Consider the following 72,089-nt stretch of genomic DNA (forward strand, 5'->3'; position numbering starts at 1 on the left):
AAGGGAGAAACATGACAGTCAAGGCCAAAAAACTGAGCAACGAACACCTCAGAGGACAACCTGTCTGCTTCCATCGCTGTTCAACATCCTACTGGAAGTACTAGCCAGAGCCCTCAGGAAAGAAGAGAAAGAAGGAAAGGAAGAAATAAACTCCTCTATTCACAGGTGGCATGATCCCATATGTAGAAAATGCTGAAGGATTCACTAAGTAACTATCAGAGCTAATAAACAACTTTGGCAAAGTTATAGAGTACAAGCAAAAAAAAGAAAGAAAGTGTTAGTCAGTCTCTCCGTGGTGTCTGACTGTGATCCCTCAATGCTCCTCAACGTGATCTACAGATTCACTGCAATCTCTATGGAAACCTGTACAGCTGCTTTTGCAGAAGTGGAAAAGATTATCCCCAAATTCATGTGGAATTACAAAGGACTTGGAACAGACAAGACCATATTGGACACAAAGAAAGCTGGAAGACCCATACATTTCACAAGCTATAGTTATCAAACAGGGTGGTGAAAGTGAAGTTCAAGTGTTAGTCGCTCAGTCGTGTTTGACTCTTTGTGGCCCCATGGACTGTATGTAGTTCCTCTGTCCCTGGAATTTTCCAGGCAAGAATACTGGAGTGGGTTGCCATGCCCTCCTCCAGGGGATCTTCCTGGCCCAGGAATTGAACTCGAGTCTCCTGCATTGCAGGCAGATTCTTTACCATCTGCGCCATCAGGGAAGCTCAAGCAGGGTGGTACTGGCATGAGAACAGACAGGTAGACTAATGGAAGAGCACTAGGAATTTAGAAAGAAGAGCACGTATATTCGTCAGCTGAGTCCTAACAGGTACCATCACCATTCCATGGAAAAAGAACTGAACAGACTTTTCTGGGGCAACTGTGTATCCTCGTGCAAACAAATGAGGTTGGAACCTTCTCTTACGACACACACCAAAATCTATCCAAAAATGGACTGACAACTCAAAAACAAAAGCTCTTAGAGAAAAACATAGGGCTAAGTCTGCATGACCTTGGATCTGGGAAAGGATTCTTAGATATGACACCAAGAGCAAGAGTAACAAAAGGAAAATTAGAAAGGTTAGATTTCACCAAAACCAAAATTTTTTGTGCATCGAAGGATATCACCAAAAAAAAAAAGAAGAAGAAGAAGAAAAGATAATTTACAGAGTAGGAGAAAACATTTGCAAATCATATACCTGACAAGAGTCTAGTATTAGAAGATATAAAGAACATCTACAACACAACAGCAAAAGAAAAATAACACACATTCAAAGTGAGCAAAGGACTTGAACACACATTTCCCCAAAGACTATATGCATCTCTTTCATAGCATAAGACTAAGTTCAAATTTTTTAGTGTTTAGGGAAATGTAAATTAAAACCACAATGAGATGTGGATCACTTCACACACACTAGAATGGCTATAATATTTTTAAAAAGAAAACAACAAGAGGAGTGAGCTTGTAAAGAAAGCAGAACCCTTTTACAGTGCAGTTGGTGGTGTAAAATGGTTCCATTGTGGAAAATATTTCAGTGATTCTACAACAGTTGAACATGGAGTTAACGTATGGCCTAGTAATTCTACACACAAAAGAACTGGAAACAGGCATGGAAATAAATCCATGTACACGCGTGTTCTTGGCAGCACCGTTCACAGCAGGCAAAAGTTGAAGCAACTCAAATGTTCATCCACCAGATAAACAAACTGTATATATACAAACTCAACTCTAAAGGAAATCAACCCTGAATATTCATTGGAAGAACTGATGCCAAAGCTCCAGTACTTTGGTCACCTGATTCAAAGAGCCGACTCATCGGAAAAGACCGTGATGCTAGTAAAGATTGAAGGCAGGAGGAGAAGGGGACAACAGAGGGTGAGATGGCTGGATGGCATCACCAACTCGATGGACATGAGTTTGAGTAGACTCCGGGAGTTGGTGATGGACAGGGAGGCCTGGAGTGCTGCAGTCCATGGGGCCACAAAGAGTCAGACATGACTGAGCGACTGAGCAACAATAACAACTGATAATGTTACAACATGGTGAACTTCAAAAATCCCCAGTGAAAGCTGTCTGATACAAAAAGTCACATAACTGTAAAACCATTCATATTAACCACCCAGATGAGTTAGATCCACAAGACAGAGACAGGACGGTAGCTGCCAGAGAGTGGGGGAGGGGAGGACAGAGAGCTTCTGCTTCACGGGTCCAGACATTCTCCTTGGGTTAATGACAGTGCTCAACACCTCGATGGAGATGGTGGTTGTTCATTCTGAATGCATCAAACATCCTGAAATTGTTCACTTTAAAATGGACAATTCTTTGTTATGTCATCTTCACCTCAATCATAATTTGAAAAAGCATCTTTTAAACCATTTGAAATAAATTGCATCTTAGTGATTCTTCTTAAATCACTGTATCTTAAAACTAATCTCATAGGTCATGATGAAACAGCCCCCATTACACAAACACACGTGCACGTCTGTAGAACATATTAACACAGGGAAGCTTATACCAGTTATCCTCAGTCAATGTAGTCATGTTTGTAGAAGTTCGGTACATAACCATTCAAAGGGCAGGTTCTTCCAACGTTGTTGCATTTACTCAAGTGAAGGAGAGGAATATTTTTTGCATCCATGCAGAGATTTTACATTGTTACCATCTTTTTTTTGAGGCAAGCCTTAAAGTTATGACCAACCTAGATAGCATATTCAAAAGCAGAGACATTACTTTGCTGACTAAGGTCCGTCTAGTCAAGGCTATGGTTTTTCCTGTGGTCATGTATGGATGTGAGAGTTGGACTGTGAAGTAAGCTGAGCGCCGAAGAATTGATGCTTTTGAACTGTGGTGTTGGAGAAGACTCTTGAGAGTCCCTTGGACTGCAAGGAGATCTAACCAGTCCATTCTGAAGGAGATCAGCCCTGGGATTTCCTTGGAAGGAATGATGCTAAAGTTGAAACTCCAGTACTTTGGCCACCTCATGCGAAGAGTTGACTCATTGGAAAAGACTCTGATGCTGGGAGGGATTGGGGCCAGAGGAGAAGGGGACGACAGAGGATGAGATGGCTGGATGGCATCCTGGACTCGATGGACGTGAGTCTGAGTGAACTCCGGGAGCTGGTGATGGACAGGGAGGCCTGGCGTGCTGCCATTCATGGGGTCGCAAAGAGTCGGACGCGACTGAGCGACTGAACTGAACTGAACTAATCTATTATTGGAGAAGGAAATGGCAACCCAGTCCAGTACTCTTGCCTGGAGAATCCCATGGACAGAGGAGCCTGGTGGGCTACAGTCCATGGGGTCGCAAAAGAGTCAAACACGACTGAGCTCCTAACACTTTCACTTTAGTCTATTATAAAATTTGACTATCCTGGTTCTTTACATCTACTATCTAAACAATAATATGTTTTAATTAAGTATTGTCAAGTATTTAAACAGCGTATTAAGGTTTTCTTCACTTTAATATAAACGACCAAAGTCAGTATTAAAAAAAATCAATATTCAAAATGTGGAGTCTTAGAAATCACAGAAATCAGGTCACCACTCAGTCGTGTCCGACTCATTGCGACCCCATGGACTGCAGCACGCCAGGCCTCCCTGTCCTTCACTAACTCCTGGAGCTTGCTCGAAATGTGAAGTCAGAGTCACTTTTATGTTTGTATTTGTATACTACAAATAGTTTTTTGAAATCCATTTTTCCTGAAAAAATATTCATGACTTTACAAACTGATATTGTATTAGCTACGCATAACAGAGGTAGCATTCCCCCTCTCCATATATACCTATTTTTTTCTTAAACTGCCTTTTAGAATATAAGTATCTGACTTTGTCCTCAGTCTTTAGAATGTACTGCACATCAAACATGCTTGCACTGCTGGGGGGAGGTTGGTGCAGTCTCTACAGAGCACAGTATGAAGGCTTCTCAGAAAACTAAAAATAGAAATACCATATGACCCAGCAATCCTGCTCTGGTGAAAAGTCTACTTCAATAAGCACACAAACCCCTCGGTTCACAACAGCACTGTTCACAAAAGCCAAGACATGGAAGCGACCTAACTGTCCCTGGACAGATAAATGGATACAGAAAATGTGGTACATAAATGCAAGGGCATATTACTCAGTCAAAAAAAGAGTGAAATAATGACACTTGCAGCAAGATGGATGAACTTAGAGATGATCAAACTAAGTGAAGTAAGTGAAACAGAAAGGCAAGTATACAATATCAGCTATGTGCAGAACAGAATTTGACGCAAATGAACCTATCTACAAAACAGAAACAGCCTCACAGGCATAGAGAGCAGCCCTGCGGTTGCCAAGGTGTAAGAGAGTGAGCAAGGGAAGGACTGGGAGGGTGGGTTAGCAGATGCAGACTGTTACCTACAGGAAGCATAAACAACCAGGGCCGACTGTAGAGCACAGTGAACTACAGGCAGACTCCTGGGATTAGCCATAATGGAAGAGAAAAAAGCACGTGTGACCGAGTCGCTGTGCTGTACAGCACAGTTGTACGGGCTTCCAGTACAACACTGTAAACCAGCTAGACTCCAATAAAGTGAGTTTAAGAAGCTCTCTGTGACGAGACCGTCCTTCTGGTTCCTGTGGGTCCTGAGGGGCTCTGCTCTACATCTCTGAGACGATGCCGGGCGTGGGCACAGTATCCAGAGCCGGGCTCACTGCTGCCTTAACCTTCACCATCTGACCTAGGCTTACACGAAGGGGTGACTTACACTGGCCCCGGGGCCTCCCAGAGCCGGGCCTCAGGCAGGGAGTGGGGTGGCTGGGGGTACTCTGACTCCCAAAGGGCTGCCAGGCCCATTGGGGAAAGATCCCAATGACGAGAAGAGGCCAGGCCCCGGATATAGACATAGATATGTGTCTACTATACATCTGTGTATCACTGAATCAAGACTCCACACACCTCAAAGATACACAACATTGAAAATCAACTCAAATCCAACAGACAAAACTAAATTGTGAAAAAACAGAGTGGGGCAGGAAACAATGCTGCCCCCTTGTGGCTCATTTTTGTTACGACCATTTGAAAGCCAGTACGGATGGGCTCCTCATATTCACAAGGCCTGTGGGGCTGTGAAGGACTCCTGCCCTCAAGGAATGTCCTGGGATAAATCATCTGAGAAGAACTCAAAACAGGACAGACTTACAAGAAGCCAATTTCAAGCAGGAAGTTGGAGTCACACTGTATAACGTAAAAAAGCACATGGAACCATATTCCACATCACTAATCGGTAAATCTATGCAAATCAACATTATGATGAGCAATCCCCTCGCATCAGTCAGAAGGACCACCATCGGAAGGATCTATGAAGAATAAATGCTGCTCAGGGCATCGGGAAAAGGCATCCTCCGTCTCTCTAGGTGGAGATGGAAATGGGTGCAGCCAGGATGGAAAATAGCATGGAGGTTCCTTAAAAACTAAAGGAAACTAAAAGGAACTTTAGTTTTTAAGTTTTAAAGTTTAATGAACTTTAGTTCCTAAAAATTAAAGTTCCTTTAAACAGGGTTACCACGTGATCCAGCAATTACACTCCTATGCCAAGACGTGGAAACCGTAATTCCAAATGGCTTGTGCACCCCTATTTTCTCAGCACCACTATTTACCGCAGTCAAGACACAGAATCCACCAAAATGTCCATCCAGACAAAAATGAATACTGCTACATCTATAAATGGAATACTATTCATCCATAAAGCAGAACAAAACAGTGTCACTGGAAGCAGCACAAAGAGATAACATTACTAAGTGAAGTAAATCAGAGATGGGAAGAATAATACCATATAGCAGACTTAAAGGGGGAATCTGTATATTCATACAAAAAATGAACTCTCACAACAGAAACAGACTGACAGAATTTAAAAACCAACTTATGATTAGAAAAAAAAGCTAGAGGAAAGAGATAAATGAAGTGCTTGGAATTGACATACACACACTAACATCTATCAAATAGATAATCAAAAATGACAGGGGAGTCCACAGCTGACTCCACCGCACATACTATAGAACACAATAAATAGACGTATGTCTAAGTGTAACCGCATCAAGTTCTTCTACACCTAAAACAACCGCAACATCGGAAGCCGGCTTTGTTGTTGTTGTTCAGTCGCGCAGTCATGTCCAACTCTTTGCAAAACCCCGTGGACTGCAGCATGCCAGGCTTTCTTGTCCTTCACCGTCTGCTGCAGCTTGCTCAAACTCAGGTCCATTGAGGCGGTGATGCCATCCAACCATCTCATCCTCTGTCCTCCCCTTCTCCTCCTGCCCTCAATCATTCCCAGCATCAGGGTCTTTTCTAATGAGCCAGCTCTTCACATCAGGTGGCCAAAGTATAGGAGTTTCAGCTTCAGCATCAGTCCTTCCAATGAATATTCAGGACTGATCTCCTTAGGATGGACTGTTTGGATCTCCTTGCAGTCCAAGGGGCTCTCAAGAGTCTTCTTCAACACCACAGTTCAAAAGCATCAGTTCTTCTGTGCTCAGCCTTCTTTATGGTCCAACTCGCACTTCCATACATGACCACTGGAAAAACCAGAGCTTTGACTAAACAGACCTTTATCGGCAAAGTAATGTCTCTGATTTTTAATATGCTATCTAGGTTGGTCATAGCTTTTCTTCCAAGTAGCAAACATCTTTTAATTTCTTGGCTGCAATCACCATATGCAGTGATTCTGGAGCCCCAAAATAAAGTCTGACACTGTTTCCATTGTTTCCCCATCTATTTGCCATGAAGTGATGGGACCAGATGCCATGATCTTTATTTTCTGAATGTTGAGCTTTAAGCCAGCTTTTTCACTCTCTTCTTTTACCTTCATCAAGAGGTTCTTTAGTTCTTCTTCACTTTTTGCCATAAGTGTGGTGTCATCTGCATATCTGAGGTTATTGGTGTTTCTCCCAGCAATCTTGATTCCAGCTTGTGCTTCATCCAGCCATTTCTCATGATGTACTCTGCATATAAGTTAAATAAGCACAACGACAATATACAGCCTTGACATGCTCCTTTCTCAATTTTGAATCAGTTTCTTGTTCCATGTTTGTTCTAACTGTTGCTTCTTGACCTGCATATAGGTTTCTCAGGAGGCAAGTAGGGTAAAGTAAATTAACTTTACTCCAATACAAAAGAAAAATGAAATCCTCTACAGCCCACCCCACCACCAAAAAAAGTGCGGCGGCAGGGAGAAATGCTGCTGCTTTGTGGCCATTTTGAGGAGCCACAACTATAAAACCTCTGTTGCTGCTGCTGCTAAGCTGCTTCAGTCGTGTCCGACTCTGTGCGACCCCACAGACGGCAGCCCACCAGGCTCCCCCGTCCCTAGGATTCTCCAGGCAAGAACACTGGAGTGGGGTGCCATTTCCTTCTCCAATTCATGAAAGTGAAACGTGAAAGTGAAGTTGCTCAGTCGTGTCCGACCCTCAGTGACCCCATGGACTGCAGCCTTCCAGGCTCCTCCATCCATGGGATTTTCCAGGCAAGAGTACTGGAGTGGGGTGCCATTGTGTTCTCACACAAGGAAAGGTTTTCAGGGTTGTAAGGAAAAATCTTCTGCCCTCAAGAAATTTCCTAAGGAAGGTCATCAAACAGAACTCCAAATAGGGCAGTAGTTCAAGAAACCCATTTCAACAGGTAAATTTACCTCGCACTGTTTATAAAGAATCACAGGAAAAGATAACAACATCACTAAAAATTAGAAAAATCCAAATCAAAACTACAAAAAGGGTTCACCTTGCCTCGGTGAGAATGACCACTGCCACAAACTCTACAAACAATCCATGCTGGAGATGGTGTGGAGAAAAGGGAACCCTCCTATACTGCTGCTAGGTGTTACTTGGGAACAACCACTATGGAGGACAGGTTCCGAAAGGATGAAAATGAGGATGAAATCAGAATACTCCCTAACATCATACAAACAAATCAACTCCAAAGAGATTAAAGATTTCCATGTAAGGATACTAAGAAACTCTGGAAGAAAATAATAGGCAGAATCCACTTTAACGTAAATAGCTGCAAGTTCTTTTTTCCCACTTCTTAGAATAATGGAAAACAAGACAAAAATAAACAAATGGTATGTAATTAATCTGAAGAGCTTGAGCACAGCAAAGAAAACCAAACCAGAGAACAAGATCACTCTCAGAGTGGAAAAAAGATATTTGCAAACAAAGATACCCACAAACTTTTCGTCTCCAAAACGTACAAACAGCTTGTGCCACTCTATATCAAAACCAGCAACCCAATAAAAACGCGGAATGATATAAATGCACATTTCTCTGAAGAAAGCATACACATGGCCATAAAGCCCATGAAGCCCATGAGTCAGCGTCGTTCATCACTAGAGAAACGCAAGTCGCAAGTCCAGTGACATTACCTCACACCACTCAGCAGGGACCTCTCAGAACATCTACAGCAGTCAATGCTGGAGAGAGTGCAGACAGATGGGAAACCTCCTGCATGGCTGGTGGGGATGGAAATCGAATTATCTACTAGGGAGAACAGCATGGGGGTTCTTTCCAACGTTAGACATACAGGTACCGAGCACAGATCTGGAGAAAACCACAATTTTCTAAGACACCTGCAGGCCAGTGGTCAGGGCAGCACTAGGTACAACAGCCAAGACGTGGAAGCAGCCTAAGGAAGCAAGGACCCATGAATGGATACAGCAGACGGGGACACCGGCAATGCAATGCAAATGGCGCAGCCATTGTAACGCCAGTTCAGGCCACAGGGAAGAAAGCGCAGATGATCACACCCGCTGCAGCAAGTCAGAAGGGAAAGGCAAACACCAGAGGATACTGTGTAGAACCTCAGATATGGCACAAGTGTGTCTATGAACAGACACAGACTCACAGACAGAGAGAACAGACGTGTGGCGGCCAAAGGGGACAGGGTTGAGGGACGTACGGAGTGGGAGGTTGGGGTTAGCACATGTCAATGTCTATGCATAGAATGGATAAATAACAAGGCCCCACTGTACAGCACAGGGACCTATATTCAATATCCTGCGATAAACCATAATAAAAACAATTTGTAAAAAAAAGGAATATATGCATAGATGTGTGAATAACTGAATTGCTTTGCTGTACCGCAGTAACTAACACAACACTGTAAATCAGCCATGTGGTGGTTTAGTCACTCAGTCATATACGACTCTCTGCGACCCCAAGGACTGTAGCCAACCAGGTTCCTCTGTCCATGGGATTCTCCAGGCAAGAGTACTGGAGTGAGTTCCCATTCCCTTCTCCAAGGGATCTTCCCGACCCAGGGATCAAACCTGCGTCTCCTGCATTGCATGTGGATTCTTACCGTCTGAGCCACCAGGGAAGCTCAAATGAACTATAATTCAATCAAAAAAGCATGAGGAAATATTTCCCAGAAGTTTCCATCCAAGAAAACAAAAACGTACTGCTTCTCTCTGTGCCGTGGATAAGGCACTAGGGTTTTACACAGGGCCAGCCAGCAGGCTCATTACTCTCAGTCACCTGGAGCAGGAGACAGTGTGTTCATCTTAAAAATTAAAGTGTGTGCTATATATTTGTTTTTTCCCCTCTGTATCCCACACCATCTTAGGTGCAAGGATCACAAGAATGAGGACACACAGACACAACCCGCCTGTCACAGGGGCCTAATTTGCTGTGCGTCTACTCAGTGCCTATGGGACGGGGTCTCCGGCAGGGGTGCTGGGCTCTGGTCCACACAGGAGCAGCCCGGGCCTCTGGGCTGACCATCCTCACAGTCAGGCATAATCCGTAAGTGATGAGAAGCTGAGAACATTACATTCTTTTCCTTACCTCATTTAACTTTCTATTTAAAAACCACTCAAGTATTTTAAAAAGATTTGTTTTTACACTTCAGTGAAAAGTTTGAATTCTTGTTTTGGAAAAGGAGTAAGATATACTTATTCTGGTTGTTCAGTCGCGCCCCCAGTCATGTCCGACTCCTTGCAACTCCAGGGACTGTAGCCCACCAGGCTCCTCTGTCCATGGGATTCTCCAGGCAAGAACACTGGAGTGGGTGCCCTCCTTCAGGGGACCTTCCTGACCCAGGGGTTGAACCTGCGTCTCATGCCTCCTTCATTGGCAGGCGGATTCCTTACCACTAGCACCGCCTGGGAAGCCCCGAGATTTACTTACTCAAGTATATACTCTTAAGGGCTACTGAACACAGCTACTACTATAATCATGGTGAAATTGTTTCTCTTAAGTGAGTACACATGATGAGAGGAAGCTCGGCCATATGTCCACACACATCTTTGACCACACTGATGCCAAGCAGCTCTTGATCGCTTGTGCTGGGCAGGCAAACAGGGAGACTGCAGTCCTGCTCTGTCCCAGGCATCAGGTGGCAGACCCGCAGAGTCCACACATTCTTCACCCAAAAAGTCCAGAAGAAATGGAGCAGGAAATCAAAGAAGGAAGGGACTGAACACTGTTCTCTGGTTAAGCACAATATTATTTAAAGCCAAACAGACTTGTTTATTCCCTTGGTCCATGCATGCTGAGTCGCTTCAGTCACGTCTAACTCTTTTGTGACCCCATGGACTGTAGCCCACCAGGCTCCTCTCTCCATGGGATTCTCCAGGCAAGAATACAGGAGTGGGTTGCAATTTCCTCCTCCAGGGGATCCTCGCAATCCAGGGATCGAGCCCAACACTCTCACATCTCCTGCATCAGCAGGCAGGTTCTTTACCACTAACACTACTGGGAAGCCTCAGTTTTTCCCATTATTACCAGGCTACTGATTAAGTGTTTTCAAAGGGAAAATGTTTAAGATGAACAGTTAAGGATGGTACTGCTGGACCAGCACTGGGAAGGCCTTCCTCCCGCACTACAGCCGTTCTGGTCTGCATCATGGGCGCTGTTATCTGTCCTCATCAACTGGTCCCACGGGGCTGCTGCGTCCCCACCCAGGAACTGGATGAACACCGTTGACAAAGCAACAGAGTCCAGTGATCCGACAGTCTCAGGCCAAACCCCAAGACCACCAACCAGTCCTTTAAAATGCATTTCATCATTGGTTAATTGCTTTTAAGGTACCAACACACCATTGTAAATCACCGTATTTCAAATAAAAAGTTGTTTTAAAAGATGCTTCAGAGCTACAAAAACTGCAAGATTTCTTGTAACAGTGTTAAAATTGGCCTCACTGCCCAGTTAGGCTAGGTTTCCTCTTCATAATCCAGCAGGGCAGGGAATGGCGGCCTCACCCTCCTCCCTGTGCCCCACCAGCTCTGACTGAGCTCCCCCCACCCAAGCCTGAGACGTTAGTGTGAGTGGAGGAGGAGGCACAGCAGCGTCTCATGCGGTCTCCCCCTGTCTGCACTCTGCCCTCCCCCTACCCCCTTCCCTTGCCCCAGACTTGTTCTCTGAGATTAGCAGGGCAGAGAACGTCCCTTGACCACATCACCAGCTCAGGGGGTCCCAGGACCAGGACCCCACTGCTCTGCCCATAGACATCGCCCCAGAGAAAGTCAGAAGACAGGTAAGTGTACTGAGCCCGTGTTGGAAATGCAGGCGGTTTCCTGGAAACAATGACATTCTTTCCTGAGAAGTGCCTCACTGCTGGCTAATTTCATATTTGATGTCTGAGAGAACCCACCCTTTCCTCTTTGTCACTCCTAAGCCTCCCACATTCCAATAGAATAGTCCATCCAGAAATAAAAATGAACCTAGGTGGAGCTAACCGCTCCTCTTCCCTCCTGGGTTCTTCCAGAAGGGAGGGAAGGACACTGCCCCTTCTGACATCCCTCTTAGTCCCCTCTCAGACCCACCTCCTCCTCGTCCCTCTCAGATCCACCTCCTCCTCGTCCCTCTTCTCTCCTCCTCCTCTTCGTCCTGGGCACAATGTGTATTCTCGATTCCTAAGCCTTTACTTCATTTGGCACAGATGGGTGCACTTTCCTTGTATTCTGTTACTTTTTTCACTTGTTCTCTCCTTTCCTCAAAGGCACGCGCAATGCCTGGACTTCCTTGTGGCCCTCATAGTGTACTCAAGGAAGTTCACACATACTGATGAGCCCCGTAGTGCCAATGGTCCTTTTTAAACTATTTCCAAAGTTATTCAAATTTGAAAGCTTAACTAGTGAGGACATCAGTTTTGACCAAAAGACAAACAGCATCAAGAGAAAAAGGGATATTATGGACTAAATTGTATGGATGTGCAAGGTGGACTATAAAGAAAGCTGAGTGCTGAAAAATTGATGCTTTTGAACTGTGGTGGAGAAGTCTCTTGAGAGTCCCCTGGACTGCAAGGAGATCCAACCAGTCCATCCTAAAGGAGATCAGTCCTGGGCGTTTACTGAAGGACTGATGCTGAAGCTGGAACTCCAATACTTTGGCCACTGATGTGAAGAACTAACTCACTGGAAAAGACCCTGATGCTGGGAAAGATTGAAGGCGGGAGCAAAAGGGGACAACAGAGAATGAGATGGTTGGATAGCATCACCGACTCAATGAACACGAGTTTGAGCAAGCTCTGGGAGTTGTGATGGACAGGGAAGCTTAGCGTGCTACAGTCCAGGGGGTCGCAAAGAGTTGGACACGACTGAGTGACTGAACTGAACTGATGGTCTGTTAGCTTATCATAATGCCAGGAAATGTAGATGTGTTTTAAGTATTTAGTGTCAAATCAAATCTGTGGTGGTTTAGCTGATTCCAAATAACATACTATAGGAGCACCGTTGCACAGCAAAAGTCTGGATGAGGATGTGTGTTTCCTCAGTGTTCTTCCTGCCTGAGTTCCCCCCTTGTATTCTAATGTTTAATTCTATCTCAAGATTTTGACATTTATCTTCTGCTCTTGACTACACAGCATGGACGTTCTCAGCCTTACCAGTCTCTGAGAGAGGCAGCTGGCATTCTTTTCTCATGTCAGCCAGCTTAGAAATTGGCAGGAGGAAGGAAACAACGTTCTGAACTCTGTCATTGTGTTCCTTTGCCACAGTGGGCAAGTCCTCAGGCAGGGCCTTCAGAACTACCTGGGGACACGAAAGAGATGGGTATGGCCAATCAAAGTCCAGGCAGGGGGGACCAGAGTCTGGGGGACACAGGGTCATAAGAATTTTACAAGTCTGGATGGGAATATGTTTCTAAGTGTAAGCTTCATTATTTACAGCAAAGTATTAAAAACACACACACCCACACACTAAAGTTACTTGTGATCTTACCACCCAGGCATACAGGTTATAAAGGTTTTGGCATATGGTATTTCCTTCCTGTGTTTTGCATACAAATTGATGTTGTAGGATTTTTGTTTGATTTTTATACTCAACATTACTTCTGGAGCACTTTTCCACGTCACAGGATGTTATCTGAAAGGATGAATTTTAGTGGCTATATAATGTTGCTATATATGAGGTATGCTAGAACTCACCTAACCATTTCCTTCTTGCTGACATGTGAGTGGCATTCAATTTTCAATGGTGAATAATTATTCTACATTAGGTTTAATCATGTCCCTCAATAAATGCTGTCCTGAAATCCTAAGCACCGGTACCTACAAATGTAACCTTATTAAGAAATGGGGTCAGGGGCAAAGATCTGCCTGCGAGTGTAGGGAACATGGGTTTCATCCCTGTTCAGGAAGGTCCCACATGCCAAGGAGCAGCTAAGCCTGTGTACCCAGCTACTGAGTGTACGCCCTAGACCCTGGGAGCCACAGGTCAGGCCGCTGCCATGAAGAGCCTGGGCGCCACAACTAGAGAGCAGTCCCCCACTCGCCACAACCAGAGGCAAGCCCACACGGCAAGGGAGACTCAGCACAGCCAGAAACTAATTAACTAATCAATTAAAAAAAAAAAAAACAGACATGGGGTCAGAATGTCCCTGGTGGTCTGGTGGTCAGGAGTCCACCTGCTGGTGCAGGGGACATGGGTTCAATCCTGCCGCAGAGCAGCTGAGCCCCAGCACCCCACCTCCTGTGCCCACACGCCCTAGAGCCCATGCTCCGCAACACCCTGCTCTCTGCAACTAGAGAAAGCCTGAGCAGCAGCAAAGACTCAGCTCAGCCAAAAATAAATTAAAATTTTAAAAGGGGAAAGAAAAGAAAGAGGGTCACTGCACACCCAGTTAGCTAAGATGAGGTAGAGTGGGCTTCTAACCTAGTGGCTAGTGCCGCTATAAAGCGGAAAATGTAGACATGTATTCAGGCACATGGGGGCAGAGATGATGGTGATGTGTCCACAAGCCGAGGAAGGCGGAGGGAGGCGGACAGCAGGCCCTGCCTTGCCACTTGCAGAGGGACCAGTCCTGCCTGGACTCACCTCCAGCGGAGAGAAGGCAACCCTCAGTGTCTAATCCACCTCGCCTCTGACAGCAGCCTGAGGAAGCTAATGCAGTTTACATCACTGTGTTTGTATTTCTGATTGTGTCACTACTGTAAATTTCAAGAATACTATATTAACATTTGTAAAGGATCTACCTATGTATAATCCTATCAACACAACTGTTCGTTGTAATCTTTGCCAGATTTACAAGAGAACTGTGGTGTCTTGTTAATTTGCATTTTCTACTCAATTATTTTATACTTTATTTCCTTTATCACTTTAGTGTATGGGAAAGCTGTCCCTTTCATTAGATCTATTTTGCATCTGAAGACATACTAAACTGCTATGAATTGTAATTATTTTTCTGCCAAGTTGTCTGCCTTTTTCAGGAGCCATTTTGTCCCTAAATAACAATAATTGTGAAATGAGATAGAACACTTACTGTTCCCATGTGCCAAGCACTGTTCTCAGCCACTGCACACATCCATCCATTCAATCCTCCCAGCAAAGGTTGGCGGATGAAGAAAGTGCTTATGCCACCCGTGTGCTGAGGCTCGGCAGCACGGGGTCCAGTTTCATATCAGTTGGCCCTGCTCCCTGCTCGCTCTGCTCACCTACCCAAGGCATCCACCCTAGTTTTATTTCGTGCCATTTGGCAGTCACTAAAATTTCCATAATGACATTTTCAAATGACCGCTAAACTGAACGTTCACCTCTTCTCGTTTCAGATATAAATGGCCCTGTGGCTATGATTTCTCCATTTTGAAGGTGATGTTGTTTGAAATTTATTTCAATGTAACAAAAAACTCCTCTATTATAGCTTGCTAAGAATCTCTGTCAGGAATAAAGTTTGCCATATTTAAATAGGAGCTCAAGCTTAGCCTTGTCTGAGAAGTTCTGGCAAATGCCCAGAACAGGCTGAGGCAGGATGAAGAAGCGATTCTAGTGAGCAACAGCAAAGCTTTTGTCATTAGAAGAACACAATTTCACTGCAGGTTACAATGGGAAGAGTTCTGATAAAATCACAAGGTTGTGGTGTATTTTTTTCTTACAAACTGAATGAAAAAAATCTCTTTCCAAAGTTTTTCACACACTGAGGAAAATATCGTCGCCCAAAAAGATTTGCTAACACCACCACCAGAGTCTCCATTATGTCTCCAGAAAATGTCTTTCGGCCTGTTTAAAGCAAAGACTGTAATTTTTCAAAACTTTAAAGAAAAAAAAAATCATCATTTTAGAAATATGTTGGATCAGTTCTTAATACCTAAACTTAAAATTTCAAGGTAAGAAGGATTTGAAGTCACTTTTCAGATGTTTGGTTAATTTTAAATAAATAAAATTAATTACAAATAAATTATATTACTTTGTAATACAACAAAGCTGTTTATTGTCACCCTTGTAGTATAATCTGTACTTCTATGCAGAGTACAGAGTACTTCTATGAAAAGGTCAGGTTGGATGAATCACAAGCTGGAATCAAGACTTCCAGGAGAAATATCAACAACCTCAGACATGGAGATGACACCACCCTAATGGCAGAAAGAGAGGAGGAACTAAAGAGCCTCTTGATGAGGGTGAAAGAGGACAGTGAAAAAGTTGACCTAAAACTCAACATTCAAAAAACTAAGATCATGGCATCCAGTCCTATCACTTCATGGCAAATAGATGGGGAAACAATGGAAACAGTGACATATTTCATTTTCTTGGGCTCCAAAACCACTGGGGATGGTGACTGCAGCCATGAAATTAAGAGATGCTTGCTACTTGGAAGAAAAGGGATGACAAATTTAGACAGTGTATTAAAAACAGAGATGTCACTTTGCCGACAAAGGTCTATATAGTTAAAGCTAAGATTTTTCAGGTATGGATATGAGTGTTGGACCATAAAGAAGGCTGAGCACAGAAGAATTGATGGTTTTGAACTGTGGTGTTGGAGAAGACTCTTGAGAGTCCCTTGGACTGCAAGGAGATCCGACCACTCAGTCCTAAAGGAAATCAACCCTGAATGTTCATTGGAAGAACTGATGTTGAAGCTGAAGCTCCAATACTTCGGCCACCTGATGCCAAGAGCTGACTCACCAGAAAAGACCCTGATACTGGGAAAGATTGAAGGCAGGTAGAGAAGAGGACAACAGAGGATGAGATGGTTGGATGCATCACCGACTCTATGGACATGGGTCTGGGTGGACTCCGGGAGTTGGTGATGGACAGGGAGGCCTGGCGTGCTGCCGTTCGTGGGGTCACAAAGAGTTGGACACGGCTGAGTGAGTGAACTGACTGATGACTGTGCATTTGTGTGGTGTGTGGTGTGCATGAGAGCATGTGGGTTGTATGTGTGTCTGCTATGTGTGTGTTCTGTGATGGTGTGCTTATGGTGTGTGGGGGGTGTGCATGCACAAGCACAGTTTAATGAGCAGGAGTGTGGAAAAGGCATTTCTGGTTACCTTTGATGTCGGTTGGAACACACAGCTTGTAAAATAAACCTTTCACCAGCAAGCTCACTAAAACAAACTTGGAGGGTTTGTGGCAGTGTAAACGGAAGACAAGCCCAGAATATCCAATGGGAACGCACTCTTGATCCAGGAATCCCTGGAAGCCAGTTCCAACAAGCTAACCTCTGTCTCTAGACCTCAGAAATATCCAACAAATAAATCATTAACAAAGCAAATTTCGGTACAATAGAGGCAAAAACTAACACTTAGATTTGGCAAAAATAGTATAAATCTTACCTCTGTGACCAAGAATTGTAAAGAATATATAAAATAAAATTTCAGCATGCACTTGATATTTGGTTGCTTGAAAGACATCAGTGAATGCTGGAGAACTGACAATGCCTACACAGATGTAGATCAAAACACGAAGTTAGACATGGGGCAGAGTCTGTACTGTCTTCAGATGCAACACCCATGGGACCATTAGATGCTATTAGTATAAAACATGGTGGCCCACACATGTATGTACCATGTATAAGGTATGGTGAATTTCTATACTTTAAATTAGGCATTCCATATTGCTCTTAAATTTATTAAAATCTATCATATTTATTATAATAAATTATTATTAAAATTATTTTCATTAAATATATTATTAAACTATATTTATTATAAATATTACATAATTTTTGTATTATATGTATGTAAACATAAGGTATAAAAATGTAGAACCAAGAATTATAAACATTTCAATATCATGTACATTTTTAAACCATTAATTACTTCTTTGAAATTTGACTTTTAAAATATTTCAGACAAGATATATTTACAGGAAAAATAATGTCTCTTGTCTAATATATGTAGATCCCAGGAGTAATTACAGCAGTAAAGTCGAGGGCTAAATTTTCCATATGTTTGGAAGCATGGAGGTTATAAGATTGCTTTTGTGGGGAATAAGGGTTCTGTGGAGTAGAATCAAATGTCACCGTGGGTTTCCTTGAGGCACACTATGATTTTATTCCCTGCAGCCTATGGAGCTCAGGCAATATCACACAATAGAGGGGAACGGTTCTATTTACTGAGTTGAGTTAGATCCTCTGAAACATGTATTAATACCTTGGCATTGGCATCTTCCTTGTCATCTGCCTTGGCAACTAACAGCATGCGTCTGAGGACCAAGGAAAGGTTTAGAGGAAACCAGTCATTCAGTTCAGGCACATTTGATCTCAGAAGCCGTTCTGTCTTGGGTAATGGGATGTTGTAGAAAAACACACTTCCTGTGAGGTCCTTCCCATGTCTGCCTGCATGGCCGGACATCTAGAGAGAGGATACACAGCTCGTCAGCAGCCTCATTCCTGTCTCCATCAATGGTCACCCCCAACTAGATCGAATCCTGTCTCCATCAACGTTACACTTACCTAGACTATATGGAATGTTAAACTTTCAAAAATCCTGAAAGCTTCCTGACTTGGCATTATTAATTTTAGCAAACTTCAAAGTATTGTCTGATTTCACAAAATCACTATTAAAATGTGTTTACTTCTTCAGTAACATCTGTGTTACAGGTCATGACTTTTAAGCAAGAGAAGTTTCTGTCTTATTTCCATATATTTCCTGAAACTAGTCTTAACTGAGAACATTTATGACCCTTCATATCATTTTTGTTCAGTTATAATATTTATCAAAGCAAGACTATTCTTAAGAAAATGAATCTATTTAATCAATGACTGGAAAACATCTTTAAAAATAGTCATATGCATCAGATGTCATATATCTAGAATCTATTTTCAGTATTTTATAGTCCCCAAATGTCTCAGAATAAGCATGGTGTATCTCAGCTCACTGAATGGGTGTTGCAGAATCTCATGTATACAAACGTAACAAAAGGCATCAATACCTGTCGGAAGCTTAAGGCATCCAAAAAAAAAAAAAGAATCTTCCATAAAAACAACAGATTTACATGGCATGGCATATTAACTCCCAAAGCAAGAGTTGACGTAGCTGTTACCATCTGTGAATGAGGATAAAACAAAACAAAGAACAAATAGAAAAATAAATTTAACATAGAAAACACAGCTGTATAGGAAGGCATTGAATATTAACTGAATTAGACTCTCTGAAATCATTTTTGTTATATAAAAGTCCAGAGAGTAGCCAACGTAACCAAAACTGCAAACTTTACATTTTCATTTGAAATAGTTATGTCTTACAGGGATTTTCTTTCTTTTCAATGTTTTTCCTTAATATTACAATTATCTATCACTTTTAGATTACCAAAAAATATGAAACCAAAGCCATTCGGTAAGCATTCAATTTTTGCATAAATAAAAGCAATAGGTTATAAAAGGAGTATTGATTTTACATTAAAAGATTTCTAGGGCTTCCCTGGCGGCTCATTGGTAGTGAATCCACCTGCGAATGCAGGAGACACAGGTTTGATCCCTGATCCAGGAAGATCCCACATGCTGTGGAGCAAGTAAGCCTGGGTGCCATAGCTACTAAGCCCACACAGCCTAGAGCCCGTGCTCACCACAGGAGAAGCCCGCATGCTGCAGCTGGGCAGAAGCCCGAGCAGCAACAGAGACCCCGTACAGCCAAAAGCAAAAACGAAGAAATAAGATTCCCAAGGCAAGCAAAGAGTAGGAGATAAAATCCGTGGCACAGCAGGGGTCAGGTCGCATCGAGCATTAAAAGCACTACTCTGAGGAGCTTAGACTGTAAGAGAAAGCAGAGTAGCCGAGTTTATGCACGTTTCTGCTCTGCTTTGGCTGCTCTGAACAACTCTTAAGAAGTGGGTGAGTGGAAGCTGACTAATCTGAAGGAAGTTTTTAGATGATTCTAGGTAAGATGTGATGGCATCAGAAGAGATAAGATATAGGAAAAAGGATATTTCCTGAGGCTTTTGCTTTCCTACCTCTATTTGAAAATATTACTCTGACTCACATTTTTTAGAAGAAACTGAAGCCACCAGTTGGACTCTGCCATATGCCTACCCTGCTCCGGACTTAACAAAGGTTGTTGATGTCCTCTCTTGTTTCTCTCTCCTCTCGTCACTGTGGCTATACATTTTCCTCTAAGCACTAGCTGACCTGCGCCACCTGTGTCTGCCTGTGTGTTATTGATCAACTCTGTATTTTCCTGTTCCCATTTTGGTTTCTTCGTTATACATCTTGACCTTGTGATATCATGTAAAAACACTAAATTACTATACCTTCCTAATGGTGGTGCCATCCATCCCTGAAGTAATGATTTTACCTTAAAATATATTTTATTTCATATAAGCATCAGCTTATTTTGGTTATTACTGAATCAGCTTTCTTTTGTTTATTATTGCACTTTTCCCTTTCAATTCTTTTCCTCTTATGTTTTAATGTGTACCGTATAATCAATACCTACTTGGATATTTTGGTAGCCATGTTCAAAATATTGTCCTGTTAATTAGTTATACACATCCAATATATTTAACATAATTGTCCTATTTGATGATATACCTACCAGTTAATACTGTGCCTTTTATTTGTCCAGTGTTTTGAACCACTTTGTCTGCTTTCCTGATTACTTTTCATTGATTCAGCTGTTTCTACTGCCAGCTGCTTTTCCTCTTGGGTTTGGAAGTTACACTCTCAAATTCTGTTCTTTCAGTGGGCTCTAACAAATGTACACAATCCATAGTAGTAAAATTCTGAAACTGATCAGTAATTTTACCCTTCCTTTGCGCATTATCTCCAACAACTCCCACTTCTGATACATACACTATTGGGACACATTTTCCCTCTTTTTCATTAGTGGGTTCCAGTGTCCTCTTGCTGATGGCTGTTTGACAGCTGGCTGCAATTCTGGTGCTCTCGCAGGAGGAAATAAGCGCACGTCCTTCTGCTCTGCCATCTTGAACAGGAAGCCTCTTTTTTGTGTGCGTGCTCTTTTAAAACTTTTATTCAGATATTAATAATTTTAATCTATCCACATTAAGCATTTTCTAGAGTCATTCTTTTATGTAATTTTGACCACACTGTAGGAAAATGAAAGCTGTAACAAAGGCACCACAATGATGTAAGATGTGAGTAATGTGGGGAGCTGGGGGGTGTGGTGGGTGGCAAACAGGAAACTCTTCGAACTACACTCACAGCTCTACTTTTTAACCACAATACTCAACATCAGTCACAACAAATAGACCCATCCTGGGGGGAAATAGCAATATAATTCTATAGCCTTAATAATACTTTTGCCCTCTGAAACAGTCATTTCAATAATCAGAGATGCTGATATAAATGTATAAACCAGAAAATGTCAAGAAAATGTCTAAGTAGAGTATATATGTGTGTGTGTGTGTGTTATGATGCACTTAAAAGATGTTGATTATGTAATGTTCGTTAATAATTTACTTGATTACATTTGTGTGCTCAGTTGCTCAGTTGTATCTGACTCTTTGCAGCCCACCAGGCTCCTCTATCCATGGGATTTCCCACACAAGAATACTGGAGTGTGTTGCCATTTCCTTCTCCAGGGGATCTTCCCGACCCAGGGATCGAACCCAAGCCTCTTGCATTGGTAGGCAGATTCTTTACTGCTGAGCCACCTGAGAAGCTCAAAGGTAAAGCAGACAGGATCCCAAATTGCACATACTTTGCATATGAACTATATAAAAATGTATTGAAAGAACAAAATAAAAATGCTGAGTGTTGGCAGAGCATCCTGGTAAGTGGAGGGACCTGGGGGAGAGAGAGGTGATGTCAGGGCACGTTTCCCTATAAGCTATCAGGGGACATGCAGTCCAAAGGGATGAAGACAGTGCTTTTAGGAAAGTTATCCTCAAAGTTCACCAACCTTGATGTGCTTCAGCCTGAAGAGTGTCTCCACCATTTGTCCCTGCCTAATCTCCATCGACCCGTGATGGTACCTGCTGCCCCCCCCGTAACAGACCACACAGCTTCTAGCCTCTACTCGTCTCCCACAGTCTGCGTAAGGTCTTCATTAAAGTCCGAAACACCAAAGAGTCAGAAATATCAAATTAAAGGTTTCACTCTGTAACTTAACAATGATTAAAACAGTGCTCAGAAATACACCTGAAAGCATCAGAGAAGACGAACATTGCATTCTGGTTCTTATTTCTCTCGAGTCGATTAGGAGAGTGTAGCTTTAGACAGTCCTCTTACAAGGAGCAGTTGTGTTTGGGGCAGAACCCGCAGGTTCAGGGAACTAGAAATGCCATCTACAAACCCAGGACACAGGCCCTCACGGACTCGGAAGGAGCAGACCACACCAACACCCCGATCCCTGACTTCCACGCTCCAGACCTCTGAGAAAGCAAATTCCTATTGTTTAAGCACTTAGGCTATGGTTGTGTCACTGGAGCAACCTCAGCCACACAATTAACACACACACCCCAAATGTAGTCCCATCCTTTCCTCCTACCTGAGTGTCCACAGCGAGTGCTCAGTGTAAATGCAGTCCAGTGGAACTTCGAAATGCCTCCTAAGGCTTTTCTTCATTTCACTTATTTCAGCCTCCCACAAAATCACTCTCTCCAATCTTGCCCTGGAATTCAAATTTTAAAAACTGAATATAAAATATCAGGAAAATCAGTAAATATATTGCTTGTATTTTTTTTTAAGTTTCTTTCTTTTTGTTTTTTAAGTTTGATGTTATAACTATACATGCCAGGTGAAAAGAATGCCAAGTAACTCAAACCTAAAATGTACTTGTCTTATTAGAGGACATTTATCAGGCTTTAATTACCCAGATTTATCAGCTTACCATTTAAATATATTTTAAGTGTAAGTATTCATATGGATTTAATAGGAATTAGCAAAACCTTCCGAACTATCCCATCCCTCAGGCTAACTAAGCTTTATTTATTTTCTATCTCCAGTTTTTGACATCAAATTTGACAGAAAAATTCAATTTTCCTAAAAACTGCATACAAATTCAAATGCTTCACAGCTGAAGAAGTATAGAAAATTGTATCTGCTGGACTCTCATTCTAACATACACTCTGCAGATATTCTAGAGGTGCCAAGATCAGCCTTGAGATGAGCTGGGGTCTGTTTCCACCAGTAAGTCACCAGGAGACACAGGGGACAGCCGGTGCAGCCAGCAGAGAGGCCTGAGTCAGCCCCGGCAGCATGCAGGCTGAGACATCATGTGCAGCCTTTTCAGACCCAGACCTATCGTCCACGATCACCTCATCTCAGAAATACACCTGGCAGTATCAGAAAAGACTAACATATTGCATTCTGGTTATTACTTCTCTCAAGAGTAAATAAGGACAAATGCTAGGAAAGAATACTGAGTGCAGATGGGAATCATGCAACTATTATAATGAAGTTTGTTTTCCAGGTTGCTTTATACATTAGAATAAAAAAAAAAAAAACAGGCATGACTCTACACATCTGTATACTTTACATTAAGACAATAAGAAGCTGAAGTTGAACGGTTCTATGAAGACCCACAAGACCTTTTAGAACTAACACCCAAAAAAGATGTCCTTTTCATTATAGGGGACTGGAATGCAAAAGTAGGAAGTCAAGAAACACCTGGAGTAACAGGCAAATTTGGCCTTGGAATACGGAATGAAGCAGGGCAAAGGCTAATAGAGTTTTGCCAAAAGAATGCACTGGTCATAGCAAACACCCTCTTCCAACAACACAAGAGAAGGCTCTACACATGGACAACACCAGATGGTCAACACCAAAACCAGATTGATTATATTCTTTGCAGCCAAAGATGGAGAAGCTCTATACAGTCAGCAAAAACAAGACCAGGAGCTGACTGTGGCTTAGATCATGCACTCCTTATTGCCAAATGAAGACTTAAATTGAAGAGTGTGGGGAAAACCACTAGACCATTCAAGGATGACCTAAATCAAATCCCTTATGATTATACAGTAGAAGTGAGAAATAGATTTAAGGGACTAGATCTGATAGACAGAGTGCCTGATGAACTATGGACGGAGGTTCGTGACATTGTACAGGAGACAGGGATAAAGACCATCCCCATGGAAAAGAAATGGAAAAAAATAAACTGGCTGTCTACGGAAGCCTTACAAATAGCTGTGAAAAGAAGAGAAGTGAAAAGCAAAGGAGAAAAGCAAAGTTATAAGCATCTGAATGCAGAGTTCCAGAGAATAGCAAGGAGAGATAAGAAAGCCTTCCTCAGCGATCAATGCAAAGAAATAGAGGAAAACAATAGAATGGGAAAGACTAGAGATCTCTTCAAGAAAATTAGAGATACCAAGGGAACATTTCATGCAAAGATGGGCTCTATAAAGGACAGAAATGGTATGGACCTTACAGAAGCAGAAGATATTAAGAAGAGGTGGCAAGAATACACAGAAGAACTATACAAAAAAGATCTCCATGACCAAGATAATCACAATGGTGTGATCACTCACCTAGAGCCAGACATCCTGGAATATGAAGTCAAGTAGACCTTAGAAAGCATCACTACGAAAAAAGCTAGTGGAGGTGATGGAATTCCAGTGGAGCTATTTCAAATCCTGAAAGATGATGCTGTGAAAGTGCTGTACTCAATATGCCAGCAAATTTGGAAAACTCAGCAGTGGCCACAGGACTACAAAAGGTCAGTTCTCGTTCCAATCCCAAAGAAAGGCAATGCCAAAGAATGCTCAAACTACTGCACAATTGCACTCATCTCACATGCTAGTAAAGTAATGCTCAAAATTCTCCAAGCCAGGCTTCAGCAATATGTGAACCGTGAACTTCCAGATGTTCAAGCTGGTTTTAGGAAAGGCAGAGGAACCAGAGATTAAATTGCCAACATCTGCTGGATCATGGATAAAGCAAGAAAATTCCAGAAAAACATCTATTTCTGCTTTCTTGACTATGCCAAAGCCTTTGACTGTGTGGATCACAATAAACTGTGGAAAATTCTTCAAGAGACGGAAATACCAGACCACCTGACCTGCCTCTTGAGAAACCTGTTTGCAGGTCAGGAAGCAACAGTTAGAACTGGACATGGAACAACAGACTGGTTCCAAATAGGAAAAGGAGTATGTCAAGGCTGTATATTGTCACCCTGCTTATTTAACTTCTATGCAGAGTACATCATGAGAAACGCTGGGCTGGAAGAAGCACAAGCTGGAATCAAGATTGTCAGGAGAAATATTAATAACCTCAGATATGCAGATGACACCACCCTTATGGCAGAAAGTGAAGAGGAACTAAAAAGCCTCTTGATGAAAGTGAAAGAGGGGAGTGAAAAAGTTGGCTTAAAGCTCAACATTCAGAAAACTAAGATCATGGCTTCTGGTCCCATCACTTCATGGGAAATAGATGGGGAAACAGTGGAAACAGTGTCAGACTTTATTTTGGGGGGCTCTAAAGTCACTGCAAATGGTGATTGCAGCCATGAAATTAAAAGATGCTTACTCCTTGGAAGGAAAGTTATGACCAGCCTAGATAGCATATTAAAAAACAGAGACATTACTTTGCCAACAAAGGTCCGTCTAGTCAAGGCTATGGTTTTTCCAGTGGTCATGCATGGATGTGAGTTGGACTGTGAAGAAAGCTGAGTGCTGAAGAATTGATGCTTTTGGATTGTGGGGTTGGAGAAGACTCTTGAGAGTCCCTTGGACTGCAAGGAGATCCAACCATTCCATCCTAAAGGAGATCAGTCCTGGGTGTTCACTGAAGGACTGATGCTGAAGCTGAAACTCCAATACTTTGGCCACCTGATGTGAAGAGTTGACTCAGTGGAAAAGACTCTGATGCTGGGAGGGATTGGGGACGGGAGGAGAAGGGGACGACAGAGGATGAGATGGCTGGATGGCATCACCGACTCGATGGACATGAGTTTGGGTATACTCCAGGAGTGATGGACAGGTAGGCCTGGCGTGCTGCGAATCATGGGGTCGCAAAGAGTCGGACACGAGTGAGCGACTGAACTGAACTGAACTGAACTGAAGACAATAAAGGCACAAAAAAACTAAAATCACATTTCTTGAAAGTTATTCTAAAATGACTCTAAGATATTTTAGTGGCTGTCCTTTATAAGTGGGTATCAACTTTCACAAATTCCATTTTAAGCAACTTTGTAAACTTGCAATTTCTAAAAAAACAAATGTATAATTTGCACTTCTGAGGAAAAGGAAGAAAAAAGTGAATACAATGAAGAAAATTACTGTAAAATATTGTATACTTGTTAAAATATTCAATGATCCTCTCCTGGATGTCCCCCAGAAGTGCAGTACAATTAACTGGATGTGTCATAAAGAGGGAAAGAAGCCACACTGTCATAAGTGAAAGCTGGAACATTCATTGATCAAGGACTTAATACCACAATTCAACTAGAAATACTCCACTGTTCATAATTTCTCCTCTGAGCCTTTATTGCTTTAGACAGGTTTCTTCTTCAAATTTTCCTTCTTTTTTCAGAATTTGGGTTGTTATGAATAGTTTGCTTCTTTATCAAACCAGTAAAAATGCATAAAGCTGATATTTCCATTAAGTGAATATTGTGTCCAGATTGAAAATACATGAGAATTCTTGATAACAGGATGTCCACAGCACCCCAGAGCAGTCTGCATCAGTCAGCAGAGTCTCTAGCAGCAAGAACACTTGTGGGTGATAATAATCACCTCTCATCTCATTTTAATTTAAACCTCATTTTAAAATGATGAAATGAAAATCTCAGGCACACCATATAATAATTTAGCTAACTTCAGTTGAGTTCAGTCGCTCAGTCATGTCTGACTCTTTGCGACCCCATGAACCGCAGGACGCCAGGCCTCCCTGTCCATCACCAACTCCCGGAGTTCACCCAAACTCATGCCCATCGTGTCGGTGATGCCATCCAGCAACTGAACTGAACTGAATCCAGCTTGAAATCATGACTCCTAGAGGCCTGAAGAAAAGCTATTGGAAGACTAGAGCCTGAAAAGGCCAACAGCTGCTGTCACGACCAAGGAGACAAGCACAGCCGGTGGAAGGAAGATACACAGAAGTGTCAGCAGGAAATCCTACCTTGCTCTAGAACATGAGAAATCTGAGTCAGAGGAGCTCTAAAAGCTGTTTCCACTTTCAAGGAAGTAACTACCGTTCACTGCAAAACAGTTACGAACAGCTGTGGCCCGCCCAGCAGCGCTTTGGGACTGTGTGCGCAGCTCTCTGCAGGAAGCCCTCCTGGGCATGAGGTCCTCTCCTTGTCACTTAGCAGAGTGATACTGTCTCTGACTTTTAACCAGGCGCCCCAGGCTCTACTCATCTCTGCCCAAGCACACCTTTCAAGTCTGGACACACAATATCTTGCCTGGCTGGTTGGTTCTCTATAGAGATCAGAGAAGAAGAAATGAGAATCAGTAATTAATAGGTGACCAGACCTCTTCTTGAGCTTCCCCTTCAGTAATCGTGTAAACTGTATGACCAAACTGCGTGAATAAGAGAACATCCAGAGGAAGATTCTGAGGCATCCTTAAGCCTGGAGGGGATGGCGACTGACCCCCCTCATCTCAGTGATTCCCTGAGATGACTCCCCTCCTTCCCTTTATTTTTATTTATTTATTTTTTAGGTGCTCAATGATTTTTATTTTATTTTTAAATTTAAATTTATTTACTTATTTATTTTACTTTACAATATTGTATTGGTTTTGCCATACATTGACTTGAATCCGCCATGGGTGTACATGTGTTCCCCATCCTGAACCCTCCTCCCTCCCCATCCCATCCCTCAGGGTCATCCCAGTGCACCAGCCCTGAGCACCCTGTAACATGTATCGAACCTGGACTGGCAATTCATTTCACATGTTTCAATGCCATTCAGCCGAGCAGGATCTCAGAGGTGTTTCTAGCAGATACTCAGCCCACCCTCCTCCCAGATGGCTGGCATCCTGATTAAAAGCACCTTTCCTTTCTACTGACATTTGTGAGAATGTAATTGATTTTGTAAGCTGTGAGTAGCAGGACACCACATAAAATAACAGCTGGAGATAAAAAGAGGAAAATGCACGGTCCCTGCTGTGAGGGAGCGACAATTTAGGAGAAAGAGACCAATGCGTGACAACTGACCCACCAAGTACTGCAGTGCGGCATGAGCAAAGAGTCGGACACGACTGAGCGACTGAACTGAACTGAACTGGACTGATGAGCCCGGGAGAAAGGGGCAAGTCCAAACAGGGGTAGGGGGAAGAGGGGCGCGCATGCCTCAGGCGAGCTGCTGCACAGAAGCTCTGGGGGCATGGGATGGAGGGCCAAGATTACGGGACAGTACACGGGGACACAGCCCTAGGGAGAGGCGGGTGTGGGGTACTGTCAGACGAGAGTAGTAGGAAGCGCACCTGAAGAGGTGAGAGCAAAGCCCACACATGCTGGTCCGTGGACAACAGCCCAGAAGGAGGAGCGAGTGAGGGTGAGGTTATCAGCCTCAATGTCAGCTGCAGTATGGGAGGGAGCCTCAAGGTCAGGTTCCAAGAAGAACTTTGTGACCACCCAAGGAAGATGTGGACACTTTGAGACCAGGACGTCACTGAGGACATGAGGATGGGGGTGGGAGGAATGCATTTCAGACCCAGAGGAGTCAGAATTAGACCCCAAGAACTAGGGCCCCAGAATGAGGGCCCCGAGGCAGAGGGGCCCACCGCACACACAGTTCTCCAAGCACAGAACTGGCCAGCAAACAAGTCCCAGTGACAACTAACTGGTCTGTGCAGCCAGCGGCCTCCCTGCTGGGACGTGCGACTATCTCGGCCTTCCCAGCACAACGTACTGAGCTGCAAACTCACACTGCCTTGTATTTCTCCATGGATTTTTTTTTCTCTTTGTGCAGTTTGTTCGCCACGTCGTGGGCCTCTTCATCTGCCCTGGGGGGCCTTCTGCGCTCCTGCTTTTGCTGTAGAAACTTTTTCACACTTTCAGCCCTTCTCTCCACGCCCCTAAATCAAACTTGGAAAGAGAAGAAAAGAAGGCGTGCCTTGAAAGTGATGTAATAAAGACAATCCAACCATCCAGGCAGCCACTGCTGCCACTGACATACGGCTGTCGAGATTGAATACCCCTTGCTACGAGCTTCATTCTGAACACGGGGTGCTCTGGGTCACAGACCCATCACTAACCACGTTTTGGGAGATCGGAAGTCCCCCTCCTGGGGCAGCAGCAAGCAGAGCCCCCTGGAAAATGTTCCTGTAGGAGGGGTCGGGCACCCCACAGGCAAGGGGCCGATCCCAGTGCGTTTTCTCTGTCTACAGAAGAGGGTTGCTCCCCTGCATACTCTTAAGAGAGGGGTAAAAAATTAACAAAAAATTTTTTCTACTATTTTCAAATTTATTTTTATTGTTATTATAGTTGTTCTTATACTTAATTCCAGTGGCCTTTACGTCTCTCTTGTAACAGAATCAAAGACCCTTGTGTGTGTTCTAAGTCGCTTCAGTCATGTCCAACTCTGTGATCCTATGGACTGTAGCCCGCCAGGCTCCTCTGTCCATGGATTCTCCAGGCAAGAATGCTGGAGTGGGCTGCCATGCCCTCCTCCAGGGGACCCTCCCCACCCAGGGATGGAACCCGGGTCTCTTATGTCTCCTGCACTGGCACGTAGGTTATGCACCACTGGTGCCACCTGGGAAGCCCCCCAAGACCCTTAGTATTAGCTAAATATATCTAAGTCCTGACTTTATTTTTTACTGAAGTAGAGTTGATTTAAAATATCATGTTAGTTTCAACTGTACAAGATAGTAATTCAGTGTTTTTGAAGATTCTACTCCATTATGGGTTATTATAAGACCATGACTATGATTCCCTGTGCTGTAGAGCAGGTCCTTGTTGGCTATCTAATATATAGTATTAATAGTCTGTTAATCCCAAGCTCCCAGTTTGTCCCTCCCCAGCTTCCCTCTTTCCTTTGGTAACCATAAGCTTGTTTCCTATGTCTGTGTGACCATTTCTGTTCCCCATGTACACTAGTTTGTATGACTATTTAGATTTCACACATAAGTGAGATCATAGAGTATATGTCTTTCTCTGTTTGACTTATCTCACCAGAGAATATTATGATTAGTGAAGTAAGTTAGATTTCTTGATGGTCAAATCTTCTGTGAATTGTCGTGCTTCCTTTGCTTTTCTCTGTGTTTTTTTATTTTCAGTTTTATCAAGACAAAATTGACATATAACACTGTACACATTTAAGGTAAAGAAAACACGATAATTTGATACAGGTATATATAGCAAAATGATGACCATAATAAGGTTAGTTAACAAAACCATTACCTCCCAAGTTATCTTTTTTTTCCTTTTGTGGTGAGAACATTTAAAGTTGAACTGGAAAGGTGTCATTTTAAATATGTACTCTGATAACAAAAGGGAACCAAAAATCGTACTGAACACTACAACAGTCAAGTTTGTATAACTCTTATCCTTAAAGGAAAGCATCCAATAAAAAACAAACTAAATGACTCACAGAAAAAACGATGCAGGTAACTTCTCTATTCCCCTTAGCTTTGCAACGAGAAGTAGAAACATAATTGCCATGTTTTCTGAACAACCAAAGGACCACAGACTGAAGGAGGATGAACACTCTCCAGGACCATTCTTGCCTGCAGCAGGGAAAATAAAATTGTTTTAAGTTCTGCATAATGAAGACAGGAGTGCCTACTTCTTGATAAAACATATTCATCACTATCTAATCTATATGCCTCTGGTTCTTTAATAGAGTATGTAACAAAAATAATAAAGATGAAAGTATAAGATAAAACATTGCAAAAGAACTAAAGAAGTACACTAGAGAACAAAAAGATAAAAAGTAATAACCAAGCACACAGGTGCAATTTAACATGCAACTTTTTAAAGCAACACAAATCAGTCAGGAAGAGGATTATTTGGTAAATAATGCTACTTTCACTGTGGCAGCAGATGGGGTGAATCAGTTTCTCTCTTTATCATGTAAAAATGTCTTATAAATATATTTTAAAGGTTTTTCTTGGCAAAATAAGTGGAATAAAATAAAACTATGTTTCTGAGCAGGAGGAGATAATCTAAGTTAAAAGATAATGGGAAATGCTCATCTGAGAATTCTAATATGTGTCACACTCCAAAAATCAGAAACTTCAATATATGACAACAAGCAAACATCAAAATAAAAAGATCATCAACTTACTTAAAATAAATATGCATAACTCATATGACCCCGGGTTAAGGTTTTAACACAAAAATAATTTCTGCAAATTAAAACAAAGTCATAAAAGAAAAAAAAAAAGCTTTCTGAAAAAGAGATAAAGAAGTCAAAAGCTCTCCTCAGCTATTATCAATCACTGTAACTCCAGCCCCACACTGTCTGGGCATCACGACCTGGTCCATGGAAGGGCTCCGTCTGCCTGCATCCGTCAGAACTCAGAGCACACATGGCAGGTGGGGCAGGGGAGAAGTCAAGGACCAAGATCCTTTCTCTCTGATCTATCTCAGAACCACTGGACTTCACGCTCAACTGAAAATCCTAGAATGGAGGTTGAAGATTAAAACGTAAAGACAATAGTCATGACTGCACAGTATAACTCAAGGAAACAAGAATACAGAGATGCTTCATCCAAAACATGTGTGAAAATTACCTTGTTGGTGTGGCCATTCTTCACCCAGCTTGTCAGTTCTGCCTTTAAGCTCTCTTCACACTTTCTAGCATCCATCTTCCTAATGACTATTTTATTCTCAAAATAAAATGAATTTATTTTATTCCTCTGGACACAACTCCTTGAAAAGGAATGCCACAAAATTCAGTAAAATCATGCAAGAAAATCCAAGTGCTTCTCGACAATATGTCTCATGAACAGAATTACAAGTGTCTTGCAAACAGGGGGCAAACTATCTCCCCATCGTTCCTGGTGTGTAAACCTAATGGGATGGTGAACCCTTACAGAAGAGTGTGCAGCAAAACCAACCAGGAGGTGAACACAGATGGGCAGAGAGAAGGAAGGGGCATGAGAGGAGAGGAAGGCAAGAATAGAAACCCAGGACCCGGCACACAGTGTGGGAGATGGAAGGGTGGTCCTGTCCCAGAAAGCAGAAGAGGAAGCAAGCTCAGGAGTTGAGGGGCTTTCCACCCCAGTTGCAGGAAAACACAGACTGTGAGCAGGAAGGCTATTAGAGGAGGAGCAATCTTATTTTGTAAAGAATCCACTGGTGATTTTCAAAGATCAGATGCAGACGATTAGGAAGGGTGATAGCGCACCTCTGTGAATGGCAGTTACCATCCACTAAAATCAATTCAAAAACAATTGCTAAATTACTGTTTACCTGAGCTCTGAGACAACTTTTCCAGAATTCAAACATGGTAGGTATCATAAAGCTGGACCATTTCTTGAGGTGAAAGGGTAAGATCGGAAGGGAATCCAAACTTTTCAATCTACATTTAAAATAAAATTGAAAATTTTAATATTCTTTCAGTTTCATCTGAAGTTTTATCCTTTGCTTCAGAGTCACTATCGTGAACCCAGACACTGAAACTATCCCTGATCTAAAATGCTTGATGGAAACACAGTACTAACCAAGAGTGTCCCTGATTTACTAACAGAGGGGAAAAACCCAAAAGCCCACCACAAAGTCCTTATACAAAGTTCTGAGACCTTGCAGCTGGGCCAGTTCTCTATAAGGGTAGAGGTGAGGGGGCGTCTAAAAGATCTGCAAATTCGGTTCAGACAAGAACACACAGCCTCCACCCTGGCACCAGAAGTGAAAGTGATTTCATTATGAATATGGTTCCTGGCTTTTGAGCACCAGCCTGAAAGGGGCAAATCTGATTTTCTCAAGTTCTAAGATCACTTGGAAGGACTGATGCTAAAGCTGAAGCTCCAATACTTTGGCCACCTCATGGGAAGAGTTGACTCATTGGAAAAGACTCTGATGCTGGGAGGGATTGGGGGCAGGAGGAGAAAGGGACGACAGAGGATGAGATGGCTGGACGGCATCACTGACTCGATGGACGTGAGTCTGAATGAACTCCGGGAGTTGGTGATGGACAGGGAGGCCTGGCGTGCTGCGATTCATGGGGTCGCAGAGTCGGACATGACTAAGCAACTGAACTGAACTGAACTGAAGATCACTTGAAGGTCACCTTCACAACACTCAAGGAAACTTCTCCCCAGGTCACTGACTCAGTTCTGCTTTAAGCCCTCTGGACATCCATGTCATTCATTTTCCCTCAGATATTTTAAAATATAAATTTAAAAATCCTGTTCTCCAAAAGCTTGTATTGCAGTAAATTCTGTTGGATTCAACCACTATTGCTGCAAATCCACTGCCTGTGAAACTAGGATCCCTGAAATGCTGGCAGATTTCCTTCAAAAGAAAAGGTTGTGGTGGGGAGGTTGGTTTATGAATAAGCTTCCTCAAGGTTTCTCATTGGAAAGGTTATGTCTTCAAGAAGGGGCTATGTACACAGATTTCTCCAAAGTTATTTGACAGTAAGGAATGAGTTTTAATAAACAGCTACTAAGTTGTGAAACTCAGGTTTGGAAATTCAGGGCTAAAAAAAAGCCACTTCAAATAATACAGTTGAAAAAAATTGTTTGTTAGGCTGGAAAGTACAGTCAAGTTTGAATCAGAAGATCTAATTCTAATTCCACCTCTAAATGCTGGTTCCTCATCTACAACGTAGGATCCAAGTATCTCTCTTGCCACCTTACAGACGGCAGTAAAAGCAAATAAGGCAAACACCTCAGCACAAGGTTTTGGACTTTTTAAACTAGGAGATAAGTAAGACCTGAAGAGCTAATGCCCAGCACAGTGACTACAGACAACAAAGCTGTATTACGAACACCAACGTGCTGAGGATGTGTGCACTCAGCTACTCAGTTATATCTGACTCTTTGCACCCCCATGGACTGTGGCCCACCAGGCTTCTCTGTCCATGAGATTTCCCAGGCAAGGATGTTGGAGTGGGTTGCCACATCCTCCTCCAGGGGATCTTCCTGACTCAGGATCAAACCTGCACTGGCAGGAAGGTTCTTTACCACTGCGCCACCTGTCCATGTGTAGGACAAGAGCCCTACACATGCTGGGACTGGATCTTAACTGTCCCACCACACACAAAAAGAGAAAGGATTAGGACTCAGACTTGACACAGGTGGCCGTCATACTGCAAAACAAATATACCAAGTCAACATGCTGCACCCCTTAAACTTACACAAGGCTTTATGCCAAACGTACTTTGACTGAGGTTGTAAAAATCAACAGAATGTAGGTGAGTGCCTGGACTACAGTTCAGCATCTCAACCTGAGCAGTGAACTAGCTGAACAGAAAAAAATTGCTTTTCGCCAAATAGTATTTGAATATCTTGCTTTGAAATGTTACCATTTGTTCTCTTATTATTACTACGTAAAAGTGGCAACTTGCAGTGCATGGGGTGGATCTCAAAGAGTCAGACATGACTAGGCGACTGAACAAGAACATTGTCTTGCCCAAATAAAATAAATACAAGAACTATCATAATTTTTAAGATATAATTGTTCTGGTTTGGTCACTAGAATGCATTTGGTTTCTTAGGGCTCTTAGCCTCTTACAAAAGCCCGCATGCCCTTATTTCCACCATGGAGAGAAGTACTGCCTTTGCCGTCAGAACTAAGCTATACAACTCATGGCACAAGCCTAGAAAAACACCCAGCATGTGACCAATGCCTCAACTGTCCATGTACCTAATGAATGACCAACTTACAGGTCTTCATTTTTTAATCAATTTAACAACTCCATGGCCAAAAGCTGGGCCACACCATTCCATTCAGCTGGTGTTCACTGTGTGACAACTAATGAGCCAGCCCAGGGAGACAGGAAGAGAGATGAAAGGCCACAGCCTCCCACCCTCCTTCATTCCTGAGCACATAGCATCACACCACGATGGTGCTTCCGCAAATCGCATTGTCCCCAACCCCGCAGGTGACGGGAAGCACAGTTCCACAGGCAGCAGAAAGATGGGCAGCCCCTCCCACACTTGCTGGGGCTGACACCCCGGTCCCAACAGCTGTCCCCGGGTGGCCAGATAGCTGGTGACAAGGTTGGACTCCACCCTGTGCTGGAAATGAGCCTCACGTGGAGGCAGCCTTTCCTTCTAGAGCCCCATGTGACAGGAGACCACAGCAGACACCTATGGGGACAGCTCTTCTGTTCCTGAGGCTGCACCACCCCACCTCCTCACCTCCACCTGAGGTCTGCTACACAAGATCAGGGATCATCCCCTTGCTCGGGGAGGCTGCCATGCCTTTTACCACTGACGCTTAGGAAACACTCCACGTGAACACACGCTACACAGACAACGGTCAACATGCACATTTAATGCCGTCCAAGCTGGGTTCCTATTGCAAAGGAGACTCATGCAGCAGCATGGCCTTTGCAGGAGTTACATGAGGGTAGAGTAGCTGGATCCGCTTCCCAGCCATCCATTAATAGCCACTGAGATAGCAGACAGGCACTTGGAGCAAGATGCCAACCTCACCAAGTTCTCCCAATCCCTGTGCTCGCTGCCACCTAAAGGCAGTCTGCCCTGAACCGTCTACACAGAACGGAGGACTGTGTAAACGCTGCACTGAGATGCCTGGCGACAAGGTGGAAAGAGAAGAGGAGAAGAGATGGACACAGAGAAAGGGGGCTTGTTATCCATGTGCGTGTTATCACTACTACTCCAGTTTGGGGGTGTGAGTTAGGTCACAGGAATTTCACCCACATTTCAGTGTTCTTTAGATGTAGATGGAGCCGTTGCCACACAAAAAAGAAAGTCCCATAATGAAATCCTATTGGAAAACTACCACACTGAACTCATTTCGTTGCTTTTAGAAGCTACTCTGTCACAGCCCAAAGGCCACAACGTGCTTCTCACTCAGTCCCTCATGCATCTGTCCACCAGTCTGTTCAGAACACAGCGATGAAGCTGCAGACTCTGGGGTCATCCATCTGAGACCGTACCCCAGTCCCACCCCTTCCTTGGCAGTACAGGTTCTCTCTGCCCTACCTCCCTTGCTTGTCAACCGAGAGTATCAGTAAGGCATCCATCCTATTATTGTGAAGGTTAAAAGAGGCAAGATACATAAAATCCTTAGAACCCAAAGAATGTGCTCACTGTGGGTGTCTATATTCATGTAACAAACATTTCAATCCAGTTAGTTACAAACCACAAGGGCAGAAAATCTGTCTTCAAGGAATTATTCCAGTAAGAAGACAAGCTCTTAAGGAACTTCAGCAGCAAGCCAGCCACGACTGCTGTCAGACGGGAAATACAGACCAGATGCGTGGAGAGAAGACTCCCTCCAGCTAGGCAGGTCACAGAGGATTCTGAAGAGATTGCCCATGAGAAGAGCCATCAAAGATGAACAGGGTCTGGATGGCTGGTACTGCGCATCTGTGGTGCAACACTCCAGTTTTCAGATACACCATGAGGGCGTCCAGTAAAACCCATCAAGTGGGTGAGCAGCACTTAGCGCTGGGTCCTGGAAGACCTCAGAAGCCTGACCAAGGAGCTGTGCCTTTGGCTGCTTGCAAGAGAAAGCCATCAGAGGCTTGGCAGGATCAGAATTATCATCCTATTTATTCACCTAAGTTAGGTTTCGGATCCAGCTATGTCATTCAGGCAGAACTTGGAACTACTCCCTATGACATCAACTATGGTAACTAAAGAAAACTGCCTGTGGCTTAAAAACCGTCAGACTACAAGGCTTCACCTGACAACAGAGTTTAGAGTACATTTAACTTGTTCAGTCTCGGAAGGAAGGAAAACTATTGCCTAATTATCACTTTGAGAGGCAACCAAAGCTTTAAAGGGCCATCCTCGGAATAGAATGGAAAAGGAAAATTAAGAAATCTTCCCCTACTCAAACCCCAGAGCCCCAAATGAGGTCTCCTTAAGACTTCCACCAAAACATCACACTGTGATTGCTACATCAGTGAAAAGCATCTTTTCCTTGTCTAACCTAATTCACGGTGATCAAATTCTCACATGTATGAGACACTGTCCACACAAAGTTGTAGCTGCACTAAGAGAAGAGACAGTGTCCAAAAAGGTGGACATGGGTGCCGAGAAGAAGGAATATGGGCAAATATAACATCTAAGAATAAAGAAAAATCAACCCAAAAAACTTCAGGTTAAAGTGTTCAGTCATTTTTAAGCTTTGCAGAGACACACACCATTAAGGAACAGATAAAAACTGGGAAGTTATTCTTGTTACTTTTAAAACTCAGATTAAATATCTGTTAAAAGTACTGATTCTGTAATTCTGATGAGTACCACCCAGGCAGCTCTGCAATATCACATAAATAATAGCCTTTTCTCAGAACAAACATGGTGGAAGCATCACTCACGTGGTCCGTTGTCAACGCAGCACACAGGGGAAAATGGTCAAAGGAAATGTCACGATTGCTCACTGACCATATGTATTTCTCTAAATCATTGAATCTCTCTTCATCGAGCACTGGAAGTGAAGAGCAAGAATTTCCCAATGAATGGACACATAATGATGGGATAACTTGAAAGGAAGAGACAAAATTCCTATGATGTGTCAAACCTACCAAGTCTCACTTTACATGACTGCTTCATCAGCAAGTAGTTTTTGTGGGAACTGGCACGGCAGCTGGCATTTCTGTAGAAGCAATACTGTTTTCAATCACACTGTCTGCTTGTTTGCAGTACCGTTTTACAGATTGTAGCCACCTTAAAATTTAAATTACGTATTACTTATGCAGAACATGGAACCACTTCCTGAAATATCAAGTACTTCAAAACACAGAAAATTATATGTGCCTTAAAACTTGTACATAAATGAATAGGCCCTGGAGCCAGATGACCTAAGATTGAATCCCAGCCTCCTTACCATGGTCTGAGGCTCTTTGTTGAATCACAAAATCTCTCTGTGCCTCGTTTTTCACATTTAAAAGGAAATAATAATAGCAGTCAGAAAAACTATCTAACAGCAGCAATTAAAATAATAAATCATAAGAGTTTTGGGCCATTGAAGACAAATCAACATATGCAAAGTACTTAGAAAGGCACTTGGCAAACCAGAGTCTTTGCTAAAACTGTTGTTAGTGGGCAAGGATCTAGCACAACGGGAAAATGATATGGGGCTTTCAACTAATAAGGCTTCCCTATCTTTCTAAACCTCTGCAAACTGGGACAACATAAGAAGTCTCAAGGTCCATGGCAAACTGCATCCTTATGTGTGTGTGTGTTGCTCAATCAAAGCGTCTGACTCTGCGACCCCACAGACTGTAGCCCACCAGGTTCCTCTGTCCATGGGATTCTCCAGGCAAGAATACTGGAGTGGGTAGCCTATCCTTTCTCCAGGGGATCCTCCCGACCCAGGGATTGAAACTGGGTCTCTTGCATTGCAGACAGATTCTTTACTGTCTGAGCCAACGGGGAACCACTATGCTATTTTAATTTTATTTCTTTGCAAAAGGACAAAGAAAAAGAAAAATAAATCAATCACTTCTGGTGAGCCTTTTTTGAGATACAGGGGAAGTTTCCTTCTCAACTGAAGATCTGGCTGGGGGAACCCTTGGTTTTTTCCTTTCCTTTCCTTGCTCAGCACCTGCCAGGAGGGGTGAGTTTATTCCCTGAATATTCAGAGATAAGGTAAGAGATTCATCAGGTGGTTATGGAACTTTCCAGAACATATATAGAAAAGATAACATTCAAACATTCAAAACAGTTAAGTATTCTATCTAGACTGAAGCTCAGGCCTACTCAAGTCAGATGCTCCGGGTTGCTGATGGTGGTGGAAAGGGCCAGGAAGGGGCAGAGGATAATGATGAGATGTTTCCAGATTTCTGCTCCAATTTCCTCACCAAGACAATGGACCTATTAAAGACAAAAATGCTCCATTAAAACTGAGCAGGAGGTCTGAAAGATGTCTTTCCAAAGGAAACAAACAGATGGCCAATAGTTACATGAAAAGATGCTCAACTTTACCCATCATTGAGAAATGAAAATCAAAACCACATGAGATATCACTCACACCTGTCAGCACAGCCACCACCAAAAAGAACACAAATCAAATCTGTTGGCTGGAGGCTTCCCTGGTGGTTCAGTGGTAAAGAATCTACCTGCCAATCCAGGAGACACAGGTTCAATCCCTGATCCAGGAAGATCCCACAAGCCATGGCACAACTAAGCCTGCACACCACAGCAATTAAGCCTGTGCTCCTGAGACCAGGAGCTGCAACTACTGAGCCCACGTGCCACAGTGAAGCCCTCACAGCCCAGAGCCCGGGCTGCACAGGAGAAGCCACTGCAGTGAGAAGCCTGGGCACCACAACTAGAGAGAAGCCCCCACTTGCCGCAGCTAGAGGAGAGCCCATGCAGCAGTGAAGACCCAGCACAGCCCAAAGGCAAAAACACAAAATAAACAAAAGCATGGTAAAGAGCAACCTGAATGTCCATTACTCAGAGACTAAATACATTGAAAAAAATATTGTTGGTGAGGGTATGGTGAAACAGGAGCCCTTGTACACTGTTAGTGGGAACGTGAGATGGTTACAACCACTCAGAACAGTACCAGAGGCTCCTCAAAAAACTAAAAATAGAACTGCCATATGATCCAGCAATTCCACTTCTGGGTATTTATCCAAAGAAAACAAAAGGATATACGCATCCCCCATGTTTATTGCAGGACCATGTATAACAGCCAAGATAGGAAGCAACCTAAGTGTTCACTGAAGGATGAATGTATGGATAAAGAAACTGTAGTATGTATACATAGGATGGAATATTATTTAACTATAAAAAAGAATAAAATCTTCCCATCTGTGATCATGGAAGGATGTCAAGGGCATTATGCTAAGAGAAATAAGTCAATAAGTCAGACATAAAAAGACAAACAACGATTTCACATGTGAAATCTTAAAACACACACACAAACAAGCTCAAATATATAGAGAACACATATGTAGTTACAAGAAGTGCGTGTGGGAGAAGTTGGTGAATGGCTTTTGTTTGTTGTTTTAGTTTAGATTATTTAGATTAAATAAATTAAATAACTTTCCAGTTGATTTAAAAATAGCAGATGAAAATAAGACCTGGAAGCTTGAATCACCATTATACATGGTTCCATATTTGCCAACCATACCAAGTTTACATAAACACTGACAAATTCAGCGAACACAAAATCCTAACACACATCCTAATTAATTCTTTTAATTCCCACAACCAACCCGTCAATAATTCCTCTGTATCTTACTTTCCAAAATATCTTTCAAATCTAAGCATTTTCTCCACTTCCATGGCCCCCAGGTCATCCACAATATCCTCCTGGCTGACCTCCCAGTTCCCCTGGGCCCACCCCTGCACTCTTCACGTCATAGCCAACAGACGTGTCTCGAGGATGAACTCAATCAGGCCATGTCCCCAGTTACATTTTCTCAATATCTTCCCACCACATGTGGAACAAAATACAAACTCCTGAACAGGGCGAACATTGTGTTGGGGGTTACGACCCCCACCAGCCGGCTCTCCAGCCTCATTCCAGCCCCTCTCCCTTCGTGCACTTACTTCTCTCCAGACACACTGGACTTCGCTTTGCTGCCTGAACACAAATTTCCTACCCCAGAACTTCCACATACACTCTTACCTCTGCTTAGAATGCTCTGACCCGCTTTTGGACTTGCAGAATTCGGCTCAGTGTCACCCACTGGAAGACTCTTCCCACCGGAACTGAAGAGCTGGCCTCAGGTGCACCCATGCCCCACCTGGCCATCATCACATAGACAGGCTGGCCCTTCTCGCCACCACGTGCAGGGAAGTGGGCTGCCGCAGTCACACGTACGCTCAGCTGTCTGATCCCTTTGGCCCAGTGGGTCTGTGGCTCACACCTGTGCATTCCCCCACCCACAGTGCCTGGCGTTGTGGAGACACTGCTTCTATACTTGCTGAATTCATGAATGTCCTTTGACCCGATAAAGCAAATGGAACTAGATTTAGGGAAGATTCTCAGAAGTGGTGTCAACTTATAAAATATAAGTTTTCATCTATTTTTTGCCCTGCAAATGTGAATTTCTGAGCCCTGAGGATGCCCAGGAACAGCAATACCTGCTATCTGTCAGCCATGGAGCTGCCAGCACTCCCTATGGTGAGCAAGGAAATAAGGATGTGAGTAATCAAATCACAGGACACAAGTTTCAGTTAAAAACTAAACATGTTGAGAGTTATGTTTCATTTGGTGGGAATTTTTAGGGCTTCAAGCCCAGGAGACAGTGTCTCAAATGACCCTGAGAGAACTGCTCTGAGGAGACAGGGAGGGGAGGGGAGGGTGGGAAGTCAGGTAATACAGAAACTTCCAACAGGGGGCAGGTAGTCTGAAAATCAAAAGATTATTGCTAATTAGGGAACACGTGCTGTAGTCCCTGGGGTCGCAAAGAGTCAAACATGACCGAGTCACTGAACCGAACTGAACTGAGGGAAGACGAGATATCTCATTAAGGAACTGCACTTTTCTGTGTATGGGAAGATGCAAGAGTCTGGGCCCACTGAAATCATCCCTTTCTTACGCATCTCAGCTATCTGGGGCCACTGCTCTGTGATTTGATTATTCACGCCCTTAGTTCCTTGTTCACCATAGGCAGTGGTGGCAGCTCCATGGCTGCCAGATAGCACGCACTGTTCTTCCTGGGCGCCCTCGGGGCTCAGAAAGTCACATTTGGAGGGCCAAAATAGCTGAAGGCTGTGACACCCTTGTCTATGATATGGCAGGAAATACTTCGTCTCACGGTGGTTTCCTTTAAACAGATTGCACTGACACCTGGCAATCAACTGGAAAGGGCTTCCTATCACAGTTATTAGACACTTTTGTAAAATTCCCGTGCCCATTTGGTTTGGTGGCTCAGATGGTAAAGAACCCTCCTGCAATGCAGGAGGCACAAGAGACCCGAGTTCAACCCCAGAGTCAGGAAAATGCCCTGGAAAAGGGAATGGCTACCGACTCCAGTATTCTTCCCTGGAGAATCCTACTTATGATTGACTTTCCAGGTGGCACAATGGTGAAGAATCCACCTGCCAGTACAGGAGGCACAAGAGGCACGGGTTTGATCCCTGGTTGGGAAAATCCCCTGGAGGAGAGCGTGGCAACCCACTCCAGTATTCTTGCCTAAGAAATCCCATGGACAGAGGAGCCTGGCAGGCTATAGTCCATTGAGTGGCAAAGAGTCAGACATGACTGAGAGACTGACCACACACAGTCAGATAACAGACCACTCAGCTGAGTGGTGGCCTTACAGTCTGTACACATGGCACTCTTTCCTGACTCTGCCAGAAGAGCCGTCAGTCTTCAAAGACCTCCAGCTTTACCCTTACATGAACTGGGGAAGCTGAGGTACCCCATGTCACTTCATTTCAGAGCTTGGAAATGAGAGTACAGTTCAAGGCTGCTACTGCTAAGTTGCTGCTAAGTCACTTCAGTCGTGTCCGACTCTCTGCAGCCCCATAGATGGCAGCCCACCAGGCTCCCCGTCCCTGGGATTCTCCAGGCAAGAACACTGGAGTGGGTTGCCATTTCCTTCTCCAATGCATGAAAGTGAAAAGTGAAAGTGAAGTCACTCAGTCGTGTCCAACCCTCAGCGACCCCATGGACTGCAGCCTTCCAGGCTCCTCCGTCCATGGGATTTTCCAGGCAAGAGTACTAGAATGGGTTGCCATTGCCTTCTCTGACAGGTCAAGGCACTGGAGTGCAAAGACAAAGCTGTTGGATGTTTTGCAAATGTGAATATTCAAGGGCTTCAAGATGCAGTGTATACAGATTGAGCAGAAATAAACACAAGAAGTCAGCTTCAAACAAATCAAAAGTACAGCCTTCTTGGTGGCTCCTAGTTCACACAAGAAAAGTTAAGTGAAATGCAAGCTTTTATCATCATTTCCCCTTTAAGCCAAAAGCCCCTTAGAGCAAAATTCTTCTATAATGCTGTAAGCCTCTCTGAATAAATACTCTTACTCTGCTATAAAAACGTTCTCAGCACCCTTCATTTGCCCTATAAATGTCTATTTTCCATCCTGCTCTCTCTGCCCTGGGAAACTGAGCCACAGAGGCTACTTCAAAAGGGTTCCACGGTTCTCTGGGTCCATCGGATTTGGCCAAATGAGTGCCTGGGCAAGAGACCTGAAGGGAATGAGGATGAGGATGAGGTCTCAGTGCCACAGCTGCCTTCCTGGAAGGTTGCCCTGAGCCAGCTGTGCCCCCCAGCCTGGCCGGCCCCGGCCCCCCGCCCCCCTCACTAAGACAGCTGTCTTCCCCAAGCGGCCAGCATGCACAGAACCTCCCTGTGGGCCTCAAGGACCGCGTCGTTGCCTCGTCCCCTTAGAGCAAGGGGTGGGCTCCTTGCCTGGCATTCCTGCACTAAGCCCCCAGTGGCCCCTCCCCACTATACACACACCTTTGGAAAATGCTCTTCTGGCACTGTTCTGTTTGGGGTATGTCGTTGGTTTCCTGCTGGGATCACAAGTGAAAAGATAACTCATGTAACTGACATCCTTGCTAGAGGCCTCATTCTTTGCTTTAGGGATCAAAGATTGGATTTTGGAATCTCTGCCCAGGAACACCTATGTCCTGGTGGCTCTGCTCCCCTGAAACCGTGGTCACCACAGACAGCTCCTCTGCCTTCCAGAAGCCCACAGACACAGATACCCGGTCCTAAGCCAGAACAGGAAAACGGAGCCTGAAGACAGACTGGTGTGGTTCATGGAGAAGCCGGTGTCCCCCACCACCCAACAGAAACTCCACACAGACGACGACGCCCTGAAGCAGCAAACATATTCAGTATAGCGCTGATGCAACCAGGAAACCAGCCCAGAGGAACAAGCCCAAGCCTACTTCATCAAATATGACGTATCTGATCCTTTTCACCCACACCTGGTGGTACGGAGCCAGCAGCAGAATTTCAAAGCAGGCAGGCACTGTGATGAACACCCACAAACAAGAACACTTTGAGCGCTTGCCACATACAGATATGCTTCTAAGAATATAAAAGAGAGAGTTATAACTCCTAAATGGAGCTGCTAATAGCTAGAATACGATACTGTTTCAGAGAACATTTCACTACAGATGCAATGTATTTTTTCTTAATACCATGAAACTGCAATTTGTTTAGGTCTAAATGGTAAAATATCAGATATGAAGTTTAAATTCTTATTTATGAGCAATCAAGGTAATAACAATAGAAGGAGTTAATTGTCACAGATTTATTTCTTCAAAACCTGACCCCGAGGTTTAGTTTAGGTTGAAAAATGTTTATTAAAAATTAACAATGATGGGGTAACTTCTCTGGTGGTCTAGGTTAAGACTTCACCTTCCAATGCAGGTGGTGTGAGTTCCCTAGTGAGGGATCTAAGATCCTGTATGCCTCACAGCCAAAAAACCAAAATATAAAACAGAAGCAATATTGCAACAAATTCAATAAAGACTTTAAAAATGGTCCACATCAAAAAAAAAATCTTAAAAAGAAGAAATCAACAATGATGGAAGTTGGGATAGCTTTAATCATTTTTTGTGAGTTCAGTAAGGAGTAAAACTGTTTGATTTACTTAACACCAGAAGTCCATCCATAAATATAACATTTGAAACCATGACGAGCATCCTTCTCATTGAGAAAGATCAAGAAACAGTTATTCTGAATGGAAATCAGAGCTTTTACTTTTTACACTATGGGGTTTTTCAGATCATTTTTAATCCACTTATAAACCAGATGATGCCTTCTGTAAATTCAAGAAAATTACTTGTACAAGACCCTAGGGAGGCACCACAGTTCTACTGAGACAGATTCCTAAGTGCTATCACGTACGTCAGTAACCAACACATTAGTTAGCGTGCATCCTGAGAGTTTAGGGCATCATGACAATAGTCCCAGGTGAAAACACCACGCAGACTTTCCCCATTTGGCAGATTTTCGTTAAAATGATTCTCAATGGTTGCTGCCACTTAATTGAGAAGGGCCTGATTGACAAATAAAGAGATTCATTTATCATGTGACAGATTTGAAGAATTGATGCTTTTGAACTGTGGTGTTGGAGAAGACTCTTGAGAGTCCCTTGGACGGCAAAGAGATCAAACCAGTCCATCCTAAAGGAACTCAGTCCTAATGGTCATTGGAAGAACTGATGCTGAAGCTGGAACTCCAACACTTTGGCCACCTGATGAGAAGAACTGACTCGTTGGAAAAGACCCCGATGCTGGGAAAGATTGAAGACAGGAGGAAAAGGGGACGACACAGGGTCAAATGGTTGGATATCACTGACTGAACGGACATGAGTTTGAGCAAGCTCCAGGAGTTGGTGACGGACAGGGAAGCCCGATGTGCTGTAGTCCGTGAGGTTGCAAAGAGTCAGACATGACTGAGAGACTGAACTGAGTCATGTAACGGAGCACCGGTAAAAACCCAGAGAACAGCAGGCTCTGTCTGAAAACACGTGCTGCTGGGGGTGGGGGCGGGGGGCGTCATCACCTCTTTCTCCCCCCATCTGCCCTCATACACTGAGCCACAGGCTGTCTACCAGCTGCGTGACTACGCCTGAACCTCGGTCATAGCCTCAACCTAAAGTAAAATAGGAAAAATGGCTTCATCAGAGAGAAAACAGAAAGTGTTGCCACACATGAGAAACAACAGCTGCTCCCTGCGTGATCACGCCTTGCAGAGAAGCCATGAGTCTATGTAGGAGAATGGCCGAGGCGGGCAGTGGGATGGACATTTTGTCCTCATATTTGGGGGTGGCCTCCAGACCTCTGTCTGTGCGGGTACAGGCAATCCTCACCCCAGACCAGGCGGCCAGTGGAATCTGAGTATGTGCAAACCCACATATATCTCTCTACTTCGTACTTTATACCCCTAGAAAGTTTCACCTAGATTAAAATGTAAACTTTAAAACATAAGCATTAAGATACTAGAAAGTGAACAATTTCACATATTTTCATATATCTGAGCACACACATGGCAAAGCTAAATGGAAATACTGATAAATCTGACTACACAAATATTAACAAAATACCATTAATATAGGTACACTGTAGTAAGAAGACAAAATGACAGAGGTATGTTGGTTATAATTTGGAGAGAAAAAGAAATATACTTATACATACAGTTCTGGCCAATCAATAAAAAGGGAATTCCCCTTCACTAAAATAAAAAGAAAATAGGCAGATTTCATGAACAAGTAGCTCATGAATAAAGAAATAATCACTGCCCAGAAATCATAAGGGAAGACTCTCCAGTCAGTAATCACAGAAATTCAGATTTAATATGAGATGGAAATTTTTTATCAGCATGGAACTAAAATTTTAGAATCATAGGAGTGTTGTTTAAAAATAAGAGAATATATACTTCCATACACTTCCAGAGGGAATAAAAATAGATTTAAACTTTTAGAAGAGTAATTTGGCTTCTAAACTTTTGGGTTCTAAAACTTTTAGAAAAATTACCAGTTCCACTTCCAGTAAGCTTAATTTTTCTTGATGTATTTTTTATTCATTTCTTATTATGAACACTTACTGCTTTCACAAGTGTGAAAAACAGAAAAGCTACCATAAAAACTAAAGTGCTAATTTCCTTTAACATGTTAATCGATCTGGTTCTAAATCTGACCCTAAGTCACTCAATGCTACATTTTCCTATAAACATCAATAAAATGGAGTGAGATCTCATTTTAATCTGTAGAATCAAAGTTATGTCAACTTTCTCAAGAGTAATCACATTAAAACCAAGGGGTTGTGAATGAGGATATGCAAACATACTTTCTGGAAATCAAACTTTCGTCTAAATAACCAAGATGATATTTTGTTGTTTGACTTCAGGTGGTTCTAGCCATAAAACAAATATGGCAAGACCACTAGATGTGAGGAACAGGCAAGGAACTGACGCCCGAGAGCAGACTGGATACGCCCCGCAGAGGGCAGAGGTGATGCGGGGTCCTTAGTGACTCCACACTGCCCAGCACAATGGAGGTGCCTCGCTCAGTTACAGCAAAAAGCTGAACGACAAGGGTGCAAGTCCGGGCTCTCCCTCACAACCCTCCAAGGAGAGTGTTACTTTAGGCTCTCAAACTGGAAGGAGAAAGCACAGAAGATAAAGTAACACTCACGGAACAGAACAGACTGGTGGTTGGTGGAGATGGTGGAGGGGGCAGGGGAAAGTGGGAAGGAGTCAAAAGGTACAAAGTTCCAGTTGTCAGTCAGTCCTGGATGTAATAGTGACTGTTCCTAATAACACTGTATACCTGAAGAACACTGTGTACCTGAAAGCTGCCGGGTGTAGTCCAAAGTTCTCATCACAAGGGGAAAAAGGTATAACTGTATGAGGTGATTCAAGGTAACTAGAATTATTGTAGAGATCACGTCACAATATACACCGTTACTGACCGTTATGGTATATACCCGAAACTAATATGTTACATGTCAATTTTATCTCAATAAAAATTGAAAAAATAAACTGGAAAAAAAAATAAAGTGGGCTAATCTACCACATGACCATGGGCTTATTTCAAAAGAGGAGATTCAGGAGTAAATGAGAAAATTCACTTGATTGGTGGGGGCCACGTCCACGAGCACCCCCTTGTCACCCGGGAACGACCGCCAGCCCTGGGATGTACCTTGGTGGAGGCCACACACACAACCACCGCCTTGTCACTCTGGGGTGACCTCCAGCCCTAGGACGTACCTCGGTGGGGGCCACGTACACGACCACGCACCCATTGCCCTCATGCAGCACCCTCTCCAGGCAGCAGGAGGAGGCGTAGGTCTTCCCTGAGGACTTGGGGGCCAGATGACTGCAGACTTGTTCTTGTCCACGATGTCCAGGAGCTCTTGCTGCAGATTCAGAGCACTGTCACGTAAGCACCAGGTGCAGCGACAGCAAAACCAGTAAGTGAAGACACCTCCCTCATAATCCCCTTCTGACGGCAGCAGGGCAGACGTGGGCTCTAGCAGCCTGTTTCCCTCGGGGGTCAGGGCCACACTGGGCCCCTCCCCAAGCAAGCGACCATTAAAAGCAACTGTCAACCAGCCACCTGAGTGGTCCTTCTTGGCGACTGGTCCTGGGTCCCTCCCCTCTTGTGTATAAAAGGAGTCTGAACTGGGACTGAGGGAGATGGTTTTCTGAGACACCGGTCTGCCATCTTCTGGGTCTGCTGGCTTTCCGATTAAAATTCTTATCCCAACAACTTGCCTCTGACTTATTGACTTGCCACAAGCAGAGCGAGCTTGGGCCGGGTAACACTGTGCCGCAAAGCAGTGGTTGGGAGGGAAAACACGCCAAGAGATCCTAGAGAACTTGTGAGGAGCTCACTGCCTCTCCCAGAAGAGAGAACCACAGTGCTTTTGAGCATACAAAGGTGGGCTCTGTGTGAAAAATGGAGACTGAGTCAGAACAAGTTATCTTGGTCTTGGGCAGATTTTCTTTCTGCTGACTTGTCATTAAGTGCACCCTGGCTTAGAGAAATGAAGATCTAAGAATATGTATTTTTGTGAGGGTGAAAAAGTAGCTGAATAGGAAAAAAAAAGCAATAAGCAGCCATTTTACTACTTATCTTCTCCTTTGTAAAGAGAAGAATGGCCCTGCTTTAGAGGGCCTGTGGGTCCTTCATTAAACCAGATTTTCATCCCTCAGCCTGCGCTTGCATTCATCAAAATGATGACTCATCCAAGTATTGAGAGACCCTGTGATGAGCAGAAGACAGCCTAGCCCTCCAAAGCCCCACCCTGCTCACTATCTGAATCCAAGTCCACTCTGGGCTGCACTTCAGAGCGAAGGCAGTATCAGCAGTGTGGTGTGTGTAGGATTCCGGGAAGCCCTGGCAGCCCCAGGCCTGCCCTCAGGCAGGAAGGACCTGGGCCCCGCCCCCGAGCAGCAGCAGAAAGCCTGTGGGCGACCAGCACCGCCAGCAGCAACACAAGGAGGACAAAGTCAGATGCTAATGAGACAGCCTGCCAGAGTAAACCTCTGAAATGGCTCTCTTGTAGGTAAGCATGTTGAATTCATAAGGTTGGACCAATGCAGAAATGAGTCCTTATTTTCCTAATTTTATATCCTTTAATATTATTCTTACACATATTTATAGAAAAGCAGTTACTGTGGTCCCAGATATGGGCTGTAAATACCTAAATGACTGTCTATACTGTTTAACCTCCCTGAATCTCTGTACACTTTTCTGTATTTACACAGGAACCCTACTGACTCAGGGGAACCTTGGAGGCTGCTCCATATAATAGAGTTGGAACTTCAAATACACACATGTGAATCCACCAGAACACCTCCAAGAAGATGGTCCACTTACAAAAAGTGGATGATATGGAAAATTCACTTTCTTAAATGGAAAAAGTTCACATTTGACATTTCCTGTGGCAGTCTTAAATGACATGACTCAATACTAAGAATTTCATGCCAAACATGATATGAGGAACCACAATCATGAGTAGCTTCTGAGATCAGATTTAATTATACAATAGAAAATTCAGGCATTACCTGCCAGTTGTCAGGAACAAAGTCCTGAACTCTGGGGTCTGGATCTTTCCTCTCATCACGCCCAGATAGTGGTCCATGTACTGCAGCTGAAACCGGGCTGGCCCAAGGCCCATGGTGAGTATTTGTCCTTTTTCTTCTCCTTTATGCCCTTTCCGGTGACCTGTATTAGTTTAAAAGTCCAACTTGAAAGTGATTTTAAACCTTAACATCATTTAAATGATCAAAATTATTTATTTTATTTTTTAAAATAAAATGACTGAAAACTAATTTTTATCAGAAAAGCATTTTACCATCTTTGAAATTGTGCAGTATTTATTGAAGAGATCTTTTACCATCTAAATCATTATCTGAACTAAGAGTAAATAGCAGACACCAAGATTTTTCAAATACCCATCACAGTACTTGAGCTACAATCTGATACAAAGACAACTGAGCAATCACAATACAGCTTTTAATGTTCTCCTAGAATTAAACGCAGGACTAGTTTTAAGGGTCTGCAGAGACTATCTCGCATTCAATTTGCTTGTCCAGAGAAGCATTTGTAAAATGTTTCAGTTCTAGGTTACTTGGAGAAGGAAATGGCAACCCACTCCAGTACTCTTGCTTGGAAAATCCCATGGATGGAGGAGCCTGGTAGGCTTCAGTCCATGGGGTCGCAAAGACGACTGAGCAACTTCACTTTTTCACTTTCACTTTTCAGGTTGGGGCATATGGATTACTAATAATGATTAAGAACTTGAAGCAAATATTTTCAATAGAAAAAGTCTGACAGGAGGTGACTATACAAGACACTTTCTGTACACCTAACAGCTGCTCTATTAAAATGGGGCTATTCTGAAAACATTATGCACTGGATGCAAAGAACTCGCCAGCTCCTTGAACCCTAAACACCGAAGGCACCTGGCTATGAGTTGCTGGTCTGCCTCCTGCAGAAGCTCTGGGTATTTTTCCATCACAAAGCAGATCCTTTTCACCATCTGCACAGCTGTATTTAACTCTTCCGTGGTTTCACCTTGGTAAAGAATATACAACAAAACTGTTTAAAAAGGCTATCAAAAATAACAATGTTTGATTATCCAAGATTAGTCACTTGGCCAGTCAACCTGTCCCAATTAAATTCACTATTTACTCAGCATTAATGGAGGTTTTGGAATACAGAAAACTCAATAAAATTAAAATGCAGCTATATATACTCCATCACCTCCATGGATAATTGTGAGGTAGCCATGTAAGTGTTGGAGAAAAAGAAAAATCTTGTAGTTCATGACAAAAATAAGGTCATTAAAACCCAAATTGGTTTAAGTTCAGAGGAACACAAATCTTTCTCCAGCTAGTATTTCCATGCCTTCTCTACTATATTCAAAGAAAAATACTGAGATAACTTTAACAATCTGGCTAAAACTTGGCAAGATGTATTGAATCCTAACAGTGACCAGATATAAACATGTGGTGTAAACATTAAAGTCTCTAATTCAATTGGTCCGTAACCCCACTGGACCCAGACTTGGCTAATTCCTCTCCTGTTTTTAGGTCACAGACATACTCTCCCTTCCTCCTCACAGCTGGCCTTTTCATACTTCACATTTAGGGCTGTTTTGATCCCCTCTTTCTTCCCATCAACCTACACTTTATTTACAAACATTACCAAACACTTACCAATGCTATAAAGGTACAAAAGAGCTTTAACATGGATCCTCCCTGCAGCCCCCGCTGGCCCCAGGCGGGTAAGCCACTGCTATCCTGCTCTCTCTCACAGCCACCATCTGCAGATCCTGACACGGCCTCTTAATTAGAGCGACGCCAGAGACCAAGCCTTGTGCTTCTTGCTGTGGCCAGGTCCTCAGGAAAGACTGACTTTGCGGGTAGGATGGAAGTTAGTATAGAATGGCGGTGGGGGGGCGGGGCGAGGGGGCGGGCAGCAGGGAACCCAGCGACCATGTGCTCCGTGGATTCATGTGCGGAGACGATCACAACAGATCAGTGAGATTCACTCGGAAGAACAGTCAGTTGGCAGCGCACTGGCCCCGGTCGTGGCATCTGCCACCACCTTGCATGTCTCTACCCAGCTGTCTCTCTCCTTCATCTGCTTCTTTCCACCTCTCCTTTTTGTTTCTCCTGTCTACTGTGGCAGTTGTAAAGTAGCACATAGAAACTCAGCATGCCAGGCAAACACGGCTGAAGTTTTGCCCAAAGAGAAATGCTTCCTCTTCAGACCTCAGAGACGGATGACAGGCTCTTCCTGGGAGTCCAGCTGCCCTGTGGGTCCCCTTAACCATGCCCACGATTCTCTAAATAGCTGTCAACTCTGACTGGGAATCAATTTTAATTTTTTATTGAAGTGTAGTTGATTTATAATGTTGTGCTAATTTCTCCTGTAGATCAGTGACTCAGCTACATATTATTTTCCATTATGGTTTATCACTGAATACTGACTAGAGTTCCCTGTGCTCTACAGCAGGACCTTGCTGTTTATCCACCCTACATATACTAGTTCATATCTACTAATCTTAAACTTCCACCCCATCCCTCCCTCACTCTCCCCCATGGCACCCAGAAGTCTGTTCTCTATGTCAGTGAGTCTGTTTCTGTTCTGTAGGTAAGTTCATCAGTGTAGTATTTTAGATTCCACATATAAGCAATGAGGAATGGATTTTAATTCACTTATGAATGTGCTCTATCTTTGCTATTGGGCCCTCTCTGAGACTTCATTGCTCATCAATAATAGAGGTAATAATACTTGGCATGGCAACTCACTTCAGTATTGCCTGGGAAATCCCATGGACAGAGGAACCTGGCGGGCTACAGTCCATGGGGTTGCAAAGAGTCAGACAGGACTGAAGTAAGGGAGCTTCACTGATGTCTGACTGAAGCTTCTTTCTCAATAAGAAAGTATCTAAACCTTTAAGAAGAGATGAGTAGATAATTTACAAAAGAAATACAAATATTGATAAAAGTGTCCAAGCCTCTTTAGTAATAAAGATGATGAGATAGCATATTTTTACTTTCAAATTAGCAAAGTATATTTTAAGGTTAATAGCACCGGAAATCCGGAGAAGGAAATGGCAACCCACTCCAGTGTTCTTGCCTGGAGAATCCCAGGGACAGGGGACCCTGGTGGGCTGCCATCTATGGGGTTGCACAGAGTCAGACACAACTGAAGCGTCTTAGCAGCAGCAGCAGCACTGTAAATCACAGGATAAGTCATTTCTCTTCCATTTTGCTGATGAGTATAAATAGGTACAGAGTTACTGCAAAGACATTTGGCAATATGATCCTTTTGAACTGTGGTGTTGGAGAAGACTCTTGAGAGTCCCTTGGACTGCAAGGAGGTGCAACCAGTCCATCATAAAGGAGATCAGGCCTGGGTGTTCATTGGAAGGTCTGATGCTAAATCTGAAACTCCAGTACTTCAGCCACCTCATGCAAAGAGTTGACTCAGTGGAAAAGACCCTGATGCTGGGAGGGATTGGGGGCAGGAGGAGAAGGGGACGACAGAGGATGAGATGGCTGGATGGCATCACCGACTCGATGGACATGGGTTTGGGTGGACTCCAGGAGCTGTTGATGTACAGGGAGGCCTGGCGTGCTGTGATTCATGGGGTTGCAAAGAGTCGGACACGACTGAGCGACTGAACTGAACTGAACTGAATGATTACCATTAAGCATGTTGATACTTTGGGATTGACTATTCAAGTTCCAGGTATGTAGGTTAGCGAGCTATACAAAATGTGTACAAAGATTTATGCTCCAAGACATTCACTACAGAGTTATTTGTTAAAGCCAGTTTTCAAACAATTTAAATATTCAGCATTAGAGAGCTATTACACATCCATAAAGATAAACTTTGTGAAGAATTTTTTGACAATCAGCAAAAGTGGTCTATTAAAATCTATTAGAATCCCAGGGACGGGGGAGCCTGGTGGGCTGCTGTCTATGGAGTCGCATAGAGTCGGACACGACTGAAGTGACTTAGCAGCAGCAGCAATATATGTCTGTTAGCTAATATTGTTTTTGTGTGCGTGTGTGTGTGTGCTCAGTCATGTCCAACTCTTTGCAACCCCATGGACTGTAGCCCACCAGGCTGCTCTGTCCATGCGATTTCCCAGGCAAGAATCCTGGAGTGGGTTGTCAGTTCCTTCTCCAGGGAATCTTCTCCACCCAGGGATAGAACCCATGTCTCTTGTGTCTACTGCATTGGCAGGTGCATTTTTTACCATTATAATGATATTAATTTCCTGGTTTGACAAATGTACCTTCATTATATTAGATGTTAACGTTAGGGAAAGCTGAGTGAGAAGTATATGGAAACTCTACTATTATTGCATATTTCTTAATAATTAAACAATTCATTCAAATAAGAAGCTTTTTTAAAAGCTTCATACTTCTTCCATCATAATTTTCCATTTTAAGTTTCCAAAAAGACGTCCTAATGCTAAAGCTCGGCATTCCTCCAGTTCCTCCATCAGCGCCTTATAAGCATTCTCAATGTTCTTTTCATTCTGCGAAAGGAAGGCAAATCACATAAATAAAACATTCCACTGCTCTCCAATTATAGAAAATCATATATTGAATATATTATTGTTACAATATATTTCTAAGTAAAAAAAAAAATACACTAATGTAATTCATTTCACTCCATCAGTTGTGTCTGACTCTTCGCAACCCCATGGACTGCAGCACCTCAGGCTTCCCCATCCATCATCAACTTCTGGAGCTTGCTCAAACTCGTGTCCATCGAGTTGGTGATGCCCTACAACCATCTCACCTTCTGTTGTCCTGTTCTTCTCCTGCCATCAATCTTTCCCAGCATCAGGGTCTTTTCCAAGGAATAGGTTCTTAGCATCAAGTAACCAGAAAATTGGAATTTCAGCTTCAGCATCAGTCCTTCCAATGAATATTCAGGACTGATTTCCCTTAGGATGGACTGTTTGGATCTCCTTGCGGTCCAAGGGACTCTCAAGAGTCTTCTCCAATACCACAGTTCAAAAGCATCAATTCTTCAGCACTCAGCTTTCTTTATAGTCCAACTCTCACATGCATACATGACTACTGGAAAAACCATAGCTTTGACTAGATGGACCTTTGTCGGCAAAGTAATGTCTCTGTTTTTTAATATGCTGTCTAGGTTGGTCATAGCGTTTCTTCCAAGGAGCAAGGGTCTTTTAATTTCACGGCTGCAGTGATTTTGGAGCCCAAGAAAATAAAGTCTCTCACTGTTTCCATTGTTTCCCCATCTGTTTACCATGAAGTGATGGGACCAGATGCCATGATCTTAGTTTTCTGAATGTTGAGCTTTAAGCCAACTTTTTCACTCTCCTCTTTCACTTTCATCAAGAAGGTCTTTAGTTCTTCACGTTCTGCCATAAGGTTGGTGTCATCTGTGTATCTGAGGTTGATGATATTTCCCCTGACAATCCTGATTCCAGCTTGTGCTTCTTCCAGTCCAGCATTTTTGTATGATGTACTCTGCATATAAGTTAAATTATCAGGGTGACAATATACAGCTTTGACATATTCCTTTCCTGATTTGGAACCAGTCTGTCGATCCATGTCCAGTTCTAACTATTGCTTCCTGACCTGCATACAGATTTCTCAGGAGGCAGGTAAGGTGGTCTGGTATTCCCATCTCTTTCACAATTTTCCACAGTTTATCCACACAGTCAAAGGCTTTGGCATAGTCAGTAAAGTAGAAATAGATGATTTTCTGGAACTCTCTTGCTTTTTTTGATGATCCAGCAGATATTGGCAATTTGATCTCTGGTTCCTCTACCTTTTCTAAATCCAGCTTGAACACCTGGAATTTCACGGTTGAAGCCTGGCTTGGAGAATTTTGAGCATTACTTTGTTAGCATGTAAGGTGAGTGCAATTTGGGCGGTAATTTGAACATTCTTTGGCATTGCCTGTCTTTGGGATTGTAATGAAAACTGACCTTTTCCAGTCCTGTGGCCGCTGCTGAGTTTTCCAAATTTGGTGACATATTGACTGCAGTACTTAACAGCATCATCTTTTAGGATTTGAAATAGCTCAACTGGAAATCCATCACCTCCACTAGCTTTGATGCTTCCTAAGGCCCAAATGTAATTATAGAGTATTAACAATGCTGTTAAAGCCTGCCAAACAGCACTGGTTTGTTTTCACCAAATTAATTTTTGTCTGGACCCATTTCATTTTTTAACAACATTATGATGGTGTAATTAACAGGACAGAAAATTCACTCACTCTAAGGGTACAACTCAATGGCTTTTGGTAAATTTACAAAACTGTGTACAACCACTGTTACAATCTAATTTTAGAACATCTTCAACATCTCAAAAAGAAACTATTTACCCATTTAATGCAATATATTATATTAGAAAAAATTCAAACATAAGCAGAGAGACCAGCATAACCCCCGCCCAGGTAATAAACATCCAGCCACAGCCATTTACATAGCATTTTATGTGCATTTCACATCGTCCTCCAAGTGATGAATGAAATAACCTCTGTAAGGTGAGTGTTCATATAAATTATTTTACCAAAAATAAATCCTCCTTTAAAAAATACTGTTCTTATGGAAAGTTTAGTAAGGAAGTTTTGTAAGGACTCTTCAAACTCAGATTCAGAAATTGCACTAACAGAATAAAATGAGATATACTGATTATAGGACACCTAGCACTATAAAATATATTTTTAATTAAAAAAAGAACCCAAGGCTGTTCCTGCTCCCTGCAGGCAACTAGACTTGGAAATAGTTTAATGACTGAAGCTCTAATGGAAGAATAGTAAACTATCTTATGATGGATGTCTCCAATGTCCGGAGGGGTATGACCCTAAACTCAAAAAAGTGAGAAACGTTAATTGACTCAAAAATCATTTTGATGATACATAGAATTATCTTCATATTCTAAATTCACTGTAGGTAGTGAAAATTAGAAACCAGATTTCTAAAGTTGGTGAGCATTTTTTGATCTCTCAAAAGTATATTACAGTCATTACCAATTTTACCAATACAGCAAAATAATAAGATGACAGGATTAAAATTCTAAATAATTTGAAAATTCTGTTACTGATTTTCTGTTAGGAAACAACTTTATGTCAGGGACTTCCCTAGCAGTCCGTTTATTGCTAAAGCCTCTGCACTTCCTGGGGCTTCCCGGGCGGCTCAGAGGGTAAAGCATCTGCCTGCAGTGCGGGAGACCCGGGTTCAGTCCCTGCATCGGGAAGATCCCCTGGAGAAGGCAATGGCACCCCACTCCAGTACTCTTGCCTGGAAAATTCCATGGACAGAGGAGCCTGGCAGGATATAGTCCATGGGGTCTCGAAGAGTCAGACACGACTGAGCGACTTCAATTTCACTTTGACTTTCACTGCACTTTGAATGCAGGGGGCATGGGTTTGATCCTTAGTCTGGGAACTGAGGCCCCACATGTCACACAACATGGCCAACAATTACTCTTTAATTTTCTTTTTAAACAGTGTGCATTTATCAGCTGCATCCGGTATTAGTTGCGGCACATGGGATCCTTCGTTTCAGCACACCGACTCTCTAGTTATAGCGTGTGGACTCAGTTGCTCTGCAGCATGTGGGACCCTAGTTCTCTGACCTGGGATCAAATCCACATCCCCTGCATTACAAGGCAGATTCTTAACCACCGGACCAATTTTTTTTTTGAAAAGTTGTATTTAATATATTTTCCTTCTTCATCGCATTTCCCCATTGTTGTCTCATTAAGAGCTGCCGTAGTCACCACCCTTTCACTAGTACATGGATGTGTGTCTGGCCTTCCTAAGTGGAGGCAGAATGGCACGCCACACTTAAGGACAGAAGCACTGGGGTCAGGCTGCCTCTTTTCAAATCCAGGCTCTACTACTCATCTGGGGTTGACAATGGGCAGATGGGGCTTCCCTGGTGGCTCAGACAGTAAAGAATCTGCCTGCAGTCAGGAGACCCAGTGCAGTCCCTGGGTCGGGAAGATCCCTCTGGAGAAGGAAATGGCAACTCACTCCACTATTCTTGCCTGGAGAATCCCATGGACAAAGGAGCCTGGCGGGCTACGGTCCATGGGGTCACAGAATCAGACACGACTGAGCAACTCACACACACACACACACATACACACACACACACACACACAATGGGCAGATTATTCAAGTATCTATTTTATGATCTGCAAAACACAGATGACACTAGCAGCTCCCTCACAGCGTCACTGTGAAGGTTAAACAAAGTGATCCACAGAAAGTGCCAAGCACTACTGTTATGACAATAACTGCCAGTAGGAGACAGCATTTTTATTTTATTGTTATCATTTCTATACCTCTCTGTTAAACCTATGATAATTTCCATAAAACAGGTAAAAATGAAACCAAGTCATGTAATATAGAAAACTTTGTGAAATTCTAAAAGTTTGTCTTTCAGGTGGAAATTACCTTATGGAAAAACATCTGGTTTTTGTACTTGCTCTGCATAAAGTACACATAAAGTAGAAGGATATCAGATGACTGGCCAGAGAAGAGTACAGCACTGACCTTCATTGACCAATAATCAGAAAATACGGACAACTGCCTTCCAGGAAAGTGATCCACTCTTGTGACCAGCACCCAGAAAAGGTTGTTTGAACATCAATGTTGGTATTATGCTGAAGATGGAGGATTAATGCCGTTCTCAGAGCACGAAGTTCCTGGAAGTTGAAATATGCATGTTCAGCATCCTGGGAGGATGGATAGATAACTGTGAAATCATCATTTCGTTCTCTACTAGCTTCACTGGTTAACATATACCATGGAAGCCTTTAAAGGGGGTTCCAACACAGTCATGTTCTGATTCACAGTCAGGAAATAGACCTTTAACTGTCATTTTGCAAATAAATCCACAAACCCCAATTTAGGTTTGAATACACGTATCTCCTTTAACTCAGAATTTACCACACTTCCCCTTCCCACTCTAATTATTTTCCTCTCCAATCGCACTTCAAGAAAAAAAAAACAAACGAAAGAAAAATACTAAAACCAAATGGTGGCTACGAATCATCCACAAGGAAAGATAGGGTGGACCGCTCTGTAGGGACGGTCTCAGTCATCCGGAAGTAGCACTGGTTTTTATCAAAAAACTGCCTGCAAGCAGTCAGCAATGTTCAAACACTTAAAATAATGTAGATCACAAAACAGCTGGACAGGCATGCACCAAAACCTTTAGGAGTAGAATGAGAAGGAGGTGGTATTATACACATATGAACTTGAAAGTGCTAAAATTTCACCAGGCAAGTATCTTCCCTTGGAGGTATTTACTCCAGAGCAAATAAGAACAGAGCAACGCTAGTGAGTTTGGCCTTCCTCTGGGCTCAAACTGCTGAGTTTTGAAGACAGAGATGGATTTACTTGGAGTTGGGAGGCTAGACTGGAGATCAGCTTGGCCGCCCTCCCGCAGGGTCCTGTATATCCTCACAGGAAAGCCCCAGTAGGTCAGAAAGAGAGAAACAAATATCAAATCATATCGCTTACACATGAAATCTAGAAAAATGATAGAGATGATCTTATTTGCAAAGCAGAAATTGAGACACAGACATAGAGAACAAATGTCTGGACACCAAGAGGGGAAGAGGGAGTGGGAGGAGCTGGGAGATTGGAACTGACATTTATACACTCTTGATACCATGGATAAGATAGACGACTATTGAGAACATGGTGTACAGCTCAGAGAACTCTGCTCAGTGCTAGAGGGCATATATGTATATGTGTAGCTGACTCACTTTGTGGCACAGCAAAAACTAACAATTTTGTGAAGCAACTAAACTCCAACAAAAATGGATAATAAAAAATAAATAAATATGAATGTTCTATATCCTCAATTAAAATACAGAGATTGTCATAATAGATAAACGTGCAAAAGCCAAAAAAACAAAAACAAAAAATCCTCAACTCTTAGTCATTTCTGAATACTGGGATTATGGGTAATACCTTTTTCTGCTAACCCCTCTAAATTTTCTAAATCTTCATTGGTCTATTTCTCTTTGATAAAAGAAAAAATAGACTGCTTACAAAACAATGTCACTGCAGGTTTCAGTTCTCAAACTACAGAAAAGAACCCCACTGTTGCATGTTACCTTGACTAAAATGATGGCAAACTGTCCTCCTTAACTAATTAGATTCATGAGGTAGCATTCAATCAGTAGAAGAAGTACAGGTCTTGTCCAAACCACCACGAGGGCATGACTGTCTCTGAGCCCACCCATGTGTCTACATGGGTACTCTTTTTCCTCCTAACAGACACTTTACTAGTTTCACTACTTCTCATCTCTATGAGGAAATTCATCTCTACACAGCCGACAGGCCAAACTTGGTCCCCGGTCCCTGGTGGTGTAATGGCTCGGACTCGGCACTCTCCCTGCAGTGACCGACCACAGGCTCTGGTGGGGACCCGAAACTCTGCTCCAAGCCACTGCAGGCTGAGGCCCACTGAGACCAGCAGCCCGGGGGGGCCCATACTGCTGGCCGTCAGGAGAAGGGCAGGCCACAGTTTAAAGAGTCTGCTGTCTCTACAAGCTGGCGAAGCAAGGAAACGGATTCTCCTGGAGAGCCTCCAGGGACCAGCACTTTAGCCCCATAGGACTGACCTGCAGAACTGTAGGGAAATGCATGGGTGCTGTTTCAAACCACTAAGTCTGTTGTACTTTATCACAATATTGTAAACTAATATGGTCAGAAAGTGATAACGCATTTATCAGCAGCAGAAATGTGGACTTTGTGTTATAATAAGACGTAGCATTAGCCAACGCCACCGTGTGTTCAAAATATGCTGACCTCTTTACATTTGTTCCCACAGTAACCTTCATAACAATGCCATCTGTGCTATTATTATCATTTCATAAAATATTTCACAAATATTTTATCATTTCATAAACTTAGAGGGGTAACACAGCAGTAAATGGCACCAAGATTCAACACCTTGTCTGGGCCACAGGTCTGCCCACAGTTTTCTCTGTGACCTGATCCACCCTTCAAGATCCTCAGCTGAGAGCCTTTCACTAAAGGGCAACTGATTTCACTCTGGTTTCTCCTTTGGCTCACTTGTTGAGATGGGAAGTGTTTCAGTATGTACGGTATTTTGTGGTTGTTCAGGGTTTTTAATGAGTTGAGGAAGTGAAACCTCAGCAACCCCTGACCCAGTCCTTCCCCTCTTCCATCCAGCATATTTCAACAGCTCCAGAAGCTCTGGTCTTGCTTTCCACTTCAACAACCTACTCCTGTGACCACACCTGGACCTTGTCCAGCTTGTCGACAATCATAACCCCCACCTTTGTCAGCCCCTCCCTCCAGCTGCCTCCCCTGGGGACCTCCCAGAAGCGGGTCCTGTTGGGTGAGCTCCGAGTCAGCACCTCTCCATTCCACGGCTGGCTCTCCTCCATGCCTTGCCTGCAGCTGACAATCTGGATCCACTTTTCCCAGTGCTCTCTCTGGACACAGGGGAAGTTGACCCTGCTCGTGTCCCATCAGACTGTTTGTAGACATAGCTGATGCCTCTCCCCCAAGACTTCTGCATGCTCTGCAGTGATGGCAGAACGTGACTGGTGCCTGTGGTAATGGTGACACTCACAGCAGGTGGGAGAGTGGCACGTGCTTCTGTTCAACTTCAACCAGAGCTCTGAAGGGTCCCTTGGTCGTCTGAACTAAACCAATTAGACCGGCTGCCGGAGTGCCCGGAGCACTCCCTTCAGACCTAGCACTGTCTTCTGAGATGGGACAGGAGTCCTTGCTGTGCGTGACATCTGGATGACATCTAGGACTCCCAAAGGGACGAGGCATGCCCCCAGGAGGGCTGTCTGGGGGTTAGCAGATGTAGACAAGTCTGCTACTGGCTCTCTGTTTGGGTATCTGCAAAGCAAAGATGTCTGGAATCCTTCCACCCAAAGGGAAGGCCTTCCAGCCCAGGGGCAGGCACACGTGGAGATGCCCAGACAGGGCCCCTGGGTGGCCAGCCTCGGAGCTGAGACTGCGGCGGAAGGGCCACCAGCTGTTTGGCCGTGGCCCCCTCCTCCGCCAGAACACCTGGTTTGAGAGATGGGAGAGCAGCCCCACACCTCTGAGTTCCTGCACACACACTGACGGTAACTCCATCTACAGAATCTGCCAACTCCCGTTTCTGTTCACTCAGGCGATCTCTGGGTGTCCCCAGGCAACTGAATGGTCTGGGATCGGGGTACCTCCTCCAACTCCCCAGCATCTGGCCTGGACTGAGGGCAAGGGGCACAAAGGACAAGTCCTGCTCCAGGGCGGGACCTGTGGGTCCCCAGGTTCGGCCCCACACCCCCACCCTCCACAAGCAGCCTGGTCCCAATTCCACACTGTGGGGTGCTGCTGTTAGCCAACTGAATCGGGGAGGGCAGAGTCCAGAGGGTCACAGGCTCAGGGTCCTGAGCACCTTTTTTCCAGGATCCTGAGTGCAGGGCTGAGGAAGGCAGCACTTGATGTCACAAGCCTGGAGGTACCTGTGGCTACCACAGGTAGTCAGGTACTGAGGAGGCACGAGAGGAGGCCTCTTCAGCGAAGGAGTGGGGGGCACCTCTGGAATGCTCACTGAGCTCAGCAGAGGCAGGTTTTACAGCGTGTGGTACAGGGGGCCCCCATGAGACAGTGACTTGCAAGTCACACCAGCAGTCAGGTGAAATGAACGGATGTAGGTCGTGTTGTCCCCAGAACCCAACCAGGACTAAAAGCCATCAGCCGTCAGGTCTCTGCACTCCTTGTTGGCAGTGGAGCCCTCAGCTCACCAATCAGATCCTGAGCCCTGCTCCAGGGTGGCAGGCCGGCACCGTCTCTGTGCAGCACCCACCCCCAACACACACTGGGCATTTTGTCAACATCCGTGAGTCCAAGATGAGCACTTCAGTGAAAGAAGGGATCTCCTCAGATGAGACCATCAGTGCTGTCACACCTATGCCCCTGGAGAAAGGTGACATGGCTAAGATGTCACCCACAAAGCATGTGCACATCCAGGCTGCTGCCCCCCTCCCCAGGGAGCCTGGCCCTTCAGAGACAGGACCCTGCAGACAGCAGAGGGGCTGTGGGAACAGGCACAGAACAGAACAGCTGTGCATTTCTGTAACAGTCATGCAGCAGCTGCCGCTGGATGGAGTGACGGGGGTTGGGGGCTTCCTGGCGCCATAACGGGAGTGGGTCCATGGTGGAGGCAGGGGGCACCCTCGGGCTGAGAACACACCAAGGTGGGCTGGCACCTGGAGAGCCGGTGAGGACTACCACCCCTTCGTCACTAGGTCAGTGATGGTGCAGCGGTAAAGAATCCACCTGCCAAGCAGGAGATGCAGGTTCGATCCCTGGATCGGGAAGATCCCCTGGAGAAGGAAATGACAACCCACTCCAATATTCTTCCCTGGAGAATCCCATGGACAGAAGAGCCTGGCAGGCTACAGTCCATGGGGTCGCAAAGAGTCGGACACGACTGAGCACACACACAGACACAGACATGATTCAGCTCCTGAAAAGTATTTGTCAAGAGTGCAGCAGCTGAATACTACGCTATTTCACTTTTCACTTTTTTTTCTGATTATGTTGTGATTATTGTTTCAGGAGTTTACCTAACATGTGGCTTTCTAAGGAATCTCAAGACTTACCTTTTCAGATGTTATTGAATTTTTTGGTCTTGCCAAGAAGCATGTGGCATTTTAGTTTCCTAAATAAGGACTGAACTTGTACCTGTTGCATCAGAAGCTCAGAGTCTTAACCACTGGACCATCAGGGAGTCCCATGATGAATGTTTTTTTTTTTTAACACCAAGATAGTCTTATGCTTTCTTAATATCATAAAGTCAACACTTTTTATTACCAACAGAGTTCTTCTCTACTGAATTTGCTTTGGTTTGAATTGTGTAATAACAACCTGAGTATTAAATATACAAATCATAAGTAAACAATGGAATTAATCAATTTTTATGTATCCCTATGGAAAAGTGTCACCAATAATATACTGACCTCTTCATCATGAAGAAACACATAAAACATTTAAACACAATCCCAGGCTGCAGTAGAAAGTGAAGATGAGCCCCCGGGTGTGTGACATTTCGGACACAGGCTTCTCCAACACCTGCTCGTCAGTCCATCAGAGGAAACCTCGGGGCTGAAGACCCGCCAGCTCCCTGCAGATTCCTTCCCAGAATAGCAGGCGCTGAGCAAAGAGCGAGTCCAGCCGCAGCGGGCCAGGGCGGACCCGGGGTTTCTGTGGACAGCAACTGGCCCCCACGCTGGCCTTTTTTCAGCATTCAAATAGTTCTCTGCTCCAACAGCCGCTTTCCCCCTCTGACACATTCTTCCTTCCTATCTGCTTTCCCCAGGGAGTCCCGGCCACATGGTCCAAGGCAGGCTTCGTGGGGAGCTGCCCCTGAAGCTGTGGGCAGCTGTCCCCATGTCCCCGCTTGTTGCAGCAAATGCTCCCCAGGCAAGTCTGATGCTCCCTTCCCCATGTCTCCCCAAGGCAGAGAAAACGAGAACTCTAGGAGAAGCAGAGGCTGTCAGCTGGGATTGAGGCGCTGGAATTTCAAAGCCACTTTTAAACATCATATTTTCCTGGCAGATCTGCCTTCCCCTCTAAGGGAGAAAAAAAAGCCAAACTACCTCTTTCCATCAAGGCTTTACTTCCTTTTATTTATATAGACTCAACTTAAACCAGTGCAGTCTGCCATCATTTAAAAAAAAAAAAAAAAGATACTGTGGGCCTCCCTGTTGATGCAGTGGATAAGAATCTGCTTGCCAATGCAGGGGACACAGGTTCAATCCCTGGTCCAGGAAGATTCCACACACCATGGAACAACTAAGCTGTGCTGCACAGCTACTGAGCCTGTGCTCCGGAGCCTGGGAGCCACCATAACTGAGGTGCACGTGCCCTGGAGCCCGCACTCACAAGAGAAGAGAAGCCCGCACAGCTAGAGAGCAGCCCCGGCTCACTGCCAACTGGAGTAAAGCCCGCACAGCAAGGAAGATCCGGCATGGTAAAAAATAAACAGAGAAACTTTAAAAGATGCTGCATTTTAAATAATGCATTCATACTGCAAACACAGATGATTATTATTTCTTCTCATTATCATTCTACAGAGAGTTTTTCCTATGCAATTATAAACATTGCCTTCACATCACTTTCTATGACAACTTTAAACTCTTATGAATTTACTTGGCCAGTCCATACCCTGGAGATTGAGGCTGTTACTGTTTGCTACTATAAATACTGTTGTACAGACCATGGCATCACACATGTCCTCAAAGAGCAGGAAACAATGAATGGGTCAAAGTATGCTGTAAAGTGTGAGCATTTAAAGTGTGCAGATGCTAACCCACTTACAAATGGACTAAAGATCAGCCAGTCCACAGATGAGAGCTGGACCTGCGTAGAGGACACTTCGTTTCAAGTATTTAAAGTCAGTGAGGGTCATTTAATGCTCTGGATAAAAACACACGAGGTCTGAGGGCTGTTGCTTTAGCCTCTAAATTTGAGAGTAGTTTCTTATACAGCAGTACATCAGTTCAGTTCAGTTCAGTCACTCAGTCGTGTCTGACTCTTTGTGACCCCATGAATTGAAGCACGCCAGGCCTCCCTGTCCATCACCAACTCCTGGAGTTCACTCAGACTCATGTCCATCGAGTCGGTGATTCCATCTAGCCATCTCATCCTCTGTCGTCTCCTTCTCCTCCTGCCCCCAATCCCTCCCAGCATCAGAGTCTTTTCCAATGAGTCAGCTCTTCACATGAGGTGGAGTTTCAGCTTTAGCATCATTCTTTCCAAAGAACACCCAGGACTGATCTCCTTTAGGATGGACTGGCTGGATCTCCTTGCAGTTCTAGGGACTCTCAAGAGTCTTCTCCAACACCACAATTCAAAAGCATCAATTCTTCAGCATTCAGCTTTCTTCACAGTCCAAATCTCACGTGCATACATGAGTACTGGAAAAACCATAGCCTTGACTAGATGGACCTTTGTTGGCAGAGTAATGTCTCTGCTTTTGAATATGCTATCTAGGTTGGTCATAACTTTCCTTCCAAGGAGTAAGCGTCTTTTAATTTCATGGCTGCAATCACCATCTGCAGTGATTTTGGAGCCCAAAAAAACAAAGTCAGACACTGTTTCCACTGTTTCCCCATCTATTTCCCATGAAGTAATGGGACCAGATGCCTTGATCTTAGTTTTCTGAATGTTGAGCTTTAAGCCAAATTTTTGACTCTCCTCTTTCACTTTCATCAAGAAGCTTTTTAGTTCCTCTTCACTTTCTGCCATAAGGGTGGTGTCATCTGCATATCTGAGGTGATTGCTATTTCTCCCGGCAATCTTGATTCCAGCTTGTGCTTCTTCCATCCCAGTGTTTCTCATGATGTACTCTGCATATAAGTTAAATAAGCAGGGTGACAATATACAGCCTTGATGTATGCCTTTTCCTATTTGGAACCAGTCTCTTGTTCCATGTCCAGTTCTAACTGTTGCTTCCTGACCTGCATATAGGTTTCTCAAGAGGCAGGTCAGGTGGTCTGGTATTCCCATCTCTTTCAAAATTTTCCACACTTTATTGTGATCCACACAGTCAAAGGCTTTGGTATAGTCAAGAAAGCAGAAATAGATGTTTTCCTGGAACTCTCTTGCTTTTTCAATGAAGAAAGTAGGGAAAACCACTAGATCATTCAGGTATGACCTAAATCAAATCCCTTATGATTATACAGTGGAAGTGAGAAATAGATTTAAAGGACTAGATCTGATAGACAGAGTGCCTGATGAACTATGGACTGAGGTTCGTGACATTGTACAGGAGACAGGGATCAAGACCATCCCCACGGAAAAGAAATGCAAAAAAGCAAAATGGCTGTCTGGGGAAGCCTTACAAATAGCTGTGAAAAGAAGAGAAGTGAAAAGCAAAGGAGAAAAGGAAAGATATAAGCATCTGAATGCAGAGTTCCAAAGAATAGCAAGGAGAGATAAGAACAGCCTTCCTCAGCAATCAATGCAAAGAAATAGAGGAAAACAACAGAATGGGAAAGACTAGAGATCTCTTCAAGAAAATTAGAGATGCCAAGGGAACATTTCATGCAAAGATGGGCTCTATAAAGCACAGAAATGGTATGGACCTAACAGAAGCAGAGGATATTAAGAAAAGGTGGCAAGAATATACAGAAGAACTATACAAAAAAGATCTTCATGACCAAGATAATCACGATGGTGTAATCACTTACCTAGAGCCAGACATCCTGGAATGTGAAATCAAGTGGGCCTTAGGAAGCATCACTATGAACAAAGCTAGTGGAGGTGATGGAATTCCAGTGGAGCTATTTCAAATGCTGAAAGATGATGCTGTGAAAGTGCTGCACTCAATATGCCAGCAAATTTGGAAAACTCAGCAGTGGCCACAGCACTGGAAAAGGTCAATTTTCATTCCAATCCCAAAGAAAGGCAATGCCAAAGAATGCTCAAACTACCACACAATTGTACTCATGTCACACACTGGTAAAGTAATGCTCAAAATTCTCCAAGCCAGGCTTCAGCAATGCGTGAACCGTGAACTTCCAGATGTTCAAGCTGGTTTTAGCAAAGGCAGAGGAACCAGAGATGAAATTGCCAAGAGCAGTACACACTGATACATATTTTGATCTGGGATTTTGGAAGTGGAAGACATAAGTGTTGCTGTACAATCAAGGGCTAGACAATGAACAGAGGTGAGAAGCAGCAGGTATAAGAAGATAAAACCACAGACAGGATGCAAGGCTGCAGGATGTGGAATTGACAGACAAGCGGGCGCTGGTGTCACCCAGGATTATGGCAGGACTTGAGGTGAAGAAGAAAGCCCAGAGCCCAGATGGGTTCAAGGTCTTGATTCAACAAGGTGGGTGGAGGACAGTCCACTCCCAAGACCAGCATACGAAAGAGCAGGTCTTTTTATGAAGAAGCAATTGTGTTGAGGCTGAACTGGGGCCCCAGGACAGGCCCCTGACTCCCCTCCTCATCTCCCAGCCTCAGATGCACGTGGAATGGCTGTGGTGGTAAATGGGAAGTGCGTGGGGCTCCCCTTCACAAATCAGCTCAGTCAGGCATGGCAAGGCAGAAGCAGACTGAGAGGAGAGATCAGAGAGAGTCCAGCAGCTCTGTCAGCTGAGTGCCAGGGTGAGAGCAGACCACGCAGGGCCACTCAGAGGAAGCACTGCGGTCAGTCAGGCAGCAGAGGAGAGGGGAACGGTGGGTGGTGCCTGGCCTGTGGTTTCCATGTAAAGGAGCTGGTGAGGCAGGTGAGCAGCTGCGTCCAGGCTCCAGATAAATCCCGCCAGTTCTGGTTGTCGCACCTGCCTGGGGGTGATAAGGGCAGGTGCATGGTGGCCTGGAGTGTGTGAACTCTATTTGGGAGGTGACTGGGGTGTGGGTTTGAGGCACTGGACAAGAAAGGGACACTAGCAGCTCCTAATAAGGGCCTCAGAACTGGCCAAATTAATGTGTTACAAACTGTACTACACTCACCACGCCACAGCTGCTGTGGCGGGCCGCACAGTCACTCCCGGGGCCGCCCCGCCTGCCTGCACAGCCTCATCACAACAGGAGGGGCACGCAGCCCCTGGGCGCCTGGCTCTTGTGGCCAGGCGGGGCTGTGCCTCTGAGCTCACAGGCAACCTACTATGCTGTCTACTCCTTCAAGACCAGAAAAGAGAGCTGACTCACCTAATACATAGGAACAGAGAGTTAGGCAAAATAAGGAGATGTGTTTCCATCAAAAGAACAATACAAAAAAAAATCTCAGAAAAATAATTAAATGAAACAGTATAAGCAATCTAACTGATAGAGTTCATAGTCATAGTCCTGAAAGTACTCACTGAATTCAGGGCAAGGATGATGAACAAACACAGTGAGAACTTCAGCAAAGAGAAAAACCCAAACAGTCGTGTTTCTGAGCCAACAAACACACCAGAGAGGCTCAACAGCGGGTGGGAGGGAGTCAACAGACTGGGAGACAGACCAGAGGAGCTCGCCCAGACAGAGCAGCAAAGCAGAAAACAAAGCTACTTTCAGGGGACCTGGGGACAACATCAAGCAGAATAACATTTGCATTATAGGGATCCCAAAAGGATAAGAGAAAGAGCAAGAGAGAAAAATTATTAGAAGAAAGAGTCTCTGAAAACATCCCCAATCTGAGGAAGGAAACACATCTAGGTCCAGGAAGCCCAGAGATTTCTGAATAAGATTAACCCAAGGCACAGGAACACTAAAGTGGTCAAGATTCAGGATAAAACTGTTGTTATTGTCTAGTCTCTCACTCATGTCCAACTCTTTGTGACTGGCATCAAAGCTTGCAATATGTGCATGGATGAGGGCTAAGTTGCTTCAGTCTTATCCGACTCTTTGCAACCCCATGGACTGTAGTCCACCAGGCTCCTCTGTTGATGGGATTTCCAGGCAAGAATATTTGAGCAGGTTGCCATTTCCTTCTCCAGGGGATCCTCCCAACCCAAGGAGGCATCTCTTTCTTCTCCTGCACTGGCAGGCAGATTCTTTACCACTAGCACAACCTTGGAAACACCAAAGCTTGTGTTGGTTCCACTTTACTAAACTGCCTTTTATAAAAGAACATTTCTGTTGTTGTGTGTTCATGTTATGCATGCTGGAGAAATTCTGAATTTTAAAAATACTTTTTGGCTCATAGGACCCTTTTAAGAATCTGTTCATGAACATGGATTTTCTAATAAAAAAAAAATGCCTCCCTCCTTGAATGTGCCCCTAGACATGTGCACACACTCACACTCAGAGGAAACCTTGTATGCAGTCTCAGTCTGGATACTGGTGTATTCCAGGCTAAAAACAATCCAGTTCATAAAAAGTGACTGCACAGGGCTCAAAGAACTACTGTTCTAGGGAAGGAGTCATCAGTCTTTAAAATCCATCAGCATGTTTTCTTGAGACATCTCCTTTGTCCTTGGTGACACGATATGCAGTCTGGGGACAGAGAAGGAGTATCGACCCAGTTGACACCTCGCACCTTGGGACGCAATGTTCCTGGTCTCTGAAATTAACTCCAGACACATGTCCGATTGCCTACCAGCATTTCCACTTGGATGTGTAGTGAACGGACATCTCAAATTTAAGACACCTGCAACCAAATGCCTCAAACTTGGGGCTTCCCCGCTTTCCCCAGTCACAGTAAAGGTGGCGGCATCCTGCTAACCACTTGCGGTAGCAGGTGAGGACACAGACACACACAAAACCTGGGCACCGGGGACAGCAGAGCAGAGGACACTGAGTTCTCTGTGCTTCTTCCTTCTTGATTCTTTCCTTTGCTTACATTCAAGTGAATTGCAGTTTCGTTGCTTTGTTGATTGAAAAATGAGTATTTATTCATCAAATCAGCTAACGTTGCATGAATATCTAGCATGTGCTAACAAACTGCTTTCAGTACACAGGATGGGGATATTATGAAGAAATAGCTAATAACAGACCACATTGATCAAGGGCTTACGACATGTTGAGCAGCGTCTAGCTACACTACAACTATGGCCACATTTAGTTTTTACTAGAACCCTATGAGGAAGCACACTGTTACTATCCTGATTTTGCACATACGAGAAATAACTCTTCAAATGTGTTGGCTGGAGTGGTTCAGTAACGAAGGGAAACCCCAGATGTGCCACTAGCCCCACTTCTAGAGCTCAGATTCTGAATTATTCTGCAATAGGCTTTTTGAACGAGGAGACAGAGCACCGCAATATTTTTAGTTAGTGTATAGTACAGTAGATCACAGCTATGTAGTTTTTTCTAAAATTATGGCTTCAGTTTTCAAACTATGAAAAAATAAGATATATAAATTCTGTATGTGTTACAGTATACACTAAGTAAAATCACCTGTATATGTCTTTGGGACAATTTCGTTTAAGCTGTAATTTGCTTAAACTTTTTGCCAAATTAATTTTTATTAAATAATACAATGGGTTGCTTGGATTATGAAGTTTTCAAAATTACAGAAAGTAGTATGACCTCTATCCTTATACCACCCACAATTATCAACATATAACACAACTATAATGCTCATTCATAGACTGAATCCAAATGCTGATGAATAAAATAACTGCTTTTAGAGAAGTGGCTATAGTCAATGGAGTAGGAAATAATTTTGCAGAAAATAAAATCCTCAATTTAAAAAAAAGGTTATTCTTAAGGAGAAACCAAACAGAGTACTTACGCTGCATTTTTAACATTCTGAGTCTGGCATTTCTCAGACAAAATAAAGATTTACTGATGGCTGAACCTTCTCTCACTGTGAAAAAGTTCTTTTAAAAACCTAAGAAATTTTTGATGACAGAGGCAACACAAAATCAAACAGTAAACCAAAACACAGGACTTTATAAATGTTTCACTGTCATGAAGAATGTCTCTCAAAACAGCAAATTTTCACTGATTTTTGTTACCATTTGTACATTTATAAGGTGGTTTTCAAACTCAGAGAAAAACAGCTTGGGGCTTGGAATGTAAATTGGTGCAGCTTCTAGGGAAAATAGACTATGAAAGTGAAGTTACTCGCTCAGTCATGTCTGACTGCAGCCCCTTGGAGTGTAGCCCGCCAGGCTCTTCTGTTCACGGAATTCTCCAGGCAAGAATACTGTAGTGGGTTGCCATTCCCTTCTCCAGAGATTTTCCCAACCCAGAGATAGAACCCAGGTCTCCTGAATTGTAAGTGGATTCTTTATCATCTGAGCCACCAGGGAATCCAGGAAAACAGGATGAAGTTCCTCAAAAAACTAAAAATAGAGCTACCACATAATCCAGCAATCCCACTCCTGGGCTTATACCCAGAGAAAACTAAATGTCAAAAAAATATATATGCACCCTAATGTTCACTGAAGCACTATGTGCAATATCTAATACATGGAGACGATCTAAATGTCAGCTCAACAGAAGAATGAGTAAAGAAGCCGTGGTGCATATATACAATGGGATACTACTCAGCCCTAAAGAATGCAATCATGCCATTTGCCATAACATGGATGGACCTAGAGATTATCATACTAAGTGCATAAGTCAAACAGAACAACGCAAATATCATATGATATCACTTATATACGGAATCTAAAAAACTGAAAAAAATGAACTTCTTTTAAAAAATAGAAACAGACTCACAGGCTTAGAGAACAAACTGATAGTTACCGAGAAGAGTCAGGGGAGGAATAGTTCAGGAGTTTGGCATCCACATGTACACACTGCTATATTTAAAATGGATAAGCAGTAAGGACCTGCTGTAAAGAACAGGGAACTCTGCTCAATATTGTGTAACAACCTAAATAGGAAAAGAGTTTGAAAGAGAATGATTCATGTATATGCATAGCTGAATCACTTTGCTGTATACCTGAAACTAACACAATGCTGTCAATCAACTCTACTCCAATATAAAATAAAAATTAATACAAAGACATTCACTGTCAGTCTTTCATTAGGTATTTAATGTGAGAAAATTATTTCTATACTCTAAATATGCTTTGATAGGTGATGTGATAATACCACAAACTACAGATAGAGATAAATAAATACCCTGTATCTCATAGGATTTTTCTGAGAATTAAAACAGATTATTTAGAAAAGGAACTAGCAAAAACAATTGTTACTATTACTAAATTTATTACCTCTTCTGAGACTATCTCTGATAAATCTTATTTAAAAAGATGGAAAGAATGTTGAATTAAGTCATTTTGAGAAATAAAATATGAGGACAAAACAATGAGAATTGTTCCTGTAAATTACCTCTTAAAATGTTTTGTTTCTTTCTGTGCTTTGCATATCATATGCATAAGGTCTGAGGCTATCAGATTCTTGCCCTGGTAGAAACATAACATTGACCCCCATCCTCTGGGTAAGTATGATTAAGAAGTTACAAAAGAGTGTTTGACGTCATCCAGGCTTCCTTTGAAACTATCAGGAAACATGTGCAATGCTTTTCCAAGAAAAATTTCTACTTTCATGAGAGGCATCCAGAAAACCCTGTTTGAACATCAGTG

General features: G+C 43.6%; 1 protein-coding gene across 1 annotated transcript; it reads right to left on the minus strand.

Moving 5' to 3' along the window:
- Positions 1-4,621: 4,621 nt before the first annotated feature.
- DDX60 (DExD/H-box helicase 60) lies at positions 4,622-59,566 on the minus strand. Its single transcript, XM_040242115.1, is given in 34 exon segments — positions 4,622-4,701; positions 12,837-12,981; positions 14,605-14,671; positions 15,321-15,444; positions 16,713-16,857; positions 16,998-17,102; positions 17,817-18,017; positions 18,598-18,711; positions 21,525-21,666; positions 28,435-28,584; positions 30,090-30,178; positions 30,181-30,237; positions 31,246-31,359; positions 31,361-31,384; positions 31,928-31,966; positions 31,968-32,036; positions 36,975-37,084; positions 37,182-37,256; positions 37,259-37,346; positions 38,359-38,472; positions 43,469-43,565; positions 44,469-44,587; positions 47,301-47,404; positions 47,407-47,449; positions 49,104-49,165; positions 49,168-49,216; positions 49,219-49,251; positions 49,946-50,115; positions 50,664-50,724; positions 53,486-53,602; positions 57,514-57,626; positions 57,629-57,794; positions 59,187-59,251; positions 59,254-59,566. Coding segments are annotated over 34 exon segments (3,564 nt in total).
- Positions 59,567-72,089: the final 12,523 nt, after the last annotated feature.

Source organism: Oryx dammah, unplaced genomic scaffold (genome assembly GCF_014754425.2).
Source record: "Oryx dammah isolate SB20612 unplaced genomic scaffold, SCBI_Odam_1.1 HiC_scaffold_1, whole genome shotgun sequence".
NCBI classification, from domain to species: Eukaryota; Metazoa; Chordata; class Mammalia; order Artiodactyla; family Bovidae; genus Oryx; species Oryx dammah.